The sequence below is a fragment of the Dromiciops gliroides genome, chromosome 5 (assembly GCF_019393635.1).
Source record: "Dromiciops gliroides isolate mDroGli1 chromosome 5, mDroGli1.pri, whole genome shotgun sequence".
Classification (NCBI taxonomy): Eukaryota; Metazoa; Chordata; class Mammalia; order Microbiotheria; family Microbiotheriidae; genus Dromiciops; species Dromiciops gliroides.
In genome coordinates, this window is record NC_057865.1 from 93,547,202 (window position 1) to 93,619,290 (window position 72,089).

At 38.8% G+C, this 72,089-nt stretch overlaps 2 protein-coding genes and 1 long non-coding RNA gene across 3 annotated transcripts in view; 2 read left to right on the plus strand and 1 right to left on the minus strand.

Annotated features, from left to right (window-relative positions):
• Positions 1-5,752: 5,752 nt before the first annotated feature.
• LOC122728046 (GTPase IMAP family member 4-like) lies at positions 5,753-23,185 on the minus strand. Its single transcript, XM_043966121.1, has 3 exons — positions 23,044-23,185; positions 18,980-19,095; positions 5,753-6,821 (listed from the first exon to the last, which is right to left on the minus strand). Exons 2-3 carry the CDS (start codon positions 19,044-19,046, stop codon positions 5,890-5,892), a joined length of 999 nt encoding a protein of 332 aa, XP_043822056.1. The 5' UTR covers positions 19,047-19,095; positions 23,044-23,185; the 3' UTR covers positions 5,753-5,889.
• Positions 23,186-34,771: 11,586 nt separating this feature from the next.
• LOC122728054 lies at positions 34,772-59,609 on the plus strand. The gene is made up of 3 exons (XR_006353227.1): positions 34,772-34,894; positions 46,718-46,790; positions 58,632-59,609. It is a non-coding gene; the product is annotated as an uncharacterized LOC122728054 (long non-coding RNA).
• An 11,537-nt stretch (positions 59,610-71,146) lies between these two features.
• Positions 71,147-72,089, plus strand: part of LOC122728047 (GTPase IMAP family member 7-like) — a 7,579-nt gene continuing 6,636 nt past the window's right edge. Inside the window, exon 1 of the mRNA XM_043966123.1 lies at positions 71,147-71,296. The gene's annotated coding sequence lies outside the window, so the exon portion shown is untranslated. The remainder of the gene's footprint in view (positions 71,297-72,089) is intronic.

Consider the following 72,089-nt stretch of genomic DNA (forward strand, 5'->3'; position numbering starts at 1 on the left):
AAGTGAAATCCTACATGAAAGTAACAGGAAAAGGCTTATGGAGTGGGGGAAGAGATGGGAGAGGAGCAGGGCAGTAAATGAATTTTACACTCATCAGAAAAGGCTCAAAGACCTTAAACTCATCAGAACTGCCTCAAGGAGGGACTAACAAACATACCCAACTAGATGGAGTAATCTATTTAATCTGGGTAGTAAATGAGCCTAACACTCATCAAAATTGGCTCAAAGACCTCAATCTCATTAGAATTGGCTCAAGGAGGGAATAATGTACACACTCAATTGGGTGGAGTAATCTCTCTAACCCTGCAGGAAAATAGGAAGGGAAGGGGATAAAGAGAGAGGGGCAAAAGAAGGAAGGGCAGAGTGGGGGAGGGGACAGACAGAAGCAAATCCCTTTTGAAGAGTGATAGGATGAAAGAAGATGGATAATAGAATAAATATCATGGGGAAGGGAATAGGATGGAAGGGAAACAGTTAACAATAGTAATCATGAAAAAGACAAAAGGGGGGAAAATTGTACAAAAAATATTTATAGTAATTTTTGGTGGAGGCTAAGAATTGAGAATCAAGGGAATGTCCATCAACTGAGGAATGATCAGAAAAGTTGTGTTATATGATTGTAGTGGAATGGTCTTGTGCTACAAGAAATAACAAACAGGATGATCCCAAAAAAACCTGGAAAGATGTATAGTGAAGTGAGCAGAGCTGAGAGGACATTGTGCATAGTGACAGCAGTATTGTTCAATGAGCAATTGTGAATGACTTAACTACTCTCAGCAGTGCAATAATCCAAGACAATCCCAAGGAACTAAGGAGGAAGCTTACTATGCACCCCTATAGAAAGAACTGATAAAAAGAACACTTGTGGATTGAAGATATATAACCTGATTGTACTCTTGTGGAGGGGAGAGGAAAGGGAAGGAGGGAGGGAGAAAAATTTGGAACTCTAAATCTTATGAAAATGAATGTTGAAAACTACCCTTACATGTAAATGGAAAATAAAATAAATGTTTGTTGCAAAAGAAAAAAAAATTTTTTTTTAATTTAAAAGATCATGTTGGGGTGGCTAGGTGGCAGAGTGGATAGAGCACTGGCCCTGGAGTCAGGAGTACCTGAGTTCAAATCTGGCCTCAGACACTTAACTCTTACTAGCTGTGTGACCCTGGGCAAGTCACTTAACCCCAATTGCCTCACTAAAAAAAAAAAAAAAAGATCATATTATAATAATGAAGGTTTTGGTCTGAGGTATTTTTAGGAACCATAATATCAGATCCCTAAATTTTGATATCAAGTAAAAGTTGGGAGAGTGACCTTGGGAGGAAAAAGAAAGCTTGAAGGCCCATCAAGGATCCAAGGAAACTTTCTCCAGGATGTTGTTCTAAATTAAGAGGTACTTTCATGCAACTATGAGCATGGGACTTCAGGACAACATGCTATCGCAGACAACCAGAGCTCTGATGGAAGGCAAGGATCCAACAAGCTGGGCTTAAAATAATAAATATATTTTGTAAAAAAAAAAAATCAGCCTCCTGAAATTGGAGAGAAGAGCCCTTGGTAATAGGTGTGGTCAGCAGAGAATGGGTTCAAGAAAGGTTCACAGGCACCGGCCATATAGAACTGCATAGCAATGGTCATTACCATAGGGAATAAATGAGCTTTTGCCCACAAGACAACCTAAATGTCATCTGGAAGAGATCTTCTTACATTTGTCTAGAGAATATGGCAGTGTTCTTTCCCCCAATTTCTCCCCATGCCAACACCACAGAGAAATAACTCCTGGAAAAATGAGAAATGTGAACTTCTATGAACATAATGCATATAATCTAGTAGAATGAGAATAAATACATTGAACCATAGTGTTCCACCTTTTGCATCGATGTCTTTCTTTTACTTTCCCTGGTCATTATGATTTGGTCACTCAATTTATCCCATCATTATATACTGAATATGATCTCTGTTAGGTAGATTAATTCTGAGACATTTAGCCAAGAGTAATTTAGCAGTAAATATTACACTATAATAGAAAAAGTACTGGACTTGGAGTGAGGAGAGATGCAGATTTGATACTACCCTGTACATTTACTAAGTATACGACCATGAATAAATCATTTAGTCTCCATGAGCCTCAGTTTGCTCATCTGTAAAATGGGTGTGACACCTGCAGTAATCTCACAAAATTTCTGGAAAGAAAGGCTTTGTAAATTTTTAAAAGCTATATAAATGAGGCATCATTGTCATTGGCATCATGATCATCATGATCATCCTTAGTATCATTAACAATGAATAAGAGAATTCTGAAACCTTCAGTAAAAGAATAATGAGATGGCTTATCTCATTATAAAGTAGGCACTCTCTGGGAAACACCATTCTAAAGCTAACTGGATCCAAATATACTCGTATACGATTTGCTCTTCTCAACCCTAAAATATCACTTGGTAAATATTAGGACATAGGTAATATGAAAAAGTTCTTTATGTCATTAGTAATTAAAGGGTGAATAAGGTCCAGTATCCAGTTGGTACATGGTTTTATTTTATTTTAAAAAATTATTTTTTCAATGGGTGAAAATCCACCTTGTCTCCTTCCCACCTCTCTTTTCATTTATCTCCACTAGGGAAAAATAACTATTACAAACAGATAGTCAAGCAAAACACATATGCACATTGGACAATTTTAAAAAAATGAATGAAACATGTTTAAACCTATACTCTGGATTCACCACCTCTGTAATTACATATGCAGCATATTTCATCATGTGTCTTTTGGAATAGTGATAGTCCATTGTGTTGATTGGAGTTCCTAAATCTCTCAAATATTTTTTTAATAGTCTTGTGTGGTAAAAATTATTGGAGTTTAGCTGACTCATTTGGGAGGGGCCACACCTGGCCCACCCTGAAGTTACATATGCTACTGAGGTCAGAAGGAGAAACCTCTCCATAGGCAGTTTTTGAAGGACTTCCCCTTTTGGGGGAGGAAGATTGAACACTACCTGAGGGAAGGCTGAGTTGCTGCAAGAAACTAGCAGATGTCCCAGGTGTGGTGAGTGGACACAAAAGCCCTGTATTCCTTTGAATTAGGTTAATTGGAAATGAGCTGGGGATTGTATAGACTTAGGCTAGAGTTTGGAGAATTTATCTGTATTTCTTTTCCCCTATTTCCTTATCTTTAATTTTTATTAATTTCACCTTTGTTGTTTAATTAATTCCCAAGTAATAAAATCTGATCCTTTTGTGGAAAAGAAGCCATAAGGGGGCGGCTAGATAGCACAGTGGATAAAGCACCGGCCCTAGATTCAGGAGTACCTGAGTTCAAATCTGGCCTCGGACACTTGACACTTACTAGCTGTGTGACCCTGGGCAAGTTGCTTAACCCCCATTGCCCTCCCCCCCAAAAAAGAAGCCATAAGGCTCCTTTCTTATTGGCCTGGGAGAAATATCTAAAAGGGCACTTTGGAGGGGAGGGAGCTTTGAAACTAGAGATCCCTCATTTCTGGGACCCCAATATTTTGGTGAGTCACCCAATTAATTCTCCATGTATTAAATTTGGGCCCTACAGTTGTCATTGTATAAATCGTTCTCCTGGTACTGATAACTTCACTTTGAATCAGTTTCTACAAGTCTTCCCAGTTTTTTAATGAAATCATCCCCTTCATAATTTCTTATGGTACAATATACTGAAGTTTTGCATCATGTTCATATGCAACAATTTCCTCAGCCATTCCCCAAATGAAGGGCACTCCCTCACTTTCCAATTCTTTGACACCACAAAAGGATCTGCTATAAAGTTTTGTACATCTGAGTCTCTCTCTCTCTTTTTTTTAATCTCTTTCAGTGTATAGACCTAGCAGTGGTATTGCTGAATCAAGGAGAACAAACAACTTAATATCTTTGGGGGCATAGTTCCAATTTGCCTTCTAAAATTACTGCACCAGTTCTTAGTTTCTCCAAAAGTGCATCAATGTACTTGTTTCCCTACAGACTTCTAGCATTTATCATCTTCTTTTTTGGGGGGGTATCAACTTTGAAATCTGATAGGGGTGAGATGGAACCTGAGTTGTTTTAATTTGCATTTCTAAAATTATTAGCAATTTAGGATGTTTTTATATGGTTATTGGTAGCTTGGATTTTTTTTCCACCTGGAAATTGCTTGTTTCCTTTGAACACATCAGCTTGAGAATGGTTCTTTTTCTATATATTGGAATCAGTTCACTACATATCTTAAAATGAGACTTCTAATAGAGAAATTTACTATCAAGATTTTTTTCCCATTTACCTGTTTCTTTTTAAATTTCAGCTAAACTGCTTTTGTTTGTGCAAAAACATTTAATTTTATATAAGTGAAAGTGTCCATTTTCGTATATTGCTTTAATGAGAAGTAATGGGGTGGGGGAGGTGAAGCTGAATTCCTACTACAAGCTTTGCTCTGTATTCCTTCCTTTCTACTGGATCTTGATAGGAGAATTCCAAAGCAGTAACAGAACTTAAAAAAAAAAAACCCTCATAACTTTATTTGTTTTGGTAATAAACATTTTTATTCAAAGTTTAGAGTTCTGTGATGAATAAAACTATAGGTGGTCGCCTTATTTCTGTCCCAAGTTTGGGGAAAATTAGCTGGGGTTTCTAATATATTTGTTACAAATTAGAAGCTTTAGCACCAGTTTTGGGCATTAAGCATTTATTAAAATATATGAAGTATTAGTTCAAAGAGAACGCCTGGCTCAGAAAGTTAAGAAGCCTATCTAACCTGGAGCTTCAGCTTGGCCTGCTTCTTCCTCCAAGTCCTCCACCACAAGCCTGTCAGAGAGTGAGACTGAGAGTGGAAGCTTTCTCTGCATCAGGAGGAGAGGTGGTCCTTACATACTGCTTCAAGCTAATTGGCTAGTATCACCAAAATCCATTGGCTTACTGGACTTGAGGGTGGTATTGTGTTGAGGTCAGAGTTCACACCTTCTGAGAACACATCCTCTTGAGGGCCAGGCAGATGTAGTTTTAATTGAATTAACTTTAAGTAAGTTAATAAGCAAAGTCAGTCAATCCAATCAATCTTATTCCAATCAATCCCCTTGAGCCAGGGTCTTTGGGTGTTCTAAATCTTATTATTTTCTCACAGTTCCAAATTCTATCCTTCCTTCCCTCCATCTTTTCCCTCCCTGAGGTGTTCTACATGCCTTATAGATATAGGCTATACATGGACAATTATGTAAAATATTATTACAGAAGTCATTTTGTATAAGAAAACTTGAATAAAAGAAAAAATGAAAGTGAAAATAGCATGCTTCCTTCTGCATTCAATAAATATCAGTTCTTTCTTTGGAGGTGGATGGTATGCTTCATCATTAGTCCTTTCAGATTGTTTTGGATCATTGTATTGCTGAGAATAGCTATGTCATTCACAGTTCTGCATCAAGCAATATTGCTCTCATTTTGCACAACATTCTCCTGGTCCTGCTCACTTCACTATACATCACTTCATATAAGTCTTTCCAGGCCTTTCTGAAATCATCATGCTCGCCATTTCGTATAGAAAAACAGTATTCCATCAGAATTATGTACCACAGTTTGTTTAGCCATTCCCCAATTGATGGGCATTCCTTTGATTTCCAATTCTTAGTCACCACAAAAAGATCTGCTATAAATATTTTTGTATAAATAGGTCTTTTTCTCTTTCAGGGGGATGTCTAGTAACAGAACTTCTTTCTCTGGATTTTCACAGAAAGAGGCCCTATCCCTTTATTTTTTTATCAATTTAGACATTTTTCATGATAAATGATTGACAATTATCTTTATTCTTGAAGACCTGAGTTGTACAACTGATTCAGGAGAGCTGAGTATTCATTGAGGATCAATAGAAGCTAGAGCAGAAAGTATAGGATGTTTTTCACTAATTTCCTTAAACTTCAAATATGTTTTGAATGGTAGATAATGCTGATTTCAAAAAGCTCTTGATTATTTCAATGTATTTATTTTGGCTTAAAACCTCATTTCTGGCATTTCTTTGCTTGTTTTCATAGAAAGCTTCTTCTTCTGCAAGATGCCTAAATGTATTTTCTTTTATTTTCTTTTTCTCCAGTTCATCTTGTAAGTCTCTGATTTTCTCTTCATATTCCTGTATTGTTTTCTGTCTCAGTCTTTCTAGTTCTTGCTTGCAGGCTCTTTGATGTGCTTCAGTTTCTTCCTGAATTATCTTTTCAGTCAGTTGATACATCTTGTTTGTGTAGCAAAAGCCTCCATTCTTCTGTACTACTTGCTCAACCAAGCTCAGGAGCTCTGTTACCTGGGCCTCCTGTTCACTTCCAGTTGCCCGGTTGTTGAATGCACAGTATCTTCCATCAAACTGACCTATCAGATCTTTCAAACCTTTATCTGTAGTTTCACATAAGTAGTGATTCAAATCAATACCTTCCAAATCATCCTTCCGTGTGAATAAAAGGACCAGATATTCCTTGGCTTTGGAACCAAAAATTCCCAGGATCTTCTTTACTGCATCTTGTTCCTCCTTGGTGTAACGACTAAGTGGGACCACCAGGATGATGGCATGAGGCCCAGGGGAAGACATAATGAGGCAGCGCATAATCTCCCTGGAAGTGTCCATGTCAGACACATCAGTGTCAAAAATCCCAGGAGTATCCACAACTACAATTTCTTTCTCATTCCACAATCTGCTTCTTTTCATACAGTTCTTGGTCACTGACTTTGGTGCTAGTCTTGAGTCAAATACTCTTTCCCCAAGGATGCTGTTTCCTGTTGCACTTTTCCCAGCTCCTGTTTTACCCACCAGGACAAGTCTCAGCTGATTTTTGTTGGGCTCTTGGTTTCCATCACCTGAGATATGGATAATGAGAGTGACAGGGTTAAGCTCTACATTCAACTGCTATCCTTTCAGTCCCCTTTCCAGCCCAATCTAGCCATTTTTTCTGCTCTTGGCTGCTGCCTTACAGTCACATGCACTTTGTGATTTGGTCCTTCTCAAATAAGAAGCTTGCTAAAACTGTGACTCAAAAATAGATTCACCTTACAGTTTTCTGGTGACGCATAATATTGAATTGTTTGTTGAGCTATTCATCTTGCATACTTCAAATGTTTCCCTTTAATTACTTAACTCACATGGTTATTATGAGGAACAAATGAGGTAATATATATAAATCATGCTACTAGACATAGTCTACAAATTTTAGCTGGGAAAAAGAAAGGGAGAGGTGGAATGGGATAAATTATTATAACAGAAGCAAGAAAAAGCTTATACAGTGGGGGGGGGGAGCTAGGTAGCACAGTGGACAAAGAACTGGGCCTGGATTCAGGAGGACCTGAGTTCAAATCCAGCCTCAGATACTTGACACTTACTAGCTGTGTGACCTTGGACAAGTCACTTACCCCTCATTGCCCTGCAAAAAACAAAAAAATAAATCTATCTTACCCAGCAGGAAACTAGGATGGGAAGGGAATAAGAGGAAGGGGGTGAAGGTGGTAGAAGTCAGGGCAGATTTTGGGAGGGGGAAGTCAGAAGCAAAACACTTCCTTTTTCAAAGCTACCAAGTATATCAATTTATTCAGCAATGCCTTCCAGTTTCTTTACAAATCAGTACCAGGCCTTCCACAGCTTTGGCATGGGACTCTGGATATAGGTGAAGACAGACTTTTGTGAATGAAAACCAATTATCAAATCAGACCAGTTAATTAAGAGAAATCAATTAGCAGGATACAAAATTAAGTAATCTGATTTTTTTTTTTTAGTGAGGCAATTGGGGTTAAGTAACTTGCCCAGGGTCACACAGCTAGTAAGTGTTAAGTGTCTGAGGCCAGATTTGAACTCAGGTACTCCTGACTCCAGGGCCGGTGCTCTATCCACTGCACCACCTAGCTGCCCCAGTAATCTGATTTTTAAAAAATAAAAGTATTTTATTATTTTCCAGTTCATGTTAGAATAGTTTTCAGGATTTTTAGTTCCAAATTTTTCTCCCACCCTCCCTTTCCTCCCTCCTCCCCAAGAAGGAAAACAATCTGATATAGGTTATATATGGACAATCACATTAAACATATTTCTGCATTGGTCATATTGTGAAAGAAGAATCAGAGCATAAGGGAAAAACCTCAAAACAGAAGGAAAAAAACAATGGCCACAAAGCAGAAATAGTATGGTTCAATCTGCATTCATAATGCACAATTCTTTTTTCTGATGTGGAGAACATTTTCTATCATGAGTTCTTTGAAATTGTTTTGGTTCATTGTACTGCTGAGAAGAGCCAAGTCTATCAGTTGTTCATCACACAGTGTTGCTGTTGCTGTGTACCATGTTCTCCTGGTTCTGCTCCTCTCAGTCAGCATCAGTTCATATAAGTACTTCCAGGTTTCTCTGAACTCCTCCTGTTCATCATTTCTTATAGCACAATAGTATTCCATTCCATTCATATACCACAATTTGTTTAGCCATTCCCCAATTGATAGGCATTCCTTCAATTTCCAATTCTTTGCCACTGCAATGAGAGCTGCTATAAATATTTTTGTACATGTGGGCCCTTTTCCCCCTTCTATGATTTCTTTGGGATACAGACCTAGCAGTGGTAGTACTGGGTAAAAGGGTATGAACAGTCCCATAGCCCTTTGGGCATAATTCCAAATTGCTCTCCAGAATGGCTGGATCAGTTCACAGCTCCACCAATAATGCATAAGTGTTCATATTTTTCCACAGCTTCTCCAACATTTATTATTTTCTTTTTTTGTCACATTAGCCAATCTGATAGGTGTGAGGTGGTACCGCAGAATTGTTTTAATTTGTATTTCTCTAATCAATAGTGATTTAGAGCATTTTTTCATATGGTGTTAGATAGCTTTCATTTCTTCATCAGAAAACTGCCAGTTCATATTCTTTGACCATTTTTCAATTGGAGAATAGAAGCACAACACTTTTGAGGAGGGACAAGGTGAAAGGAGAGGATAGAAAGATCAGGGGTGGGGTGGGGGAAGGAATAGGATGGAGGGAAATATAATTAGCAATAGTAACTATGAAACAAATTAAGCAAGTTTCTCTGATAAAGGGCTCCTCAAATATATGGGGAACTGAGTCCAATTTACAAATATAAGAGCCATTCCCCAAATGATAAATGATCAAAATACATGAACAGTTTTCAGATGAAGTAATCAAAGCTACATATAGCCATATTTTTAAAACGCTCTAACTCACTATTAGTAGGAGAGATTCAAAGCAAAACAATTCTGGGATACTGCCTCATACCTCTAAGATTGGCTAATAGGATAGATAGAAGAGGAAAATGACAAATATTGGAGGGGATAAGGAGAAAATGAGACATTAACTCACTGTTGGTGGAGTTGTAAACTGATTCAAATATACTGTAGAATAATTTGGAAATATGTCCAAAGGGCTATAAGACGATGTATACTCTTTGACCTAGCAATGCCACTACTAGGTTTGCATCAAAAAAAGAGATTAAAAAAAAACAAAAAGGAAAAGGATCTATAGGTACAAAATATTTGTAGCAGCTCTTTTCTAGTGGTAAAGAATTGGAAATTTAGGGGGTTCCCCTCAATTGGAGAATGACTTAACAAATTTTGGCATGTTATTATGATGGAATACTATTGTGGTATAAGAAATGATGAGCAGGCTGCTCTGAGAAAAACCTGGAAAGGCTTTCATGAGTTGATGCAAAATGAAATGTACTGTGTAACAGCAATTTGGTAAGATGATTAGCTGTGAATTACAGCTATTCTCAGCAATGTTCAAGAGAACTCTGAAGGACTTATGATGAAACATGTTATCCATGCTGTGGTAAAAAAAATTAGACTCTCCATAGGCAGCTTTTGAAGGACCTCCCCTTTTGGGGAAGGAAAGATTGAATTCTCCCTGAAGGGAGGTGGAGGGTAGGCTGCTTCCAAAATTCTAGGCATCTTCCGGGACTGTTTTTTTTTTTGGTGCTTGGCCCTTGTGGTGGTGGTGCATGGTTAGTGTTCTGGAGCTGCGAGCAACAGTAAACTTTCAGGTTGGTGAGCTAATTATGGAAAACCCTAAATTCCTTTGAACTAGCTTAATTGGAAACCGTCTGAGGATCACATAAGTTAGTTTAGAGTTAAGAGCATTTTTTTGTATTTTTATTTTCCTATTTCCTTATCTTTGATTTTTTTTATTAGTTTCACTTTTGTTGTTTAATTAATTCCCAAGTAATAAAATCTAATCCTTTTGTGAACTAAAGCTTAGAGGCTCCTTTCTTATTGGCCTGGGAGAAATATCTAAAAAGGGCAGTTCAGAGGGGAGGGTGAACCTAAAAGGTCCCTCATATTTCTGGGACCCCAATATTAAGGGGAGTCACCCAAATAATGCTCCACACATCAAATTTTGGCCCTCATAATCCCAAGAAAAAGAATTGATACTGTCTGACTACAGATTGAAGCACCTTTTTTAAACTTTGATTTCTTTGTCTGAAAACTGCCTATTCATATCCTTTGACCATTTATCAATTGGAGAATGAGTTATTTTTGATAAATTTGATTCAGTTTTCTATATATTTGAGAAATGAAGCCTTTATCAGAGATAACTTGTTGCAAATCATTTTTCCCAGTTTTCTGCTTTCCATATAATTTTGGTTGCATTAGGTTTTGTTTGTGCAAAAGCTTTTTAATTTTATATTATCAAAATTATCTATTTTATATTTTGTATCACTCTCTATATCTTCTTTGGTCCTAAATTCTTCCCCATCCAAAAATCTGATAGACAAACTATTCTATGTTCCCTTAATTTGCTTATGGTAACACCCTGTATGCATAAGTTGTGTACCCATTTTGACCTTATTTTAGTATACAGTGTGAGATCTTGGTCTACACCTAGTTTCTACCATACTGTTTTCCAGTTTTCCCAGCAGTTTTTGTCAAATAATGAGTTTTTGTTCCAAAACCTTGTATCTTTGGGTTTATCATATACTGGATTACTATAGTTATTTACTATAGTGCAATTTGTACATATTCTATTTCACTGATCCACCACTCTATTTCTTAGCCTGTACCAGATTGGTTTGATAATTACCATTTTATAATGCAGTTTGATATCTGGTACAGCTAGACCACCTTTTTTTTTTTTGTGAGGCAATTGGGGTTAAGTGACTTGCCCAGGGTCACACAGCTAGTAATTGTTAAGTGTCTGAGGCCAGATTTGAACTCAGGTCCTCCTGAATCCAGGGCCAGTGCTCTATCCACTGTGCCACCTAGCTGCCCCTGTGTTCTTTGATTTTTAAGATTTCCAATTTGGTGTTTAGTTGGAGATTTTTAATTTGTTCATTTTCTAGTTTTTTAGTGGCATGCCCATTTCACTGTTTCATCTATTTTACTGATGTAAGCAATTAGAGATATAAATTTCCCCCTATACCATAAATTTTGATATGTTGTTTCATTGTGGTTATTTTTGTTAATTAAATCATCGATTGCTTCCATGATTTATTCTTTGAACCACTTTTTTTTTTAGGATTTGATAATTTAATTTCCAAATAATTTTAAGTTCTCTTTCCATTGGCCATTTTTGAATGTACCTTTTATTGCATTATAGTCTGAAAAGTATGAGTTTACTATTTCTGCTTTTCTAAATTTGATTGTGAAGTTTTTTGTTTGTTTTGGTTTGTTTTGTTTTTGTGGGACAATGGGGATTAAGTGACTTGCCCAGGGTCACACAGCTAGTAAGTGTCAAGTGTCTGAGGCCAGACTTGAACTCAGGTTCTTCTGAATCCAGGCCCAGTGCTCTATCCACTGTGCCACCTAGCTGCCCCCCAGTTGTGAAGTTTTTATGTCTGAATACATGGTCAGTTTTTGTGTAGGTGCCATGTATTGCTGAGGAAAAATATATATTGCTTTCTATTCCCATTCAATTTTATACAGAGATCTATCATATTCAACTTTTCCAGAATTTTATTCACTTCCTTAACTTCTTTCTTTTTATTTTGTTGTTTGATTTATCCAGTTTTGTGAGGGGAAGGTTAAAGTCCTCCACTAGTATTGTTTTATTATTTCTTTCTTCCTGTCACTCATTCAACTTTTCCTTCAAAAATTTAGATTCTGTACCATTTGGTACCTTTCAGCAAGGTATAGTTTCTTTCTCTGTCTCTTCTAATTATATCTATTTTTGCTTTAGCTTTGTCTGAAATCATGATTACCAACCCTACTTTCTTTGCTTCATCTGAAGCATGATATATTCTCTTCCAACTCCTTACATGTATCCTGTGTATATCTCTCTGCTTCAAATGTGTTTCTTTTAAACAACATATTGTAGGATTTGGGTTTTTAATCCACTTCCATTTAATGGGTGAGTTCATCTCATTCACATTTATAATTATGATAACTAAGCATGTATTTCCCCCATGCTATTTTTTACTTGTTTATTCCCCTCCTTGCCCTCTAACCTTTACCTCCTCAAAAGTATTTTGCTTCTGATCACCACCTTCACCAGTATGCCCTCCCTTTTATCAGTATCCCTTCCTCCTTATAAATTAGATAGATTTCTATATCCAGCTGAGTGTGTGTGTTATTCCCTCTGAGCCAATTTCAATGAGAGTAAAGTTTAAGCTTTGCTTTGGATTCTTTCAATTTCTATTTTGCTTTCTGGTTCTAATACAGGATGAACCAAAAGTGATAAGGGTCTTTCAACATTGAATATTATTATAATATAATAATAATTCTTATAATATAATAATAATTATTATACTATTATAATTATTGTAATATTATTATTTGGTTTTAATTTACAATACCATATGTCATAAGCAGTATATATAAGGAGTGAATTTATATTATATGTGAAAAAAGAAGTCTTATCAATGGCAAAAATAAAGAAAAAATAATTTTCAAAAAGTTGTCAAAACATCATGACTTTTGGGGACACCCTATACATCAGGGCAGTTTTATTTGATAATTTATTGAAAGATATTGTTCAAGCACTTTTCTTTTATCATGGCTTTCAGATAGTCCAATAATAATTCCCCCCTCCCCCCCACCCCCCACAGGGCAGTGAGGGTTAATTGACTTGCCCAGGGTTACACAATTAGTAAGTGTCAATTGTCTGAGGCCAGATTTGAACTCAGGTCCTGCTAAATCCGGGGTTGGTACTTTATCCACTGCACCACCTAGCTGCCCCCGAATAATTCTTTTATTATCTCTCCTCCATCTATTTTCTAGATTAATTGTTTTTCTAATGAGAAATGCCAAATATTCTTTTATATATTTTTTACTTTTTAAAAATTTTGTTTTATCATATCTTGATGTCTCACAGTCATTAATTTCTACTTCATAAATTCTAATTTTTAAGGAATTATTTTTTTCAATGCGCTTTTGTACTTCCTTTTCCATTTGACTACTTCTGTTTTTCAGGGAGTTATTTTCCTTGGTAAATTTTTGTCTATCTTATCCCATGCTGTTGACTATTTTCATGATTCTATTGCATTATTTTCACTTCTTTTCCCAATTTTTCTTCTACTTTCCTAATTTTTTTTCTAAAATCTTTTTTAAACTCTTCCAAGAATTTTTTTGGGCCTGAGGCCAAATGACATTTTTCTTTGAAGCTCTGCTGTAACCCCCCTGCTGTGAGGCTGACTGCTGCTGCTATTGATGCTGTTTTTTCTCTTGGCGCTCATTCCCTTTATACCCCAGTAAGCTAGACCTTTCCTACTGGACTGGTGAGCTACTTCCCTGCTCTTGGAATAATTCTGAGGCAGTTTTCTAGTTGTTTGGAGGGGAAATTTGGTAGGGCCTCAAAGCATTCCTTCCTCACTCTGCTATCTTGGCACCGGAACTCAAATTATTTTTTAAAATATTGTCTTTGCCTACACATGAGCAATCAACATTTCTCCAATTGTTTAGATCTGTCTTATTTGTGTGAAAAGTGTTTTATAATTGTGTTCATATAGTTCCTGGGATTGTCTTGGCAGGTTCTCCAGTATGTCATATTGTCTGTAGTTATATTGTTGATAATATATAGAAATGCTGATGATTTATGTGAGTTTATTTTATATCCTGCAACTTTGATGAAGTTGTTATTTCATATAATTTGTAGTTGATTTCTCTAGGATTCTCTAAGTATACCGTTATGTCATATGCAAAGAGTGATAGTTTTGATTCTGCATTGCCTATTCTAATTCCTTTAATTTCTTTTCCTTCTCTTATTGCTACAGCTAACATTTCTAGTACACTATTGAATAATTGTAATGATAATGATCATTCTCATTTAACCCCTGATTTTATTAGGAAGGTTTCTAGCTTATCCCCACAAAAGATGATGCTTGCTAATGGTTTTAGGTAGATACTATTTATCATTTATTCTCATGCTTTCCAGGGTTTTTAATAGGAATGAATGTTGTATTCTGTTAAAACTCTTTTTGCATCTATTAAGAGAATCATAAGATTTCTATTGGTTTTGCTATTCATATGGTCATTTATGCTGATAGTTTTCCTAATACTGAACCAGACTTGTATTCCTCATATAAATCCCTACTGCTCATTGTATATTAAATTTATTATCTATTTCTATAATCTCCTTGCTACCATAATTCTTGGTTTCTTGTCATTTGCTTTGACAAAATTATATTCCATGGCCCTTTATTGAATATAATTTTATTGCATTATAATCTGAAAATGATGTAATTAATATTTCTCTTTTTCTGCATTTGGTTGTGAGATTTTTATGACCTAATACATTGTCAATTTTTGCATAGGTTTCATGTACTGCTGAAAAAATAATATTCTTTTCTATTCCAATTCAATTTTTTCCACAAGTCTATCAAATCTAACTGTTCTAAAATTATATTCATCTCCTTAACATCTTTCTTGTTTATTTTTTTGGTTAGATTTATTTAGTTCAGGAAGGGAAAAGTTGAGTTCCCCTACAAATATAGTTTGTTGGGTTTTTGTTTTGTTTTGTTTTGTCTCGTTTTGTTTTGGTGAGGCAATTAGGGTTAAGTGACTTGTCCAGGGTCATACAGCTAGTACATGTTAAGTGTCTGAGGTCGGATTTGAATTCAGGTCCTCCTGAATCCAGGGCCAGTGCTCTATCCACTGCGCCACCTAGCTGCCCCTACAAATATAGTTTTACCGTCACTTTCCTCCTCCAACTCATTAATTTTTTCCTTTAAGAATTTGGATGCTATATAATTTGGTGCATATTGTTTTATGTTGATATTACTTTATTGTTTATGTTAACTTTTAGCAAAATGTAATTTCCTGAAATAGCTTTTAATTATACCTACTTTGGCTTTTGCTTTGTCTGAGATCATGATTGCTATCTTGTCAACGACCTATTGTCAGATTCTGGTTTTTAATCCGCTCTGCTATTCACTTGTGTTTCATGGGTAACTTCATCCTATTCACATATATAATTATGATTACTAACTGCATTTCCTTCCATCCTATTTTCCATCTGTTTACCTGTTTCTCTCTCTTATTTTACCCTGTCCCTCCTCAAAAGTCTGTTTTACTTCTCCCAATTCACTGTCCCTTTTATCACCTTCTCCATTCTTTTCCCTCATCCTTTCTAGTTTTCTCTAGGGCAACATAGATTCCTATGCCCAACTAAGTGCATGCTCTTCCCTCTTTGAGCCAATTCTGATCAGATTTGAGGTTTAGCCATTACCCCTCCCCTGCCATCATCTTTACCTCCATTGTAAAGGCTATCACTTCATTTTAAGCCTCTTTTATGTGAAGGAATTTACCCCTAAGAAAAAATCCCCAGGGCCAGATAGATTCACAAGTGAATTTTATGAAACATTGAAAGAATAATTAATCCAAAATACTATATAAATTATTTGGGGAAAATGGATGAAGAAAGAGTCCTACCAAAATCCTTTTATGACACAAATATGGTGCTGATACCTAAACCAGGAGAGCAAAAATAGAAAAAAACAACTATGGAGCAATTTCCCTAATGAATATTGATGCAAAAATTCTAAATAAAATACTAGCAAGGAGCTTACAGAAATAGATTACAAATATCATACATAATGAGCAGCTGGGATTTATACAAGAAATACAAGGCTGGTTCAATATTAGGAAAACTATTAGCATAATTGACTATATCAATAACAAAATGAACATAAATCATATGATTATCTCAATCAATGTAGAAAAAAGCCTTTGACAAAATACAACACTCATTCCTATTAAAAACAATAGAGAGCATAGGAATACATTGAGATTATATTAAAATAAGTAACATTTATCTCAAAAGTTCAGCAAGCATTATTTTTAATGGATAAGCCAAAGGCCTTCCCAATAAGATCAGGGGTGAATCAAGGATGCCCATTATCAATACTGTTACTCAATATTACTCTAGAAATGGCAATAAGAGAATAAAAAAAATTGAAGGAGTTAGAAGAGGCAATATGGAAATAAAATTGTCATTCTTTGCAGATGATAAGATGGCATACTTAGAGAATCTTAGAGAATCATCTAAAAACTCATAGAAATAATTAACAACTTAAGCAAAATTCCAGGATACAAAATAAATTCACAAAAATCATTAATATTTCTACATATTACCAACAATTCCATTTAAAATAACTTTAGACAATATAAAATACTTGGGAGTCTACCTGCTAAGACAAACCCAGGAACTATATCAACACAATTACAAAACACTTTTCACACAAATAAAGTCAGATCTGAATAATTGGAAAAGTATCAATTGCTCAGGGGTAGGCTGATCAATATAATAAAAATGACTAATCTACTTGCTAATCAAACTAACAAAAATACTTTACAGAGCTAAAAAAAATAGCAAAATCATCTGAAAGAACAAAAGCTCAAGGAAATCAATGAAAAAAATGTGAAGGAAGATGACCTAAATACGGAAATGGAGGGTGTCATTCAAAGCAGTTTCTGTCTCATACCAGATCTCAAACTGTATTATAAAGCAGTAATTAAAAAACAAAAATTGTTACTGGCTAAGAAATACACTGCTAGACCAGTAGAATAGATTAGGTGCACAATACATTGTAGTAAATCACCATAGTACTCTAGTGTTTGATAAACCCAAAGATCCAAGCTTTTGAGAGAAAAACTCATTGACAAAAACTGCTGCGAAAATTAGAAAACTATATAGCAGAAACCTGGTATAGAACAACATCTCACACTGCATATCAAGATAAGGTCAAAATAGGTACATGAATTATACTTAAAGGGTAATACCATAAGCACATTTAGGAGACAATGGTATAGTTTACCTGTCAGATCTATGGATAGGGGAAAATTTTAAGATCAAATAAAACATAGAAGGCATTATAAAATATAAAATAGATAATTTTGATTACTTAAATTTTAAAAGTTTTTGTAAAAACAAGTCTAATGGAACAAAAATTAGAAGGAAAGCAGAAAACTGGAAGAAAAAAATTTATAACAAAGGTCTCTGATATAGGTCTTATATCTCAAATACATAGAGAATTGATTTAACTTTATAATACAAGTCATTCCCCAATTGATAAATGGTCAAAGATTATGAACAGGCAGTTTTCAGACAAAAATCAAAGCTATCTATAGTTAAATGAAAAAATTGCTCTCAATCACTATAGATTAGAGAAATGTGCATTAAAACAACTCTGAGGTACCACCACACACATGTCAGATTGGCTAATATTATGAAAAAGAAAAATGAAAAAATGTTGGAGGGGCTGTGGGAAAACTGGGACACTAATGCATTGTTGGTAGAGTTGTGAACTGATCCCTTCTGGAGAGCAATTTGGAACTATGCCCAATGGCCTATAAAACCATGCATAGCCTTTGATCCAGCAATACCACTGCTAGGTCTGTATCCCAAAGACATTTTAAAAGCGGGGCGGGGGGGGGGAGAACCTATATATACAAAAATATTTATAACAGCTCTTTTTTGCAGTGGCAAAATATTGGAAATTGAAGGGATGCCCATCAATTGGGGAAAGGCTAAACAAATTTTGGTATATAATTATAATGGAATATTATTGTCCTATAAGAAATCACAAGGAGGATAATTTCAGGAAAAAGTGGAAAGAATTACATGAACTAATATAAAATGAAATTAATAGAACCAAAACATTGTACACAGTAACAACAATATTGTATGATGAAGAACTGTGAATGACAGCTATTCTCAGCAATAAAATTATAACTTGGGGCAGCCAGGTGGTACAGTGAAGAGGGTACCAGCCCTAGATTCAGGAGGACCTGAGTTCAAATCTGGCCTCAGACACTTAACACTTACTAGTTGTGTGACCCTGGGCAAGTCACTTAACACTCGTTGCCCCACACCCCCCAAAAAAACTAACATGAAAATTTTTTACAGGATTGCACATGTATAACCTCTAACAGATTGCTTACTGTCTCAAGGAAAGAGGCATAGAACTTGTAACCAAAAATTTAAAAACCACACCAATGAATGATAAAAATTGTTTTTACATGTAATTGGGGAAAATGTAAAATATTATTTAAAAAATTATAGTGAGGAATGAAGAGTTGTCTGAAGTTAAGAAGGGGTCCAAGAGTTTGCACATAGTATTTTGTTATTAGAATTTGAAATTCTCTTTTCTACATTTTTTTACCCTTGGGTACAGATACAAGTCCTTTTTTTTCCTTCTAGTGCAAAAACAGTTCATGTTGTGACAGCACAGAGAGCAATCAGATTCAGTGGACAGGACTGCTGATTCCTTTTCTTTCCTCCTCCAACCTCTACTGCCCCATAGCCTAACATTTTATATATCTCCCAAAGTCCTTATTTTCTCATAAGGGTGGTGGAGAAATTTGAGATTTGAGGCATGGACATAGGTATATTCAGACCACTGCAGGAAAGAAGTGTACTCCTTGATGCCAGCATCTAGGGGAAAGACCTGCCTGCCCCAGAGAAAGGAGGAAAGATGCCAAGCTAAGAAAAGGCAAGAGAAACAGAGGATGCCATTCAGAGCAGCTTTTGTCTCATTAGGAAGGGATCAAACTTTCAGTTCACAAAAGAAAATAGGAACCCTTTCCCCTTCAATCACCTTCCATTCCAATGCTGTCCTGAGAAGTCCTGGGCTGCTGCTCACCATTACTTGTCCCGTGCATCATCTTGTCAAGAATCCCTCCAAAATATCCTGCTTTCTTTTTTGTGCAATTTCTGTAGATAAAGAATGACAATGGAAGTCATTGCTAATTGTGGGGAAATGAAACTCTTACCCAGAGTCCCAGTCTTGCCTTTATAAAGTTGCTATCTATACAGAGGCTAAAATTCTAGCTAGACTGTCTAAAAATCTAATGAGTGGTTGCCATAAATTATAAGCTTTAGCAAGAGTTTAGACTTTTAAGTATTTGTTAAGAAGCATAAGAATTTGGTGAGGAGAAAGAGGCCACGATTCCTTCATCTATCTATCTCAGGGAGCCAGCATCTCAGCTCCACTCAGAACGAGGTTCCAGGCAAAAGAGAGCCTGTTCACCCCTTCCTCCTCCCAGAAGCCTTCTCTCCAACAGGAAACAGGGCTGTCCACACACACACAGCTCCAAGCTAATTGGCTGGTAGCTCTGATTGACAAGTCCCTCAGGGGGTTCTAAAGATGTAACTTCCAGATGCTAACGTCACATGGTCTCTAAATCACATGCTTTCTCCTCATGGCAGAGCTTCCCTACAGTATCTCTCCAGTAGGGGTGCCATTTCAATTCTCACACCTTCAATTGGCTTTATGACCCTGGCCAAACCATTTCCCTTTCCTTGGCCTATTTCCCCATCCATAAAATGGGAAGTTTAGATTAGATGAAGTATAGAGTTCCTTTTGGCCACTATTATGTTATCTGGTTCTAAGATTCCATAAATAACCAGAAGGAGAACTCTTTCTCTAGGGATGTAGTTATAGGCATCTTTGGATGATTTGTGGGAACAGGCAGGGGAAAGGGGAGATAGAACCAGAGAATTCTCAAATCACTGAAGCTCAAAGGTAGCCTTCAAACTTTATTGGAATCAGTAGTTTTCTTTTTCATAGCAAGGTACTTCAGTGTTTAGAATGTAGGGCTAATGAAGCCAAAGTCAGGGGTTCATTCTCGGGGGAGGGGAGTAGAAGGAAAGGAGGAAATAGTTATTTTTGTACCTGTCTGTGGTCACACCTTGAACCACCCTATTGCTATCAAACTCAGATATTATTAGTTGAGTGAGAGCATGGATGTTTCATTGCAAACCCATGCCCACTACTAAAGTCACAACTCATACTGTCTTAGTCTCTAAAAGGCAGTATAAGTTTAAGTGTGTTTTAAACAGGATTCATGACTTTCACTAGGGGGTAGGGAACATTGGGAAAAGAGTCAAACATGTTGGACTAAACCTAATTTCTGCCAGACTGCTTTCCAGTTTTCTCTTGACTTTTAAAAATCAAATAGATTAGCCAAGGGAGATTCAGAATAAATGGAACTCAATATTCCAGTGTTGGATAAATCAGAAAATTTAAATTACATAGGAAAGAATCCTCTAGGGGGCAGCTAAGTGGTGCAGTGGATAAAGCACCAGCCCTGGATTCAGGAGGACCTGAGTTCAAATCCAGCCTCAGACACATGACACTAGCTGTATGATTCTGGGAAAGTCACTTAACCTTCATTGCCCTGCCAAAAAAAAAAAGAATCCTCTATTTGACAAAAACTACAACACAATCTAAATGCATATTTTACTTTCATATTAAAAATAACATAGTAAAAACTCTCTCTACTAATGCAGGTCAACACCAACTCTCCAACTTATAGCCTTAGAAAGTTGCCAGTAGGGGCAGCTAGGTGGCGCAGTGGATAGAGCACCGGCCCTGGAGTCAGGAATACCTGAGTTCAAATCCAGCCTCAGACACTTAACACTTACTAGCTGTGTGACCCTGGGCAAGTCACTTAACCCCAATTGCCTCACTTAAAAAAAAAAAAAAAGAAAGTTGCCAGTAGCATTTGGAGGTTAAGTGACTTATCCAGGTTCACACAGCCAGTATATGTCAGAGATAGGTCTTAAAATCTTCACCCAGGACTCTATCTCTGAGGCCAGCCCTCTATCCACTATTCCACATTGTCTCTCATTTCCTTCTTGGGGTTTACATGCATATATACACAGAAACACACACATGTATAATAGACAATATACACACATGTTTATACACACACAGAGACACACTAGGTTGCCTAATTTATCCTGTCTGGCTCTTTATGACACCATTTGAGTGTTTTGGGGTTTTTTGGCAAAGACACTACAGTCCTTTGCCATTTCCTTCTCCAGCTCATTTTCCAGATGAGGAAATGAGGTTGAGTGAAGTAAGTGACTTGCCTAATGACACACAGCTAGTAAGTCTCTGAGGCCTGATTTGAACTCATAAATATGAGGCTTCCTCACTCAAGGTCTGGTGCTCTACCTACTGTAACACCTAGCTTGCCACATATACACACATATACATATTCATATAAGAATAAATACACATACACATGGATATACACACATAGACAATCTAGTTTTGCATAGATAGTACAAACTTGTAAGATAGGTAAGCCTGATCATAGGATCATAATTCGAGAATTGGAAGGGTACTTGATATCATCTAGCTCTATATCTCCCTTTTATAGGTGAGGAAACTGAGGCCCAGAGAAGTTGTCATTTTCCTGAGCTTATAGAGAATAGCTATATTAGACTTTTTTTTTTTTTTTTGGTGAGGCAATTGGGGTTAAGTGCCTTGCCCAGGGTCACACAGCTAGTAAGTGTTAAGTCTCTGAGGCCGGATTTGAACTCAGGTCCTCCTGACTCCAGGGCCGGTGCTCTATCCACTGCACCACCTAGCTGTCCCTAGACATTTTTTTTAAAATGCTCTTTATTGATATCTCTTATAATTATATCATGATCATATTAAAACTTCAGGAATTTTAGAGTAGGCTTACAATGCCCATATTTTACCACTGGGGTTTTGAAGGCTAAAGTTTTGTCAGTACAGAAATAAATACTAAAAATATTCTTAGAAGCACAAATATCACTTTTCTAATTTATATTTGAGTAACTCAAGGCTGTTAATGTTAGTGTTAATGGGCAAAGGGGTATATCTACTAATAGTTCAGTGGGGGTTAGGGGAGGGGAAGGACCTATTCCTGATGTATTTGGAATCCAAAAGAAGTACCTAACTCTGCTATTTTCATTTTTCCAAATGAGTCAAACAGGGATAATATGATAAAGTGAATAAGTAAGGGGAGTGTTCACTCTGAATAGACACTGTTTGCCCATAATGTGGGCATTTCTCCATTTCTCCATTACTGTACCTAAATAGTAGTTTCTGCCATATGATGGTGCCAGCATTTGTCTTCAGGTCTCTGGATAAAGTCTTGGGGGTGGGGGAGATGGTAAGCATTCTGCTCTGTTTCAATGTGGTTTAAAATCACCTTCTCATTCTCTGAACTGTAACACTTTCAAAAATCATTTTGAAGAACTCTTTGGCTAGAGGCAACAAGGCTGGTTCCAGCTTCTCTCACCCACTTCCCATCAAGGATAGGCCTCACTCACAAATTTGGCAAAGTGTGAAAGGTCAGTCATTCACCTGAGAAGGGACTGTCCTCTAGGAGCAAATTCTGGGGTTCTTGGAGGAAGTGAGGAGTCACCCATCACACATGTACTTCACCCTGAGGGCTGCTAGTTGGTGTAGTGGATAGAGCACTGTCACTGAAGCTGGGAGCACCTGAGTTCAAATCTCACCTCACACACTTACTAGCTGTATGACCCTGGGAATGTCACTTATCCCCAGTTGCCCTAAAACATTTGGGACCATCTCCAGTCATCCTGATGTATATCTTGTCATTGGACCCAGATGGCTCTGGAGAAGAGAGTGAGGCTGGTGACTTTGCACAGTCCTTTCTCACTTAAATCCAATTCAGGGCAAGTCATGACATCACCCAATTGTCACAGTCCTCTTCAAGAAAGAAGGATAAACAACAACAACAACAACAACAAATTCACCCTGATTCAGCAGGAGCCAAAGCTAGGCAAGCAGAGAAACAAAGCAGACTGAGATTGGCAGGTCTGCCCCTTGGACAGAACAAGGAGCCCACCCTCCCACAGATGCCACCAACCCCTCACCTGGCCAATCTGGGCACTGTGGCTTTCTCAAAATGAACACCCTTCTCCTCCTCACAGAGCTGAACTTTAGGGTCAGTGTTGGTGTGCGGTGTACTGGAGCCTGGATATGTGTGAGCAGCAGAAAGCAGATGGAAAATGAAAGTTGTCTGACAAAAGGACCGCCCATTTCTGGGAATTGGGGCAATTAAGAGAAAGAGATCTCTAAGGTCACCTGACTGGATGGGCTCCTCCCTGCTGAACCCTTTTGAGCCAAGAGGATTCCTGAGCCAAAGAACCAGAAGAGATTTTCAGTGGGCACAAGACACTCCTCTGAAGTAACATACAGCCAACTCTTAATTATTAGATCTGTGGATTAACTAGACCTTGGCTTAATCTGTGTGTGTGTGTGTGTGTGTGTGTGTGTGTGTGTGTGTGTGTGTGTGTGTGTGTGTGTGTGTGTCTTATTACCAGCCTCCCTTTGGGCCATTTTCCTGCTTGCTCCCCTGGCCATTATTTTCAAGGTCCTCTTTTCTCTCCCACTGAACACTTTCTAAGTTAGTTTTCCCCTTTCTCTTGCCCTGTAAGACACACTGTCCCTTTAAGGCTCCTTTCACATGGAGTTTTGTGATGAAAAGGAGAGAAAAGGAATTTTTGTGTAAAATTCTAGAAGCAGAAGGTAACTGTTAAGGGAATTAACTGTTAAGGGACTTAAGATAATGCCACCATTAACAGATGATCATTTTGATACCCAAAAGAAATAGGAAAAGAACTTTGTTTTAATTTTTAAAAATTGAAGAATATATATCTAAAGAAAGAACTTTCATATAAGATTTGAATAGTTTCAGATAAAAAATATACTGGGGAATAAATATAAAATACTCAAAATTCTCACTTGAATCCTATCATCCCAACTTGCTATCCTTTACTTGGTGGCTGAAATTCTTAAAAACATTGTTTCTAGGGGCAGCTAGGTGGCACAGTGGATAAAGCACCAGCCCTGGATTCAGGAAGACCTGAATTTAAATCAAGCCTCAGACACTTGACACTTACTAGCTGTGTGACCCTGGGCAAGTCACTTAACCTTCATTGCCCTGCCGGCACCCAAAAATAGTTGGTTCTAATTAGTGACTCCACTTCCTCTCTTCCCACTCCATTCTTTTTTGTTGTTGTTGTTGAGTATTTTATTATTTTCCAGTTATAGATAAGGATAGTCTTCAACATTTGTTTTCATAGGAATTTCAATTCCAAATTTTTCTCCCACCCTTGTTCCCTCCCTCCTACCCAAGACAGAAAGCAATCTAATATAGGTTATATATGTGCAATAACATTAAACATATTTCTGCATTAGTCATATTGTGACAGAAGAGTCAACTCAAGAGAAAAACCTCAAAAAAGAAGAAAAAAAAACAGCTCCAAAGTAAAAACGTATGGTTCAATTTGCATTCATAAACCACAGTTCTTTTTTCTGGATGTTGAGAACATTTTCTGTTATGAAGTTCTTTAAAATTGTTTTGGACCATTGCATTGCTAAAAAGAGCCAAGTCTATCACCATTGTTCATCACACAATATTGCTGTTGCTGTATACAATGTTCTCCTGGTTCTGCTCCTCTCAGTCAGCATCAGTTCATGTAAGTCCTTCCAGGTTTCTCTGAACTCCTCCTGATCATTACTTTTCACGTTGATTTTTTTTTTTTTGGTGTTTGTTTTGGGTTTTTTAGTGAGGCAATTGGGGTTAAGTGACTTGCCCAGGGTCACACAGATAGTAAGGGTCAAGTGTCTGAGGCCAGATTTTAACTCAGGTCCTCTTGAATCCAGGGCTGGTGCTCTATCCACTGTGTCACCTAGCTACCCCCTCACATTGATTTTTTTTTTTAGCAACAAACATTTATTTTATTTTTTCCAGTTACATGTAAGGGTAGTTTTCAACATTCATTTTTATAAGATTTAGCATTCCAAAATTTTCTCCCTCCCTCCCTCCCTTTCCTCCCCCCTCCATAAGATCACAACCAGGCTATGTATGTACAATCCACAAGTGTTCTTCTTATCAGTTCTTTCTATGGGGGTGCATAGTAAGATTCCTCATTAGATCCTTGGGATTGTCTTGGATCATTGCATTGCTGAGAGTAATAAAGTCATTCATAATTACTCATTGAATAATACTGCTGTTACTATGCACAGTGTCCTCTCAGATCTGCTCACTTCACTATACATCGAGGTTCATTAGTCTTTCCAGGTTTTTGGGGGATCATCCTGTTTGTCATTTCCTGTAGCACAAGACCATTCCACTACAATCATATACCACAGCTTCTTCCATCATTCCTCAATTTATGGACATTCCCTTGATTCTCAATTCTTAGCCTCCACCAAGAGTTGCTATAAATATTTTTTGTACAATTTTTCTGCCTTTTCTCTTTTTCATGATTACTATTGTTAACTGTTTCCCTTCCATCCTATTCCATTCCCCATGATATTTATTCTATTATACATCTTGTTTCATTCTATCACTCTTCAAAAGAGATTTGCTTCTGTCTGTCCCCTCCCCCACTATGCCCTTCCTTCTTTTGCCCCACTCTCTTTATCCCCATCTCCATCTATTTTCCTGCAGGGTTAGAGAGATTACTCTTCCCAATTGAGTGTGTACATTATTCCCTCCTTGAGCCAATTCTAATGAGATCGAGGTCTTTGTGCCAGTTCTGATAAGTGTTAGGCTCATTTACTGCCCAAATTAAATAGATAACTCCACCTAGTTGGGTATGTCTGTTAGTCCCTCCTTGAGGCAGCTCTGATGAGTTTAAGGTCTTTGAGCCTTTTCTGATGAGTGTAAAATTCATTTACTGCCCTGCTCCTCTCCCATTTCTTCCCCCACTCCATAAGCCTTTTCCTGTTTCTTTCATGTAGGATTTTACCTCTGCCCTTTCCTCTCTCCAAGTGCATTCCCTTCACCCCTCAATTTAACACTAAAGATGGCATCACCTAGATAGGTGACACAGTGGACAAAGCATCACCCCTGGACCCAGAGGGATCCCAGCCAAAACCCGGCCTCAGACACAAGACAGTCGCCCACTGTATGACTCCAGGTATGTCCCCCAGCTCCAATTTTTTATGGTTCTCTAGGGTCTTGTATTTGAAAGTCAAATTTGCCATTCAGTTCAGGTCTTTTCATCACAAATAACTGAAAGTCTCCTTTTTCATTAAAGTCCCATTTTTTCCACTGAAAGATTATGCTAAGTTTTGCTGGGTAGGTGATTTTTGGTTGTAATCCCATTTCCTTTACCCTCTGGAATATCATATTCCATGCTCTCCAGTCCTTTAATGTAGAAGCTGCTAGATCCTGTGCTATCCTGACTAGGTCTTCTTCTATGGTGAGGCGTTCCTGGGACTGGACTTGAATTCTTTCTTTTTGGCAGCTTGCAATATTGTCTCCTTGACCTGAGAGCGCTGGAATTTGGCTATGATATTCCTAGGAGTTTTCCTTTTGGGATCTCTTTCTGGAGGTGATCTGTGGATTCTTTCAATTTCTATTTTAGCTTCTTCTAGAATTTCAGGGCAATTTTCTCTGAGAATATCTTGGAAGATGGTGTCTAAGCTCTTTCCTTGATCATGGTTTTCAGATAGACCAATAATTTTCCAATTATCTCTCCTGGACCTATTTTCCAGGTTAGCAGTTTTTCCCAGAAGATATATCACATTGCCCTCTATTTTTTTAATTTATTTGGATTTGCTTTATTGTGTCTTGGTTTCTCATAAAGTCACTGGCTTCCATTTGTTCAATCTTCATTCTTGGGCAATTATTTTCATCAGAGAGCTTTTGTACCTCCTTTTCCATTTGGCCAATTTGACTTTTCAAGCTGTTGACTTTTTTCTCATGTCTTTCCTGCATCACCCTCATTTCTCTTCCCATTTTTTCCTGTACCTCTCTAACTTTATCTTCAAAGTCCTTTTTGAGCACCTCTATGGCCTGAGACCAATTTGTATTTTTCTTGGAAGCTTTAGACATAGGGGCCCTGATGTTGACATTTTCCTCTGAGTCCCTTGGTCTTCCTTGTTACTGAAGAAACTTTCTATGGTCCTCACCTTTCTCTGTCTGCTCATCTTGCCTTTCTTTTGTTAGACTTTTAGGTCCTTAAAATGGGGCACTGTTTCCAGGCTGCAGCGTGAGATTTAAACTTGGATATAAGAGCATTAAACTCCTCTTTAACCTTTCCCTTATATATCTCCCAGACCAGTAAGAGAAAGAAACCTCTGAGCTTTAATTAGAGATAGATTACTTAGCTTTTCTTGTTTGGGAATTAATTAGCCAACAAACAGGTGATACTGATTAGAGAAATAGGAAAGTAGAAATATAAATAAATAGTCTTAGATCTAAGCTTAGTCTATATTCTTTTATAAAACTCACCGAATCCCAAAGCTACCTCTCAGGCTGAGAACAGCGTCAAGCACATGCTGGCACCGAGGACCAGGGCCGATCACCAACACGCTGTCAAACCTGAGCCAGTGTGTGTGTCGAGAGCGAGAGAGACCACTTCTGTTCTCTCCTCATTTTTAAGCTCACACCCCGGAAATGGAGTGCTTGGTCACGCTCTCCTGAGCATCAGCAGGCGCACAGCTGTTCGCCACGGTCTCCTCCCTGAAAGGGCGGTCCTTCAAAAACTGGCAGTCCTTCAGTAATGTGCATTCAACTCTTAAATTTTAGTTAAAAAACTTTCATTTTTTTACCACAGCAGTATCCCAAGCTTAAGAAGTCACAGGTGGTATGATTTAAGGAAAATCAGGTTCTTCCCTCGCCCGGCCTGTTTCCTGGTCCTAGATAACCCCAGACCAACTTGTTAATCAACCAGTTTTGTGTGTTGTGGTTGTTAGCTCCAATAAACCTGTGCCCCTCCCCTACCTGGGCCACTGCTACTCAAGCCTACCTCCTGGTTCTCAGATGGGGTGAAAAATCCAAGTTCTGCCTCAGCACCAGCATAGACCTCTGTAGTCTCCCCCCTGTCCAGGGCTCAGCCCATGCACCAGACTGTGAGCTTAGTTCCAGAGGACATTGGCACTGCAGCTGATTCAGAGGCTCTGGGGGTCTTCTTCTATGGTGAGGCGTTCCTGGGACTGGATCTGTGTCAAGGTGACTATGGGGTTGGGCTCAAATCTTCTATCAGCACATCAGCTCCCTCCTTCTGACCTTCCAAGCCATTCTTGGTTAGAAGGTGATTTCAACATATTCTTCTGTGAGTTTTGCTGCTCTGGGCATTTTCCTATGGTGTTATTTGGATGTTTTTTGGAGTGATCGTGTCATGAGTTCAAGAGCTCACTGCCTTTCCTCTGCCATCTTGGCTCTACCCCAGAAGTCTCCACAGCTAGTAATTCCTCACATTGATTTTTTAAAGCTTTATGTTCTAAATTTTCTTCTTCCCTCCCTCCTTATCCCTCCCTATAAAATCCAGCAATTCAATATAATTCATACATGTGCAGTTATGCAAAACATTTTCTCATTTGGTTGTAAAAGAAAATAGACAAAATACCTTTAGAAAGAGGAGCTAACAAATAAAATTATACTTCTATCTGTATTCAGATACCATCAGTTCTATCTCTGTTGATGGTTTGCATTTTTCATACATCCTTCTGCTAGCATCCTGCTCATCATTTCTTTCACAGTCACTATTGTTAACTGTATTTTCTTCCATCTTAATCCCTCCCCCTTGATATTTACTCTATTATCTATCTTCCTTCACCCTATCCCTCCTCAAAAGTGTTTTTCTTTTTACTGCCCCTTCCGCCAATCTGCTCTTCCTTTCATTGCCTCTCCCCGCCTTATCCCCTTCCCCTTCCACTTTCCCATAGGGCAAGATATATTACTATCCCCTCTTGAGTTTGCATGTTATTCCCTCTTTGAGCCAATTCTGATAAGAGTTAAGATCACTTACTCCCCAGCTCCTTCCCCATCTTTCCCTCTACTCCATAAGCTTTTTATTATGTTTTTTATGTGAACTACTTTCCCCCAATCTTCCTTCCCCTTTCCCTTTCTTCCAGTGCCTTCCTCTTACCCCTTATCTTTATTTTAAAGATGTCATCATGGGTCAACTAGGTGACACAGTGGACAAAGCACCATCCCTGAGCCCACATCTGGCCCCAGACATAAACCACCCCAACCTGCCTGCTCCACAAAAAAACAAGGATAAACAAAAAATAGAGGCTTTACAGATATCATCCCTTCCTATTCAATTCACACTTGTGCCCTCTAAGTATATTCCTTTCAGCTGCCCTAATACTGAGAAAGATCTTATGAGTTAGGAGTATTATCTTCCCATGTAGGAATGTAAACAGTTTAATCTTTTAATATTCCTCATTATTTCTTTTTCCTGTTTCCTTTTTTATGCTTCTCTAGGCTCTTATATTTGAAAGTCAAATTTTCTATTCAGTTCAGGTCTTTTCATCACAAATATCTCTTTTTCATTGAGGTCCCATTTTTCCCCCTGAAAGATTATACTCAGTTTTGCTGGATAGGTGATTCTTGGTTGTAATCACAATTCCTTTGCCCTCTGGAATATTATATTCCATGCCCTCCGGTCCTTTAATGTAGAAGCTGCTACATCTTGTGCTATCCTGACTGGGGCTCCACAGTACTTGAATTGTTTCTTTCTGGCTACTTGTAATATTTTCTCCTTTACCTGGGAGCTCTGGAATTTGGCTATAATATTCTTCTGAGTTTTCCTTTGGGGATTTCTTTCAGGAGGTGATCTGTAGATTCTTTCAAATTCTATTTTAGCTTCTGCTTGTAGAATTTCAGGGCAATTTTCCCTGAGGATATCTTGGAAGATGGTGTCTAAGCTCTTTCCTTGATCATGGTTTTCAGGTATTCCAATAATTTTCAAATTATCTCTCCTAGATCTGTTTTCCAGGTCAGCTGTTTTTCCAGGGAGATATTTCACATTGCCCTCCATTTTTTTATTCATTTGGATTTGTTTTATTGTGTCTTGATTTCTCATAAAGTCATTAGCTTCTATTTGCTAAATCCTAATTTTTGAGCAATGATTCTCTTCAGAGAGCTTTTGTGCCTCTCTTTCCTTTTGGCTAATTTGTCTTTTCAAGCTGTTGACTGGTTTTTTGTTTTGTTTTGTTTTGTTTTCCATGATCTTCCTGCATCACTCTCGTTTCTCTTTCCATTTTTTCCTCTACCTCTCTTACTTTATTTTCAAAGTCCTTTTGGAGTGCTTCTATGGCCTGAGACCAATTCATATCTTTCTTGGAAGTTTTGGATATAGGAACCCTGATGTTGCTATTGTCTTCTGAGGGTGCATCTCAATCTTCCTTGTCATTAAAGAAACTTTCTATGGTTTGCATCTTTCCCTGTCTGCTCATCTTGCCTATCTTTTACATGACTTTTAACTCCTTCTTAAAGTGGTGTACTCCTTCCAGGATGTACTGTCCCAAGCTTCAGGGGGTCTAAGGTGGTACGATTTAAGGAGGGGCAGGTTCTTCACTTGCCTAGCCTCTTCTCTGGTCTGTAGATAATTCCAGGCCAATTTGCTAATTAATCAGGCAGCAAAACTTTGTGTGCTGTGGTTGTTAGCTCCAATGAGACTGCACCCCTCCCCCACCAGCACTCAAGCCTAATTCCAGCAGGGGTGAAACATCCAGATTCTTCCTCAGCATCAGCAGAGATCCCTGTAATCTCCCCCCCTCCACCACCCCTCACCCTCCCCCCACCACCCCCGCCCCCCCCCGCCCCCCCCCCAGCCAATCCCTCAGCCCTCTCATCAGACTGTGAACTTTGTTCCAGATGATACTGGTGCTACAGCTGATTGTCTTTTTCTCTGGTGAGGCCTGCCTGTGATTGGATCTGTGTCAGCATGACTATGGGATTGGGCTCCACTCCCTCCCCAGCATAGTGGTCCCCTCCTTTTGACCTTCTAAGCCATCTTTGGCTGGAAAATTATTTCAGCCATTCTTTTGTGGGTTCTGCTACTCCAGGAATTGTCCTATGGTATATTTGGAGGGTTATTTTGAGCAATCGTGTCTTGAGTTCCCAGAGCTTACTGCCTTTCTTCTGCCATGTTCAATCCATCCCAGAAATCCCCCCATCCCTTTTTAAACTACCTTATAGGGTAAAATAGATTTTTATATCCAACTGAGTGTGTTTGCTATTCTGTCTTTGAGCCAACTTTGATAAGAGTAAGGTTTAATATTTGCCCATCCCTCCTGTCTTCCCCTTTATTATGATAGTTTTTTCATGCTTCTTTTTCTGTGTGTATGGGACAATTCACCCATTAAATTTCCTCCCTCCTTCTTTCATGCAATTTCTTTCTTACCCCTTTCTTTTTTTTGAGGGGTGTCATCCCACCAATGTCACCTTATAAACACACCCTCTGCCTACATATACTCCTTTTTATTATCCTTATAATAAAATTGTTAAGATTTACAAATATTATTGGGGGCAGCTAGGTGGCAGGGGGCAGCTAGGTGGCACAGTGGTTAAAGCACTGGCCCTGGATTCAGGAGTTCCTGAGTTCAAATTCGGCCTCAGACACTTGACACGTACCAGCTGTGTGACCCTGGGCAAGTCACTTAACCCTCATTGCCTCACCAAAAACAAACAAAACAAAACAAAAAAACACATAAAACAAATATTATTGTCCTTTCAATATCACTTTGTGACCACACCCTCTCTCCTTTATATACATACACACACACATTTCTTGAAAGATACTGTCTAGGCTGTTTTTTGTCATGGCTTTCAGGTAGTCCAAAAATTCTTATATTATCTCTCCTGTATCTATTTTCTAAGTCATTTGTTTTCCCAATGAGAAATTTCACATTTTCTTTTCTTTTTTTACTCTTTTGATTTTGTTTTAGTGTATCTTAATGTTTCATAGAAACTTTAGTTTCCATTTGTTCAATTCTAATTTTTAAAGAATTATTTTCTTTAATGACCTTTTGTACTTCCTTTTCCATTTGGCTAAAACTGTTTTTTAGGGAGTTATTTTCCTCAGTAAATTTTTAAATTTCGTTTTCATGGTTCTCTTGCATTACTTTTATTTCTTTTCCCATTTTTTCTTCTACTTCTCTAATTTACTTTTTAAAGTCATTTTTAAGCTCTTCCAGGAATTATTTTCTGGCCTGAGACCAATTTACATTTTTCTTTGAAGCTTTAACTGTAGCCATTGTGTTACTATTGTCCTCCTCTCTGTTTTATGCCTTGATTTTCCCTATGACCATAGTAACTATCACTAGTCAAGCTTTTTTTTTTGGGGGGGGGGGGGTTTGGGGGGTGTTGGTTTTTGGGTTTTGCTCATTTTTGTGCCTTGATCTTTTTATGAGAGAATTGGGCTCTATTTCTGCACTGTCCCAAGTTTTTGTGCTAAGACTCTGGGCCTTACTGGTGGTTTTCACTGGGCTTCAGGGCTTAGCTGCTTGCTTTCTTTGTAGAGTAAGCTTCTCTTCTGATTGGTATTGGGGGGTGGGGGGGTTAGTTTTGCCTTTCGGTCTCCCCTTGATATGGGCTGGGCTTCTCCATGGGTCCTGCTGCTGGTTTGCAAATGTTAACAAAGTCTCTCTGGTGGCTTGCCCTGGAGAAACTACCTTATTTCTGTTCTGCCCCAGAGGTGTTGCCCTGCTGCTGGGTTGTTCTTTCAGCAGGGCCTGGAGGAGTAATTTTGTTTCCAATCTGCCCAAGTGTAGGAGTTCTGCTGCTGGGTTGCTATGGTAACCAAGTCCCTCTGCTAGCAGGCCTTGGAAGGGTAACTTTGTTGTGATCTGCTGAGGGTTGGAGTCCCCTGCTGCTTGTTTGTCCCAGAAAAAGTCTTTCTGCTGGGAGGTGGCAGAGGTGGGAACTTGCAGTTGACCAGTGAGAACTACAAAATTTACTGAGAACTGATTCCCCAGGCAGTCCCCTCTTTCCCAGACAAATGAATTGCCTGGGGCTGACTGTCTTTGTCATTTCCAGACTCTTGATGGACTTATGGCCCTTCCCCCAAGCAACTTATCCCCTCCCAGTGTTCCCCACCTTACTCCTTGGACTTTATGTTATTATGTAAAAAGGGTCCACCTACATTAAGTAGTTTCTATTCAGTCAGTAAGGCCCATACTTAATTTAGGAGCAGTTCTATTATTTCTTTTGTCAAAGGTTCATTTACATTAATTAGCTATATGTCCCTCTGGAGCAATCTTTTGGTTCCCTTTTTGTTCTGTTACCCCATTAAAAACCCTGTCCTCTGTTCCCATCTTTGGGTATTCCTAGCTTCTGAGCTTTGTGATACCATGAGCTATAGTTCCTCTGCCCTGATTAAAGACCTTATTTCTCCTATATTAATTGTTTCCTTAATTTACAGGTTAACACCAGTCTTGGGTGGGGCTTCACTACTGGTCAGCAGTGGGGTTAAAGCCTCCCTGGTGGTCTGTGCCAGCTGTGGGGCACCTGGTGAGGGTCCCTACTGTGCTTCCCAGACTGCTTACATTCCTAGGGAGCTGCCGGTTTATAGGTGGTTGGAGCCTCACTGGTGATTTAACCTAGGCTCAGAACCTTACTTCGGGCCCCCTGCTGTGAGCCCAGAAACTGGTACTATTGCTTCTGCTCCTGCTCCTGCTCCTGGACCTCACTTCCCTCCCACTCAGGTAAGACAGACCTTTTCTGCTGGGCTGGTAAACTGCTTCCCTGCTCCTGGAACAATTCAGAGGTAGTTTTATGTTAGTTTGTAGGGGAAATTTGGCAGAGCTCCAGAGGGTTGCTTCCTTACCCTGACATATTGGCACCAAAATTCAAATTATCAAATTGATTGGTATTTCCTACATTCTTCTTATAACTGAAATTGTTAAACTGATTTGTGTTATGTCCATTGTCCATTCTTGTTACAGTATTTGCCTTTAGGTTGATTTGTATCATGCTAATGAAACTGATAAAACCCTGTAACCAGTGAGCAAAGAAACCTTATATACCCTCAGAAAGAGGGAGTCTTTGAGCTCCTTCTTTGGAAGGGGTCTCCACATGATTCATGATGCCTGCTTGTTCTTGGGACAAATAAACTGGTACTGTTTTGCTTTTCTTATCTGTCTCTGATCTGGTTTTTCCTGTAGGAGATATTACAAAAATATTTTCTCTGATCTGTTTTTTTCTATAGGAGACAAGCATAAAAACAAAATTTGACAGCTCAGATACCAGATCTGCTACTTCCCACCTGTGTGACCTTGGGCTAGTCACATGTCCTCTAGGTAACTCTGAGAGCACCATGACCACCTAGTGGAAGAAGTATTTGGGGTTTAGGTAGTCCTTGAAGAGGTTAACTAGGTGGCCTAGTGGATAGAGCACTGGCCCTGAACTTAGTAAGACCCAACTACATTTACTAGCTGTGGGACCCTGAGCAAGCCACCTAACTCTGTTTCCTCATCTTTAAAATCTATTTTTAAGAAAAGATACTGGGGGCAGCTAAGTGGTATAGTGGATAAAGCACCATCCCTAGATTCAGGAGGACCTGAGTTCAAATCCGACCTCAAACACTTGACACTTACTTGCTGTGTGACCCTGGGCAAGTCACTTAATCTTCATTGCCCCATGCAAAACAAACAAAAAAAAAAGAAGAGAAAAGAAAAGATACTCCAACATTTCTGCCAAGAAAACCCCAAATCACAAAGTCAGACACAACTGAACAACAACAAAAAGGCCTTGAAGAGCTCACCAGATCATCCAGAGGCACTGCTGATCTTTTCATCACAAATTAGAAGGCTTTATTATAGCATAACACCCTGTGAGAGTTCCTTTGTTAGGGCCACTCTCTTACTTTTCTGAAGGGAAGGCAACGTTTGGTTTTAGAAACAAAAGCGAAAGCAACACCTCAGATTACATTACCAGGTCTGTGGAGAAGACAGTTTCTAACTCTCCAGCAAAAGGTGAGCCTTTTTTAGGGGCTGGGAAATATCAAGGGACTTGGGAAGAGATATGATGGATTAGAGAAGGCAGGGGAAGGAACACCAGAAAAAAAGGAGTACGGATTTCTGGGCTTGGGATTGTAAAAGGAAGGATGGGTCAGTTTGATGCATGTTTGGTTAATTCGTCAGTATACTCTTCCTATTTAATAGCTTTCTTTCACTGAACTTTAATGAAGGAAACGATCCTTGTTCCAATGCTTTTTAGAAAAACTATTCTCCTCCATGATTACCCCTCGATGAGATTGTCTATGACTGCACACTGGTGCCCTGCACAGATGATAAATATGGATAGAATTTTGGACTAGGAAGATGTAGATTCAAATCCTATCCCTGGCATTTGCAGGCTGTGTGCCCTTAAGTCACTTAGTCCCCCTGGACCTCAATTTCCTCATCTGTAAAATAAGGAGTGTGGATTTGATAGTCTCTCAGGTCCCTTCTAGCACTCGATCTATAGTAGTAGGGGATGAGGCTGCCTGCTCAAGCATAGTCCCAGGATTTAAATGGCAGCTTTACTCTGCACACAGAGGAGCCATGGAGCCAGACCGAGGAGGCCAGGAGAGCAGGACTGCCTTCTGCTCTGTGGAGCAACTTTGCCCCAACCACTCTTAGTGCTTCAGGGACTAGACAGTATTAAAGGGAGAGAGGCTGGCTGGGTGCCTGGCTGCTCAGACAGCCTCCTAAGGGCTCTGCATCTCAGTGAGGTCATCAGTGATCTAGGGCCTGGGGGGAACTTCAGCTTTCAAGGTTAAAAACCTGAATTTGATCAGTTTTAAGTGAGGAGTAATTGAGTCTTGGAGGGGACTGATTCATACCAACTAAACTGACAAGAAACTGACTACTAAATTAGAATGACAATTCCAAATACAGGATTTAAAATAGGATAAGAAGTACCCATCCTTAGGGCTGACAACTCCAGTGAGCACTTTCATTCAGAAGAGCAAATTACAAATCAGAAAGTGTTTGATTAGTATGGAATTAAATCAAAGGCAGTAAAAGGTTTTTTTCATAAAGATTTCTATGTTTTCATCATAGAGATTTCCTCAGCCCCAAATCCTCTTTCCCCTCTTCCTTTACCAGTTAGTAAACTCTTAAAACCAAATATTTAAAAAAGAAAAAGAAAGAAAAAGAGAAAGAAATTCATCAGAATCAATTGAGAGGTTGGAATAAAAATCTGACATTATATCTCTTATGTGACACTTGTGAATCTGGACCTCCGTTGCCTCCTTTTCAGGACCAAACTTGTTAATCATTATTTCTTAGCATTCAGTTTTGATTGCTTTGTGGTGGTTGTTATTCCCATTTATTCTGATGTAGTTGTTATATAAATTGTTTTCCTGTTGTTGCTCATTTCCTCTTTGCTTCAGCTTATATATTTTCATGCTTCTCTGGATTCCATTTGATCTTTGTTTCTTTTAGCACAGTAATATTCCCTTATGTTCACATACCACATTTTAAAAAAACTATTTCCTAATTAATGGGAATCTCATTTATTTCTAGTTCTTTGCTACTGTAAAAAGTAGCAGGATGTTCATTAGGGAAATTTCCCTCTGTAGTTGCTGGAGAAATTGCACTTTTTTTCTGTATGGCTATTTCTCCTCTCTATCACCGTGGTCCCTGAGAAGAGTGGGAGACCACAAAGTATTTGTCCCACCAAATTCACTTCTAAATGGAACATAGATAATAGGCCAAATTGCATCCTTCCTTTCTCAATATCACTCAGGACTTTGATTCAGTCTGGGTTTTGGTCCCTTGGGTCACTCCTCAGGGCCTTGGCCAGCTTCAGCCTCATGACTCCAATTTCTGGATCTCTGGTGTTCTTCCAACCTTTCAAAGCTCACAGTGTCATAGTCCATTCTTTTCTCTCTCCAGTATCCTTCCCCTCTCAGCAGGGCCTTGTACCTGAAGGCTTCACTTTGATGACCACTAGACCGAGTCCAGACTCAGTTTGTTTCTTTCCTTTCTCCATTTTGATTGTCTACATTTCTCAGAGAGATGGAGGTTACCTTTTGGAGCCCTTGAAACCATTGGAACAGTTTCAATTTCTGGGTCACCCCACGTCATGACAAGTGCATATTTTCCATGAAAGTAACCTATTCACTCCTACTTTACTGGATAGAAAATGTTCCCAAACACCACATTTAATGTCCCAATAATAAGTTTCTGGGACACCTTAGTATTATTATTGTTTTTGTGTGTGTGTGTGTGTTGTGTGTGTGTGAGGCAATTGGGGTTTAAGTGACTTGCCCAGGGTCACACAGCTAGTAAGTGTTTAAGTGTCTGAGGCTGGATTGAACTCAGGGGTCCTCCTGACTCCAGGGCCAGTGATCTTTCCACTGTGCCAACCTAGCTGCCCCACACCTTACCTTAGTATTATTATGCTAAGTAAAGCACAAAGATGAAGTAAGACACAGGGTTGCTAGTGACTCTCCAGTTCCCACTTTGTACCTTTCTCTCTTAAGTGCCTCCTTTTGAGCTTTGTGATTCTCCCTGGAGGAGATAAGACCTTCCAATAAGGAGCCCCCCAAAAGGCAGCTCTTCCCCCTGGGCCTTGCCTTCCTCTCTTTCTCTGTTTATTCACTTCCCCGTCATCTGTACTACAGTCTAAGACAGCAGATGATCTCATCAGTTTATCAAACCTAAGGCATAAATGGCTGATAATGATTTAATGAGATTCTCCTTTTCAAAAAACCATCCTTTGCATTTTAACTATTTTTTTAGTGCTTTAAGCTAGAGAAATGAATGCAGTGGGAGATATCTTGGGCCTTATGAACTCCTTTCCTCCTCCCTTCAAAAAAGGAAATTGTACCCCTAAGGCAACTCCTAAATCTATAAATCTCCTAGTCTGTGATAGGATAAAGGGACAAGGAAACTCAAAAAAGGACATGTGTTAAAAGGATAATGCTGGATGGCAGTACATTTAAGTCACTATTTGTAAACTGTTAAAACTGGAAGGGACATTAGGAATAATTTTGTCCACCCCTTCAGTAAAGAGATGAGGAATCTGAGACTCAGGGAGCAGAAGCATGTGCACAAATGACTGAGGTATGAGGTTGTATATCACAACTTCCAGATGAGTGGTACAAAGTGCCATGCATTGACCTTGCCATCACCCTCCAATGTTTCCATGTCTAAGATGAATTCCATGAACTCTAAGATTTTCTTATCTCATAACAATTTAGCTGTCCTTCCATCTCACCCTCTGCTTCACAACTCCAAACCCTGTGTTCTTTCTCTTCACTGGAGCACACCAACCCCCATACCCTTCAGTTCTCTCCCAGGCCATCACCTCTGCACTGGCTGCACTCTCCTCCCTTCCCCATCCAGAGCCTTTGGGTGAACCAGTTCAATTTCACACTGTCTTCTCTCTTTGAGGTCCCTTGTCCCCTTATCCTATCATCCACCTTGCCCTACTAAGCCTCAGCCATATATTACTCCCACCATCTGCTGCCTTTGCTTCTAATCTTATGGTGCTGAAAGAAGTTGGAGAAAACCAAAACCATGATGCTGGGCCCTTTGACATTTTATAATATCTATTTCAACTGAGACCCTCGCTACAAGACAATCCTTCCATACCCCCTTAAGAATTCACTATCCACTTCCTATAGTATTTTTCCAAAATTTTCATCTTTCCTTAATTCTCCCCAGGATTCTTCTCCATAAACCTTCATCTCCCTCTAAACAGGCTATCCCTCAAGGCCTCTCTTCTCTCTTTTATACTATTAACTTCCATGGATTCAGTTATCATGTTTTTGCTGATGATTCCTAGACCTACTTATCCTGCTCTAACCTCTTTCTCTGATCTCCAGTCTCACATCTCCATCTTCCTGTTGGACCATCTGGATGTGCATCTTGTAGACATTATAAATCTACTATGTCCAAAATGGAACTCATTCTTTGCCCTCAAGCTTTCCTCTCTTCCTAATTTTCCTGTTACTGTACAGATTATAGTCACCTTTCCTCTCACCCAGACTTGCACACTAGTGTCATCCTTGACTCCTTACTCTTTCTCAGTGCCCGCCATCAATCTCTTGCCAAGTCCCAGTTATTCCGACTTGTTATAACATCCTTTGTATCTTTGCTCCCTTCTCTCCTCTGCCACTGCCATCACCCTAATGCAAGCCCTCATCACCTCACCCGGGACTATTGAAATAGCTTCTTGTGAATCTCCTGTCTCATGTTTTCTCCGCCTCCATTCCATCCTCTATTCAGATGCCAAATTAATCTTTTGAAGTGTAGGTCTGACCTTGTCATCTGCCCCATCCGATAAAATCCAATGGCTCTCTATCACCTCCAGGATCAAATATGCAATATGCTGTTTATTGTTCAAAGCCCTTTATAACCTGGTCCTTTCCACCTTTCCAGACATATTCTGTCTTTCCTCCACATATTCTGTGATGCAGTAACCCTGATGTCCTTTCTGTTCCTCCCACACTGCCACCATCTCCAGATGCCAGGCATTTTCACTGCCTGGTCCGCATGTGTACATCTTTTTTCCATCCTCATATCCGTCTTCTGCCCTCTCCTGGCCTCTTTCAAGTTGCAGCAAAATCCAACATTTTTATAAGGAGCCTTTTCCAATCCACTATAATCTTAGTTCTTTCCCTTAGGTGATAATCTCCAATTTATGCTGTCTATAGCTTGGCTATGAATAGGTGTTGTTTTAAATTTTTTTATTTAATGTTTACTTTATAGAATAAAATATATATAACAATATAATATCACAGTACAATAAAAAGATTGCACATGAAACTACAAATCAATTACATATAACTTGCTATTCCTATAAAATATATGATAATCATGTAAATTCCTTTTATTCTTTTTTCCCTTTTTTTCTTCCTCTCCCCTATCATAGAGATGACAATCATTAGACACAAATGTGTGTGTGTGTGTGTGTGTGTGTGTGTGTGTAAAATCATTTTACACATACTTTTATTTATCAGTTCTTTCTCTGGATGAAGACAGCATCTTCCTTCATATTGGGCATTTATAATATTCAGAATGACATTCCCTCAAAGTCATTCTTAAAACAATATTGTTGTTACTGTATGCAGTGTTCTCTTCCTTATTTCAATGCAAGTCTATACATTCTTTTTCGAAGATCTTCGAGTTCATCATTTCTTACAGGACAACAGTATTACATTATAATCATCTATCCACAACTTGTTCAGCCATTCCCCCATTGATGGGCATGCCAAGCAGTTACATTCACACATAATATGGGGGCTTTAGGAACTTAACTTAGGTAATGGAAACCAGCTGACAGAGAAATATCCTCTGCTGTGCCCATTTCTCTACTCTCAGTTTCCATCCTCCAGGCTTTATGAATGTTTTCTTCCTCACTCCTGATTGACAACTTCTTTAGTGGGGGAGTGGTCCACACTAGTAAAATTCTCTTTCTTCTGGTTCCTCAGTCAGGGACTCAGCAGGCAGGAGCACACCCAGTCAGGAGACCTTAGAGGTCACTTTCTCTTCATTGCCCAAATTCCAGGAAATGGGCGGGTCCTTAGTTCAGACAACTTTCCTTTTCCAACCTCTCTCTTCTTTCTCAGTCTACCTTCTGCTGCTCATCCATAGCCAGGTTCCAGGTGCCACCTCACACCAAACCACTGACCCAAAGCTCAGCTCTGTGAGGGGAAGGAGAAGGTGTTCATTCTGGTAAAGCCACAGTGCCCGGAATGGACCAGGTGAGGGTTTGGCAGCGCCTCTTCCAGAGGGTAGACTCCTGCTCTGGCCAGGGTCAGACCTGCCCCTCTCAATCTGCTTTGTTTCTCTGAATGCTTAAATCCTTAGCTTTGGTTCCCCTAAATCAGTGTGAAATTATGGCTGAGTCCCCACTGCCTCAAGAGCCCCAGGGTTGGCTCCTAAAGGACAGTCCCTTCTCAGGTGAATGACTGACCTTTCACACTTTGCCAAGTTTGTGAGTGGGGCCTCACCTTGTGGAGTAGTGGGTTAGAGAAGAGGAAACCTGCACATGATCAGTAGATCTGAAGGAAGAAACAAATCAATCTCCTGCCTATAGAGTCATGTCAGGGTCATTACTGAGTTAAGGTTCGGGTCCTTTGTAAAGGAACAGGGACCCACAGACAAAGTCATGACCCCAAAATTGGAAGCCAACCTCGCCCTTAATCAGAGAAGGTGGTGTCCTGAGTATTTTAGTTGAAAGGCAAGCCTCAGTTTCCCTAAAATGCCCCCTTGCCTTTTCCTGCCCAAATTATCTGTTCTAAATATCTAGCTCACCATTATACATTAATTTATTTGGAGTAAACATTGCTCTCTCCAAGTATCCTTGGGCTACATTCTCTTCCTGTAGGAAGATTGAATTAGCTTTCCCCAAAGAATGAGAAGAAAGCCAGCCCAGGCTCTCTTTTCTTCTTCTGACCTTCCCGGTAGGTGCCCTGGCCATTTCTCTCCATCTTCCCCTCCCCCCCATGCTTAACAAACATTGGATTGTACTTTTTAAAGTCTCTTCAAGTGAAAAACTTTCTCCAAAGGAAGACTAAGTAAATCCTCTAGTAGGATGAGAATTATCTTCAAGTAAATTTTTCCCTGTTATTCACACTTCAGTATAAATAGTTTATCAGACAATGAGTTAGATAGATAAAACGTTCATAAAAAGTTTACTTTTGGGGCAATTAGGTGGCACAGTGGATAGAGCACCAGCCCTGGAGTCAAGAGGATCTGAGTTCAAATGCAGCCTCAGACGCTTAACAATTACTAGCTGTGTGACCCTGGGCAAGTCACTTAACCCCAATTGCCTCGCCAAAACAAAAACAAACAAACAAAATAAAAGTTTACTTTTGGGGCAGCTAGGTGGCGCAGTAGATAGAGCACTGGCCCTGGATTCAGGAGGACCTGAGTTCAAATCCATCTCAGACACTGACACTTACTGGCTGCGTGACCCTGGGCAAGTCACTTAACCCCAATTGTCTCACCAAAAAAAAAAAGTTTACTTTTTTGGGCAAACTAGGTGCTGCCGTGGTATAAAGCACTGGTCCGGATTCAGGTGGACCTGAGTTCAAATCTGGCCTCAGACACTTGACACTTACTAGCTGTGTGGACCCTGGGCAAGTCACTTAAGCCTAATTGCCCCACAAAAAGTTTTACTTTTAATAATGTAAAAATAAACTTAAAAGTGTATCAAAGTAGATTCCCCCTGGAAAGTTGGTTGTTAAACATTTGCCAACACAACCCCTGATGGCAAGGAACTGAAAGTAGGGCCTGAGGAAATGGTAGTTTTTCTGGAGTAACAAGGAAGGAGAATTCTGAAGTCTGGACAAACTGGGATAGATTTACATCATGGAAAGTTCTCTGCAACCAGGGAGAACATTAGGGCACTGGCTGTTCCCAATAGTGCCCTGGGGAAAAAAAAGATGGAGTAAAAGGTGGCAATGGGGCAGCAAAGGCGAGACCTTCGCAGTGAGCCAGCTAATAGTAACCAACCCATGGCTACTGTAAAAACTCAGAAAGAAGACCTCTCTTCTCCTTCCACCAAATGTTTAGGTCTGCTCTCTGGAATTCTGTGACTACACAGTGTCACCCTCTGCAGCAGGGTTACTGTCCTCAGTAAAACTGACACTGAACAATTTCTATTTGGTGCCCCCAACCTTCCCTTTCTGTACTTTTCTCAATGAGCATTAGTGGAGAAAGCATCTCAGGGTGGCAATGGGGCCCATTTCTCCTTTCAGAGAGTAAAGTCCTCTGTAAAGCTCTCAGGTAACTCCTACAAAAGTATTAGTATTGCGGTGTTTATCATCCTGCCCATCCACCATTTGTCCTCTAAAAGAGGATCTCAGGGAGGAGGCAGTGTTTAACTGAAAAGAAACAACAAGGAGAGAATTTCAGGAAGAGTAGGGAGACATTTTAGGAGAAGAGTTTTGCTTGTGGTCCTTTAGACCCCAAGATGTAACATAGCTGACTATGTGCTGTGTTTATGAATAAGGACTCCTTAGATAGACCCTAGAAAGTTGTGATGGTATTCAGGAGATAGATTCAATCACCTGTCCCTACCTTTCCCCCAGATACTAGTGGGAGCCCTGGGATTAGGTCTAAGCCTGTTCTGCCCAAGGGAAAGGAAAAAGCTGAGAGCACCTTCTTTGATTCCCAGTGTCAGATTCAAAACAAGTCAATTCCTTTAATCCCTGGTTTACTCTTCTACCATTTTGGCACATTATGAGTTAAACTGAGCAGCAGCAAACAAAATGAGGGCTCCAACTGTTTCCACTTGAGTTGTTTTCATTTCTGTTTTGGAGAAGTCACTGCAATTCCTATTTAGTCCTTTCCTTGGGCTCCCAAACTAGGCTATGCAGGGAGTGGCAGCCTAGAGGCTTCTAGAGGGTGAACCTATTGTCTTTTTCAAATCTCTCTTTTTGCATGGATCCTCACATTTGTGAAATGAACATTCTTGTGGTCACACCTTGCTCTTTCTAACTTTAGGACAAAAGCAAAAAGATCAAGAAAGCCATATGTTTTCCCTTTGTTCTGATTCTTCTCTCACAATGTGACTAATGTGGAAATATGTTTAACGTGATTGTACTGTATAACCTATATCAGATTGGTTGCTGGCTTTGGGAGGGGAGGTGGGAAGGGAGGGTGAGAGAAAAAATTTGGACCTCAGAATCTTAAAAAAATGAATGTTGAGGGGCATCTAGGTGGTGCAGTGGATAGAGTCAGGAGGACCTGAGTTCAAATCTGGCCTCAGACACATAACACTTACTAGCTGTGTGACCCTGGGCAAGTCACTTAACCCCAATTGTCTCACCAAAAGAAAAAAAATGTGAAAATTATCTTTACATGTAATTGGAAAAAATACTATTTAAAAAAAAGCCACATGAATATAATCCATTTAGCAACCATGGGACCAGACTCAGATGTCTCTTAAGGCTGCCTTCAGCCCAATGAGTACTGGTGCTGCTCTTAGTATAAAGAAATATTGTTTTCGTTGTTTGTTCGTCCTTCATTCTCCAAGAGGACCATGACATCAGGTTGACACCATGACTTGCAGTGAATTGGATTTAAGTGAGGGAGGGCTCTGCAAGGTCACTAGCCTTCCTTGGTTACATATGGCCTCTAGTCAAAGAATTATATATTTAAATGCAGTAATGGCAACATATAGTAATGCCCAGATTGTGGGCAGACATCTGTTTAAAATCTAAAGATCTCTTTATTTACTTTCTAACATGCTCGTATATGAAACTATTTGGAGAACTGAAGGCAGCAAGAAGTTACCTTTCTTAGATCATACAGCTCATGCGTGAGGAGGCTGGGAATGGAAGCCAGACTTTCTGATTCAAACTCACAGTTGTTTTTCCCTAAGATGAACTAGTTGGTAGATGTACTCCCATAGCCAGTAGCACTATGCAAGAATATCAAGTAACTCAAACTAAATAGAAACTGATCTTTGTACATGCAGGTAAGCTTTTAGTACAATGTCTTTGTGTTATTAAAAATGTTTAATCCAGTCATCAGAGGGGCTACCTGTCCTCTGACCTAATGGTTAGAACATGGCCCCAAAACTATCTGGTTTTGTGGAAACTCCCCATTGCTGCACACAACGCCACCTGTTCTGACCAGATATCACCACCCCACAGCACTCTCTATGACCTTCAATTATTAGGCAAAAGTACGTATCTATGCCTTCCATGAGACTCCCTCCCTGTTGGAATGTATTTAAACCCTGCCACATCTGTCCCTCTTATGAATTCCATTACTTTGGTCCTGCAATGGTGCCCAGAAATGAATTCTTTTGCCTCAATTACAGACCCCAGTTTTTGCTACTCTGGTAGTCCTTTTTATTTCAGGTTGAGAAGAGGAATCTTGGTTTGGCCTTTTCCTGGTTAGTAAGGCAAATTCAGGAAAGAAGGCAAAAGTCATTTATTAGCACACAGTACAGCAAGCAGCACTGACTACAAAATGCCATAGCTTTTATAGACAAGAGTAAGCAACATCCATATACTGATCCTGTTCCAAAAATAGTGGGGAGGGAAGGTGGGAAGTACCAGGACAAATTAAAACCAGATCTCTTTCCTCTGACAGAGATTTCAACAGAGTCAAAGCACTGAGGGCTTTTCAAATCTCAGTTAAGCCCTCCTAGATTGGGGGCAGGGGGCACCAGAGGCAGGGCACTCAGGCAGCCCAGAGGCTCAGCAGCAGCTCTTGGTAGGCAACCCTGAACCTTGGGCAGGTGCAGATGAGAGAATGGAAGGAGACCAGGACATGGTCTGGAGGACGTGGCTTGAATGTCAGGCTGCTGTGCATAAGGGAAGAAACCAGATGGGTCATGGCCTGGTGAAGCACTTGTGGTCATTTTTAGAAGTGGCTGCCCTTGGTTGGTGTCATCACAACAGGGGTGGGGAAAGGCAAGGCGCAAGTGACTCCCCTGGGAAATATTTGGAGAGAGGACTGTAAGTGACCAGGCTGAGAGAACCATAACCCCAAACAGTGCATCTACTCTCTGCTACTTAATCTCCCTCCTTGTAGTCTCTCCCATCTCTAATCCATTCTCCATCCTGTTGTCAAATTGATTTCCCTTGTGATGTTTAAAATCTAAATTGTGGTCGCCTTAAATTAGAAGCTTCAGCACCAGTCTTTGGGCATTAAACATTTATTAAAGCATACAGGTATGCACAAGGAATTCAGAAAGTTGAGAAAAAGCCTATCTAGCCTAGAGTTCCATCCTGGTTGGGTTCTTCCTCAAGTCCTCCTCCATGAGCCTGATTTAATCAGGAACTCTCCAGCAAACTGATTATGGAAACTTTTTATAGATCTGGAACAGAGGCGGTCCTTACACACTGCTTCAAGCTGATGGGTTGGCGTCATCCAAATCCAGTGGTTTTGAAGGTGTTCTCAAGTTGAGTTCACAGTCTATCTTCTGAGAGCAATACCTTCTTAAGGGATAGCCAGGTGTTAAGGGCTAAAATTCTAGCTAAACTGTCTAAACTATTTAATGAGTGGTCGCCAATAAATTATAAGCTTTAGCAAGAGTTAGACTTTTAAGCATTTATTAAGGAGAATAAGAATTTGGTAAAGAGAGAGAAAGGCCTACATTATCTATTAAAGGGAGAGCACATTTCTAGCCCCGCTCTCCACCAGCGTCCTCAGGAAAGAGAGCGAGAGTGAGCACCAGTCTCTTCCTTCCTCCTCCCACTAGTCCGCGTCACTTCCTGACGCCAAAGAAAAGACTCCTGGTCTTGCCCTCAAAGACCTTCGTTTCATGGGCGGAACTCTTCTACAGTAAGTCTCCAGCAGGTGGCGTCATTCCAATCGTTACACAGGTGTGATTACAATCCAATTAATTTGAAGTAAGCTAATCAGCAGTCAATCACTCTCACTTGACTCAATCAGTCTAGATTAATCTCCAGGTGGGTCTTTGAGTATCTGCTAAATCCCATTATTTCATCACACCCTAAAACGCAGGTCTGACCAGGTCACTCCCTCACTCAGTAATCTCTGTTGGTTCCCTGCTGCCTCTCCAATCCAATATGAAACTCTCTGTTTAGTATATAAAACCCTTTGCAACCTGGACCTAACCTACCTCTTCTATGATATATGGAGTATGCCCCTTCATGAATTTTCCAGGCCAGTCAGACATCTGTTTGCTGTTCATCACCCATGCCCCTCTATCTCTAGTACAGGACCCAGGGAAGACAAGTGATTTGGCCAAGTTCATGAAGCCAGTTAAAGGCAGCGATGTGGACCAGAGCCAACATCCCCTGACCCTGGGTTAGAGTCTCTTTTCAACTCAGCAAACTGAAAATGACTTCAGTTATCATTTTTTTTCTACAGAAGTTGTGTCCTCCAGTGGCAGAAGCCTGTGGTGGAAAGGTTCCTGATAACATGAGTGAGAAGAGGAACCATGGTGAGCAGGCACCCAGGACCCCCTGGAGAGGGTTGGAGTGGGAGGTGACTGAGATCAGACGAGGTTCTCATTTTATTTTATTTTTTGGCTACAGGGGTTTTGTCCCTTTTCGAAGTAGGCAAAAGCTGTATTGAGCAGCCTTCTTCCTTTTCCTGGCCTTCTCTCAGTTTCTCTTCTTTCTTGCTTTTCCTCTATATTCCCTCCTGTCTTTAATTCATTCTTTTTTCCCTTCTCTGTAATGTTTACTCTGTTTCCTACATATCACAATAACTAACAGGAAAGGAAGGGTAAGGGTCTCTTTACTTCCTCCACCCTATAATGAGCTCTGTTGAACAATATTGGCCATAGCTAAGATATCTGGGTTTGCCACTCTGTGTCTAACCTATCCATTCATTCTGACAGGATGCTGAGCTTGTCTAGTGTAAAGTGGGGGCGGGGGAAGAAATGAGAAGGTGGCTGATACTATAACCAATACATTCTTTGTGGGAAAATGTTCCCTGGTTGTTTGAGGGCAGGGCTATAACTAGGCTGGGTCAGCTGCTGACATTCAGGGGGCACCCTTCCCTCTTATACATAATCCCATGTCTCAGTCCTCTACTAGTGTCCCTGAGGAGAAAGAAAAGCAGAGGAAATGCCAACAATGTTAGGTTGAGGGTCAACATAGGAGAGGAGAGCAATGGGATCAGCCACCCCCTAGATACAATTAGATTAACCAATATGCTACTACTCTTCAACTTCCATCTCTCACCCTCTTTTTGACAAGGAAAAAAACCTCTTCATTTTATCTATTCTGAGGGCTTAGCAATTAAATTTCCAGAACATTAAGAGGTCTACCAACCGAGGCTACTACTCTCCACAAACCCTTAGGCCCTCTGCTAACTGTAGACAGCTATTCATTCCTTAGAGCATTTTCTGTTCACCATCCCTAACCCTCTCTTCTCTCTTTAATTTACTTTTTCTCTTGGCTTTTGCCAGCCAATCAAAGCACTCCTTAATACCTGGTCATTGAACCAATGTTGGGTGTAATGTTCCAGTATTTCACTTTTTTAGGCATTTGTTATGGTTACTCAGGTCTGCTTAGATATGGCTTCTACCTTATGAAAGTCTTTATTTTTATTCATGCATGAATTATTCATACATATAGACAAAGTATATACATAGTAGTTAACATTTTCTATTAAGGCTTTAGGGTTTGCAAAGCACGTTTCACAGGTTTTCTCAATTGGTCTTTCTAATGCTCCTGTAATATTATTCCCATTTGACTGAGAAAAATGAGGCATAATAAGAATAAGACGAGGGGCAGCTAGGTGGTGCAGTGGATAAAGCATCGGCCTTGGATTCAGGAGTACCTGAGTTCAAATCCAGCCTCAAGACACTTGACACTTACTAGCTGTGTGACCCTGGGCAAGTCACTTAACCCCCATTGCCCCGGAAAAAAAAAAAAAAGATAGACGATTTGTCTAGGACCAGATAGCTAGGAATGTCTAAGAAAACATCAACTTCAGGTCTAACTTAACTCCAGGTCCAGAATTCTATCTATCATGTCACCTAGCTGCCTCTCCAAACAAACTAACTTCTGCTATAGCTCTGTTCCAATTAACAAAGGATTCATGGTATGTATAAAACTATAACCCTAGGTACAAGACAAAGAGCACTCTATAAGTTCTGAGAACAAAAAGTTCACCATGGGCTGAGATCATTCAGGAAGACTTTATAAGGAAAGGCTAAACCCTGAAAGAGGCCTAGGTTGTAAAGAAGTAAAGATAATATGACATTCCTTTTGGGGATATGGAGAGAAACAAAGGCTCAGCAGGACAGTGAGTCTTAGAAACAGTTAAGAGACCCACCATGAGTGGCATAGAGAGGATGATTTTATGAAGGACTGAGTTTAAGATTAGAAAAGTAGACTGGAGCTGGATTGTGGAGAGCCTAGAACGTCAGGTTAAAGTATGAAGCTTTTATCGCATATGATGAAGTGCCATGTGAAGCCACTCAAAGTTGTACAAGATGGAGGTGACATAATGAATATGATGTTTTAGGAAGATGAATCTGACTTTAGTGAGTGGAAACATAGATTAGAGGTGCAAGGGCCCTGAGTCATCTAATCCAAACTCCTCATTTTATGTGAGGAAACCAATGCTCACATAGGTGAGGTGACTTCTTCAAGATCTTACAGGTAATAAGAAGCAAGCCAGCATTAGAACCCAAGTCCTCTGATTCTCAATCCAGGACTTTTTCCACAGGACCACCCTACCTCTGTAGATCGAGAGAGATTAGACCCCATTTATAAGAATACTGTGGTAATCCATGTCTGAAGTAGGGTATTAGGAATGTGAATAAAAAATTAAGGACAGAAGAGTTGAAAATACAGTCTATGTATTATTTACCTATATAACGCTCCAGACCTTTCCCATAACAGTCACTCAATAAAGGTTTTGTTAAACTGAATTAAAGACAAAGAAGGTTTTGAAGACAAATAAGGTTGTTTCTAGAAGTATTTGAATGATACTGGATGGACAGACCAACAAAGGACTCAATACTAAGTGCTAGCCATCGTAAGATGAACTTTTTAGTGAAGCAGAGTTATAGTTTCTTGCTTAAGAAGGACCAAATAAAAAAGTGCAGGTGACTGTGAATCTGCAGCCAAGAGCAGAGACATGGCTAGACTGGGCTGGAAGGGAGACTGAAAGGATAACAGATGCAGGTAGAGCTTAACTCTGTCACTCTCATTACCCACATCTCAGGTTATAGAAACCAAGACCCCAGCAAAACACCCAAAACAAAACAAAACAAAAAACTGAAACTCATCCTGATGAATAAAACAGGTGCTAGAAAAAGTGCAAGAGGGAACAACATCCTTGGAAAATGTATATTTGAGTCAAGACTAGTAGCAAAGTTAGTGAGAACAAGAGATTATGGAATTGTGGATATTCCTGGGATTTTTGACACTGTGTCAGATTTGTTCACTTCAAAGGAGATCAGATGCTGCCCTTATATATCCTCCCTTGGGCCTCCAACTATCATCCTGGTGGTTCTACTCATTCATTACTCCAAGAAGGAGCAAGATTCAGTAAAGGAATTTTTGGTCCTGAACCCAAGAAACACATGATATTTTTGTGGAAAGAAGAATGATTGTCTGATTTTTTCATAAAACCAATTCCTACTTTTATTTATTAATTCAGTGTGGTTCACTCAATTGTATATATCTAATCTTTAATTTTTAGGATTTCCAATTTGGTATTTAATTGGGGATTTTTAGTTTTTTCTTTTTCTAGTTTTTTTTTTAAATTGCATACCCAATTCCTTAGTCTGTACTTTCTCTATTTTATTGATGTAAGAATTTAGAGACATAAATTTTCTTCTGATGATTACTTTTGCTGTATCCCATAACTTTTGATATATCTCCTCATTGTCATTCTCTTTAATGAAATTATTGATTCTTTCTATGATTTGTTCTTTAACTCACTCATTCTTTAAGATAAGGTTGTGTGGTAAAAATTATTTGTGGTAAAGATTAATATAGAAAGTTTTAGCTGAATCATTTGGGAGGGGCCACACCTGGCCCACCCTGAGATTACTTATGCTACTTAGAAGGACCTCCCCTTTTGGGGAAGGAAAAAACAGAATACAACTGGAAGGGAGGGAACTTCCAGGAGGCGGGCGTGTTCAAAGAGTTCACGTTCTTTCGGCCTGGCAATCAGTCTGGTGGCGCTCAGCATGGCAGTGGCATGTTAGCAGTCTGGGTCTCAGCATGGTGCTGGAAAACTGCATACTGACCCTGGGGTCGGTGAGTCACTTATGGAAAAACCCTAGATTCCTTTGAACTAGCTTAATTGGGAACTGTCTGGTAGTGAATAGGTTAAGTTTAGAATATTTCTCTGTATTTCTATTTTCCTATTTCCTTATCTTTGATTTTTATTAGTTTCCTTTTGTTGTTTAATTAATTCCCAAGCAATAAAACCTGATCCTTTATGAACTAAAGCTCAGAAACTCCTTTTCTTATTAGCCTGGGAGGAATATATAAAAAGGAAAGTTCAAAGGGGAGATTAAACCTAAAAGAGTCCTGCATATTTCTGGGACCCCAATATTAAGGCGAGTCACCCTAATAATGCTCCGTATATCAAATTTTGGTCCTCACAGTTGTTTAATCTCTGACTAGTTTTTAATCTATGTTTCCATGGTCCTTTATTAAATGTAATTTTATTACATTGTGATCTAAAAAGGATACTTTAAATAGTTTTATTTTTCTGCTTTTAAATCTAAGTGTTCAATCCCTTTTTAGGAGCCTTACAGTTCTTTGAGGGATTTTGCAAGCATGTTTTCTTTAAGATAGCCTGCTTTCTAGTGAGGCATGAATTAGAAATTCCATTTGGATTGTGCAATGGTAGGAATACATTGAGGGAAAATTTGGTATATGGACTGAGAGAAATTTAGATTGGATTTACAAGAGGATTACCTATACTACAGTGTTATGAGTTGGGAATTGAAGAGATGAGAGTTAGCACCCCAAGTCCCACAATATGAGCTAGTACTCTTGCAAGTAAAAAAGTTGTGGTGCAGACCTGGGGCAGTTGGAGTTAACATTCTCCCTATGGGCATTGATCTGGGACCTAGTTATGGGCCCTGTGGACAAAAAATAAAAACATTTTTTGAGACTAGTAGGGAGCTCCTGAGACCCACCCCCATGGAATACCCTTGCTGAATGATTTTTTAACCTAACCACAAGTTTTTCACTTGTTTTCATCCTATGAACTACATTATTTTTAAAGTACTTTTTTTTCTTTTTTGTAGGGCAATGAGGGTTAAATGACTTGCCCAGGGTTACACAGCTTGTAAGTGTCAAGTAGCTGAGGTTGGATTTGAACTCAGGTCCTCCTGAATCCAGGACCAGTACTTTATCCACTGAACCACCTAGATGCCCATTTAAAAATTATCTTGTCAATTATTTCTACCTGAAGGTATTGGAAAGATTTTAGTTAAAAGACTTTTTTAAACCCTTGGCTCTGACTGGTTTATTTTACCAGATGTAGGATAGCAACCCCCAGCATGTAGGAAATTTTGTTATGCCTATTGAGAAAATTTGTTGTGCTAGATGTAAAAATGGGACACCTAAGAATTTTGTCCAGACCCCAGTTATAAGGTCTTATGTATTAAAGGAATCATACAATTATTTTTGATCAGAAGTGTTTTTGGCTTCTTACCCGGAGAGGGTGACCTCAATTGTTCTAGTCTGTTGAAATCAGTCTATATCCAAATGCTGTTGCTTCCTGTGGTAATTATTCTTCCCAACTTTGCATCACTGAAAAATTTTATAAACATGAGAGAGAGAGAGAGAGAGAGAGAGAGAGAGAGAGAGAGAGAGAGAGAGAGAGAGATGGATAGATAGATAGATAGTTTCATCAAAGTGATTGATATCAGTACAAAACAATACGAGCCCAATGATAGATTCCCAAAGACACAGCAACCTCTAAGTTGAAATTGATCCATTAATGACTACTCTTTGGTTCCTGTTATATAACCACTTCTAAAACAATCTACTTTATTATCATATAACTCACATATCTCCATCTTTTCTACTTCTCCTAGATAAATGATTTTGTCAGAATCTTTGGTGAAGTTCAGTCATGCTGGGCTTAGGGCATTAATCTGATATTTCACTCAAAAGAGAGTTATGATTAGTCTGGCATGATCTATTCTTAATAATTCCCTGCTGATTCTCCTTTTTCAGATAACATGAAAATCAGTCCCTCAATTCCCTCAAAATTGTTACCACCCACATAGGCACCTTCTCTCTCTATAGTTGGTCTAGTCCAGCTACTCTTCTCATCATCATTCTTTCTGGTGCCATTTCTATTTTCTTAACAGGCACTGCAATGTCAGAATTCACATGTAATGGCTTTACTATAATTAATGGTAAAAGATTTTATTATAAAGCATTTTTATAGATATTTTCCATTTTTTGTCAGTTTATTGTCTTCTTTCCAGTTATATCCCTAAATGCCATTGGGATGAAAATCTATTATGTATAACTTGCTATTTCATTTACATATAATATATATGTATATGTGTGTGTGTGTAATTTATACACATGGTTTTTTTCTTTTTTTCCTTCTCTCCCCTCCCCCAAGAGTTGGTTACCATAAGCCATAAATAGGTATGCACATATGTATATGTATGTATTATGTATGTGTTTATGTGTGGGTATGTATGTATAGATAATTATTCTAAACATACTTCTATTTATCAGTTCTTTCTCTAGAGGCAGTGTCTTTCTTCATATGTTCTTTGTAGGACATATGTCAAATTGACTTATTTGCTCAGTCATTCTTAAAATAATATTAATATCACTGTATATAATGTTCTCTTGGTTCTTTACATTTCACTCTGTTATTTCATGCAAGTCTCTCCATGTTTTTCTAAGATCATTGAGCTCATCATTTTTTAATCATAAAAGTATTTTTTTAATTTTCCAGTTACATGTAAAGATAGTTTTCAATATTTTTATAAGATTTTAAGTTCCAAATTTTTCGCCCTCCCTCCCTTTCTTCCCTTCCCCCCTCCCCAAGACAGAAAGCAATCTGATATACATTATATATGTACAATCACTTTAAACATATTCATTACTCATGTGGTGAAAACAGAATCAGAACAAAAGAGAAAAACCTCAAAAAAGGGGAAAAAAACAAGCAAAAGTAAAAACAGTATGGTTAAATCTGCATTCAGATTTCACAATTCTTTTTTCTGGATATGGAGAGCATTTTTCATCATTAGTCCTTTGGAATTGTCTTGGATTGTTGTATTGCTGAGAAGAGCTAAGTCTGTCACAGGTGATCATCTGTCACAGATGATCATCACACGATGTTGCTGTTACTATGTACAATGTTCTCCTGATTCTGCTCACTTCACTCAGCATCAGTCCACTTAAGTCTTTTCAGGTTTTTCTGAAATCTCCCTGCTCATCATTTCTTATAGCACAATAGTTTTCCATTGCATTCATATACTACAACTTGTTCAGCCATTCCCCAGTTGATGGGCATGCCTTCAATTTCCAATTCCTTGCCATCACAAAAAGAGCAGCTATAAATATTTTTGTACATGTGGGTCCTTTCCCCTTTTTTATAATCTCTTTGGAATACAGAACTAGTAGTAGTATTACTGGGTCAAAGGGTATGCACAGCCCCATAGCCCCTTGGCAATAGTTCCAAATTGCTCTCCAGAATGGTTGGATTAATTCACAACTCCACCAATAATGCATTAGTGTTTATATTTTTCCACAGCTTCTCCAACATTTATTATTTTCCTTTTTTTTGTCATATTAGCCAATCTGATAGGTGTGAGGTGGTACTTCAGAGTTGTTTTAATTGACATTTCTCTAATCAATAATGATTTAGAGCATTTTTTCATATGGCAATAAATAGCTTTGATTTCTTCATCTGAAAATTGCCTGTTCATATCCTTTGACCACTTATCAATTGGGGAATGACTTGCATTCTTGTAAATTTTATTTAGTTCCAGATATATTTAGAAACAAAGCCTTTATCAGAAACACCGGCTATAAAATTGTTTCACAGCTTTCTATTTCCCTTCTAATTTTGACTGCATTGCTTCTGTTTGAAATCTTTCTAATTTAATGTAATCAATATCATTCTTTTTGCATTTCATAATATTTTCTCTCTTGTTTGGTCATAAATTCTTCTCCTCTCCATAGATTTGAGAGGTAAACTATTCCTTCCTCTCCTAATTTACCTATGGTATCTATCACCCATTATGTCTAAATCACGTACCCCTTTTGACCTTATTTTAGTATAAGGTGTAAGATGTTGGTCTATGCTTAGTTTCTGCCATACTATCTTCCAGTTTTCTCAGCATTTTTTGTCAAATGGTGAGTTCTTGTCTCAGAAGCTGGAATCTTTGGGTTTATCAGACAGTAGATTATTATATTCATTACTACTCTGTCTCCTGTGCCTAATGTATTCCATTAATTCACCACTTTATTTCTTAGCCAGAACCGAATAGTTTTGATGACTGCCACTTTATACTATAGCTTCAAATTTGGTATAGCTAGCCCACCTTCCTGTGTATTTTTTCATTAGTTCCTTTGATATTCTTGACCTTTTGTTCTTCCAGATGAATTTTGTTACTATTTTTCTAGCTCTATAAAATAAATTTTAGGTAGTCTGATTGGTATGGCACTGAATAAATAAATTAATTTAGGTAGAATTCTTATTTTTATTATATTAGCAGTTGATATTTTTCCAATTATTTAGCTCTGATTTTATGTGTGTGAAAAGTGTTTTGTAATTGTGTTCATAGAGTTCCTGGTTTTGTCTTGGCAGGTAGACTCCCAAATATTTTATTTGTCTACAGTTACTTTAAATGGAATTTATCTTTCTATCTCTTATTACTGAGTTTTGTTGGTCATATATAGAAATGCTGATAATTTATGTGGAATTATTTTACATCCTGCAACTTTGCTAAGGTGGTTAATTGTTTCAAGTAGTTTTTAGTTGATTCTCTAGGATTCTCTAAGTATACTATCATATCATCTGTAAAGAGTGAGTTTTGTTTCTTCCTTGCCTATTCTAATTCCTTTAATTCCTTTTTTTCTCTTATTGCTAGAGCTAATATTTATAGTACAATATTAAATAATAGAGGTGATAATGGATATCCCTGTTTCACCACTGATCTTATTGGGAATGCCTCTAACTCATCCTCATTACATATAATGTTTGCAGATGGCTTTGAGTTGACACCACTTATTTTAAGGGAAGCTCCATTCATTCTCTAGTGTTTTTAATAGGAATGAGTGCTGTATTTTGTCAAAAGCTTTCTCTGCATGTATTGAGATAATCATATGATTTTGGTTAGTTTTGTTATTGATGTGGTCAATTATGTTGATAATTTTCCTAATGTTGAACCAGCCCGGCATTCCTGGTATAAATCCCACCTGGTCATAGTGTATTATCCTGGTGATAAAGTGCTGTAATATCCTTGCTAATGTTTTATTTAAAATGTTTGCATCGATATTCATTAGGGAAATTGATCTATAATTTTCTTTCTCTGTTTTGACTCTGCCTGGTTTAGGTATCAACACCATATTTGAATCCTAAAAGTAACTTGGTAGAACTCCTTCTTCACCTATTTTTCCAAATAACTTATATAGCATTGGAATCAACTGTTTTTTAAATGTTTAGTAGAATTCATTTGTAAATCCATTTGGCCCTGGAAATTTTTTCTTAGGGAATTCATTGATGGTTTGTTCAATTTCTTTTTCTAAAATGGAGCTATTCATATCTTTCATTTCCTCTTTTGTTAATCTGGGCAATTTATATTTTTGTAAATATTCATACATTTCATTTAGATTGCCAAATTTATTGGCATAGAGTTGGGCAAAATAGCACCTAATTATTGCTTTAATTTCCACTTTATTGGTGGTGAATTCACCCCTTCATTTTTGATACTGGTAATTTGGTTTTCTTCTTTCTTTTTTTAAAATCAATTTAGCCAAATGTTTATCTATTTTATTGATTTTTTTCATAAAACCAGCTCTTAGTTTTATTTATTAATGCTATAGTTTTCTTACTTTCAATTTTATTCTCTCTCTTTCATTTTCAGAATTTCTAATTTGGTATTTAGCTGGGGATTTTTAATTTGTTCTTTTTCTAGCTTTTTTAGTTGCATATCCAATTCATTGATCTCCTCTTTATTTCATTCATGTAAGCATTTAGAGATATAAAATTTCCCCTAAGAACTGCTATGGCTTCATCCCATAAATTTTGGTATGTTGTTTCATTGTTGTCATGTTCTTAGATGAAGTTATTATTTCTATGATTTGTTGTTTGACCCATTCATTCTTCAGGATGATATTATTTAGTTTCCAATTAATTTTCAGTCTATTTTACCATGGCTCTTTATTACATGTAATTTTTATTGAATCATGATCTATAAAAGTTGCATTTACTATTTCTGCCTTTCTACATTTGACTGTAAGGTTTTTGTGCCCTAATACAAGGTCAGTTTTTGTGTAGGTGGCATATACTGCTGAGTAAAATGAATATTCCTTTCTATCCCCATTCAATTTTCTCCAGAGGTCTATCATATCTAACTTTTCATAATCTAACTATTCATATCTTTTATTTCCTCTTCTGTTAATCTGGGCAACTTATATTTTTGTAAATATTTATAAATTTCATTTAGATTGTCAAATTTATTGGCATAGAGTTGGGCAAAAGAACACTTAATTATTGCTTTAATTTCCACTTGATTGGTGGTAAATTCACCCCTTTCATTTTTGATACTGGTAATTTGGTTTTCTTCTTTCTTTTTTAAAATCAATTTAGCTAAAAGTTTATCTATTTTATTGATTTTTTTCATAAAACCAGCTCTTAGTTTTATTTATTAATTCTATAGTTTTCTTACTTTCAATTTTATTCTCTAGTTTTTATTCTCTAGTTTTCTTTCTTTCTTTTCTAAAATTATTTTCACCTCTTTAACTTCTTTCTTTTTGAGCTCATCATTTCTTATAGCACAGTCGTTTTCCATCACAATCATATACCACAACTTATTCAGCCATTCCCCAATATTTTTCTTTCCTTTTAAAGTCTTCATGATTCATCCTCCATGATTAGGACTTGTTTTGACAAGGTTAATCTCTCCCACAATCTCCCCTCCCTCTTATTCTTTTACCTCTCTTCTTTTCTCTCCTTTCCTTTCCATTTTCTGATTTAGTGAAATGTATTTCTGTACTTTATGTATATGTGTGTACATTCTTCCCTCTTCTGACCAATTCAGATGAAAATTAATTTCAAGTGTCACCCACACTACCCACTCTTTCCTTTTTCTATACAAAAATTATACAAAGGCTTCTGTTTATGTACCCTAATTATGTGAGATAATTTCCCTCCCTCTACTCCAATGTATTCCTTCTCCCCTCCCTTTCTTTAATCTTTTTTTTTTTTTTTTAGTGAGGCAATTGGGGTTAAGTGACTTGCCCAGGGTCACACAGCTAGTAAGTTTTAAGTGTCTGTCTGAGGCCAGATTTGAACTCAGGTACTCCTGACTCCAGGGCCGGTGCTCTATCCACTGCACCACCTAGCTGCCCCTCTTTAATCTTTTAAGATCATCATATAACAAAACCAGTCCCATCTGGGTAGTACCAATAGTTTCCAACTCCTTTTAGTTATGAACTCTCTTTAGTAATACCCTCAGATCTACCCCTTAGGGGGATAGATTTCTATAACTTGTGCAGGCATAACAAATGGCCTGAAGGTGCCTCAAGGAAATGTCCTTATCAGAATTAATTCCAGCTCTTCCTCCTTGCTCATTTCTTGCCTCTCACGAGATTTCTGATCTCCCCCTCATTTTAGATGAGGGTAAAGTTGAAGGAGACTGACCTTTCAGACACAGTCACTGCCCCCAGGGGCTCAAATAGATATTAAATAATTTGTCCACCAGGAAACACCAGTTTCTAATGTCCTAATATATAAATAATTATTATAAATGATCCTCTAACACGTGACCCTTCACTGTTTTCTTTCACACCCAAACCCATCTCATTCTCAACAAGTCTGCTCTGTTTGAAAGTCCCTCTCTGGAGCTATTTAAAACCATTAAACCAGTTTGGCTTGCCAGGATGACTTCCCCTGAGTCTTGAGCAATAGAATAAGAAGAAGGGTAGAAATGAAAGACATCCTGTTGAGATTTTACACTAATGTAGGAGGTGGCCAAATCATAGAAAGAACTATATATTATTATATAGAATGTTATTCTAAGTTATACTTTCAGAGCAATATTATTAGTCAATAATGCCTCATTGTGATTTTTTTAAAATTTCTCCAACAGATTGTCTGAATATTATTCTTGTGGGGAAAAGTGGAGCTGGGAAGAGTGCAACAGGAAACAGTATCCTTGAGAAAAATGTGTTTTCTTCCAAACTGTCACCAAAACCTGTAACTGAGGTAGTACAGGAATGTAGCCGGACATGGGAAAGAGGGACACTGGTCATCGTGGATACTCCTCACATCTCAAGGGACCCAGACTTGATAAAGAAGTGGGAAGAGGAGCTTTGCATTCTAATTATGGTGATTCAATTGGGCCGGTACACAGAAGAGGACAGGAAAGTCTTCAGAGATGTGAAAAGGGTCTTTAATAAGCCCCATAAGAAAATGATTCTCCTATTTACAAGGAAAGAAGATTTAGGGGGTGGGAGTCTGAGTGATTATGTGGAGAATTCAGACAATAAGCATCTTAAGAAGCTCATTAAAAAACATAAGATTCCATACTGTGCTTTCAATAACAAAACTGCTGAAGAGAAAGAGAAGCAAAGTCAATTGGATGACTTGATGAAAAAAATTACGAATCTCAAATGTGTTAGGTCTCACAAAATACAGTGAGATCAGTCATTTCTACCTTCTGCATCCCCCTTTCATTCCTCTTTCACTCCTATCCCTGCTCCAAGTTCTTTGTTGCCAGCCCCCTGACAACCCAGGGCTCCTGCCTATGGCCCCTCTCCAGGGAAGGGAGCCTTTGTGTGTCTCAGAGAGTTCTTGATGACACCAAGAACATCAAGACCTATAGTGCAGAGTTATGTGTCCCCCTGGCACATGGTTTCCCCTATTTCTGTGCCTCCTTGATAGGTTTCTCTAAATTTGTTCTCAGTCTCCTCTACGGATATTGCATGGATTAGTGCAAGGACATGACTCAGATTCATGTATAGACTGTTAAGGGCTAAAATTCTAGCTAAACTGTCTAAAATATCTAATGAGTGGTCGCCAATAAATTATAAGCTTTAGCAAGAGTTAGACTTTTAAGCATTTATTAAGGAGAATAAGAATTTGGTAAAGAGAGAGAAAGGCCTAGATTCCTATCTATTAAAGGGAGAGCACATTTCTAGCTCCGCTCTCCACCAGAGTCCTCAGGAAAGAGCCCCAGAGTCAGCGCCAGTCTCTTCCTTCCTCCTCCCACTAGTCCGCGTCACTTCCTCCCGCCAAAGAAAAGACTCCTGGTCTTGCCCTCAAAGACCTTCGCTTCATGGGCAGAACTCTTCTACAGTAAGTATCCAGCAGGTGGCATCATTCCAATCGTTACAAGACTCAGATGTTCTGATTATCCCTGCTTATGCCTTTGATTAACTGATGTTTGATTATTCCTTTTTCTTACATCTCCTGCATAACTGTTGTGATTATTCCTAGTTCTGCCTTATTTTATAGTAAATATTTATGTGTGCAAGAGTTCATGGTGCCATGTTTACTGGTTTCATGTAAATGGAATGAATGAAAGAACAAATGAGCAAAGGAATGAATGAAGGAAACAAGTATTTATAAAGCAGTTACTATGTGCCAGGCACTCACAAGCAAAAAGAAAATAATCCCTCCCCCTCATGGAGATTATAGTCTAATGCAGGAAGAGAACCTCCCAATGGCACCAGAAAAGGTGGGAGGAAAAAGTACTCTGCTCACCAGGAATAAGTCTGAGAGGGGAAAGAAGGCTGGCCAGGGTCCTGACCAGAAAATGGAGGCTCCAGAAGGAACTCACCAATGGGACAAGGGGACAGAGATATTTTAAGGTGAGAAGACTACAATGGTGTTTGGATGTTCATGGTAAGGAAGCCCCAGACATCAAGGGGAATTCCAGAACAAGATGGCATATTTTGGAAATCTGAGAGTTTCCAAAGTTGGAAGCATTGAAAGCCAGCTTGGAGCCATCCACAAAATGCAGACTCTAGGAGGAATACACCAAAATCATTGATAACTTTGGCGACAGCAGTTTCAATTGAATTATAAGATTAGAAGCCAGATTGTAGAGTTAAGAAAAGAATTAGAGATAAGTAAGCAGAAGCACCAACATAGAAAACTTTCTCAGGGACTTTAGACAGAAAAGGGAGGACAGATACCAGACAACAGCTAGTAGGGATAGATGGAATCAAGTGAGGAATTTTTTGAGGATGGGGAAGACATCAGAATCTTGTAGGGAGTAGGGAAGCAGCCAGTAGACAGGGAGAAACTGAAGATTAGTGAGAGAGTAGAGAAGATAGAGGAGGATCTGTTGGGTAAGACAGGATGGAATGGGATCACTTGAACATGTAGAGGGGTTTGCCTTGGCAAGAAGAAGGGTTATCTCTTCACATGAAATAGGGATGAAGGAATAGAAGAAGGTATCTGAGTGATATGGGATAAGGAGTAGAGGGCACTCTCAGTTAATGGTCTCATTTTTTCAGTGAAATATGAAGCAAGGTTCTCAGGTGAGAGTGTAGGAAGAAGGAGCTATAGTAGGTTTGGAAAAGCTTCTGTGGTGAGTGGGCTAGTGAGTCAAATAGAGATATAAAAAGATTGTCTCACTTCCATGAAGGCCCAGTTGAGATTATGTAAGATGAATTTGTAGGCGATTCAGCACAGTTTTGTGACCATCTCCACCTTCATTCAGTTGCATGTGAGTAGGAGTGAAGGGAGTACATCATTCCCCAACTGATAAATGGCCGAAGGATAGGAACAGGCAGTTCTTCAAGAAATCAAAGCTATCTATAATCATATGAAAATATGCTCTAAATCACTATTGATCAGAAAAATTAAAATTAAAACAACTGAGATACCACTTCACAACTATCAGAGTGGCAAATATAACATAAAAGGAAAATGTTGGATGTTGGAGGGGATGTGGGAAAGCTGGGATGCGAATCCACTGTTGATGGAGTTATAAAAAGATCCAACCATTCTGGAGAGCAATTTGGAATTATACCCAAAGGACTATAAAACTGCATAGCCTTTGATCCAGCAATACTACTGCTAGGTTTATATCCCAAAGACATCTCAAAAAAGAAAAAAAAAAATACCTATTTGTACAAAAATATTTCTAGCAGCTCTTTTTGTGGGGGCTAAGAATTGGAAATCAAAGGAATGCCTATTAATTGGGGAATGGCTAAACAAAGTGTGGTACATGATTGTAATGTAATATTATTGTGCTATAAGAAAAGATAAGCAGGATGATTTCAGAAAGTCCTTGAAAGACTTTTATATGAAATGATGTATAGGGAAATGAATACAATCAGGAGAATGTTTTGCACAGTGATAGCAATATTGTTTGATGAAGAATTGTGATTGACTTAACTAATCTCACCAATACAATGATCTAAGACAATTTCAAAGGGTTAATGATGAAATATCCTATCCACTTCCAAAGAAAGAACTAATATTGATTAAACACAGACTGAAACATGCTATTTTTCACTTTATTTCTTTGATTTTTAATTTTTTAATTTGTTTTCTTATACAAAATGACTAATATGGCAATGTTTTACATAATTGCACATGTGTAACCTATATCTGATTGTTTACTGATGTGGTAAAAAATGGAAGTTTTAGCTTAATCATTTGAGAGTTGAGTGTATGCTACTGAAGCAGCTTTTGAAGGACTGCCCTTTTGGGGAGGAGACTTCGACGAACAGTGTGCCTGCTGCTGCCGGGAGAGCTGGCCAAGCGAGGGTGGAATGGAAGTCGGCTCTCTCTCACTTGGGCTTCTCAGTTTATCCGTGGCAGCGCACTGGTCTGGTGGTCGGCTCTGGTTCTCGGCCTGGCAGGCAGTTTGGGGATTTCAGTGAGTTTTATAATGGAATATAGACTAAGCTTAGATCTAAGATTATTTCATTTGTATTTCTACTTTCCTATTTCCCTAATCGGATGACCTTTGTGTTGTCTAATTAATTCCCAAACAATAAAAACTAATCCCTCACTGATTTAAAGCTCAGAGGCTTCTTTTTCTTAGTGGTCTGGGAGATATATAAGGGAAAAGTTAAAGGGGGAATTTAATGCTCTTATATCCAATTTTAAATCTCACACTGATTTGGTGGGGAGGAGAGTAAGGAGGGATAGAATTTGGAACTCAAAACTTTAAATAAAAGCATTATTTTAAAAAATGAAAAGAGTGAAGGGAGCAGATTAGAGGAGTAATCCAAGGTTGAAACTTAGTAAAGACCTTCAATTGAGAATAGGAAAAGGGGACTCAAGAAAAAAGGACAGTGTAGAATGGAACTGGTTTACTAAGGGGTAAAGATGGGTAAGGGAAGAGGTTGTAGCCAGTGCAGGGGAAACAGCATGGGAAAGAACTGATGAATGGATGAATTGGAGGTCCCAGTGATGATAAACAACAGTGTTTGGGGTCGTGAGGCAGAATGAGAGGTTGAATGACAACAGATTGGGATCAAAAGAGGGCATTTCAGTTCATAAACATGTAAGTGGTGCATTTGCAGGGGATGGAAAGATAAGGGGATGATGTGTGGGGCTGAGTTGGAGTAGTAGAGTAGGTCATAAGAAAGGAGCAAATTGAAGAACTGGGAATATCAGTTTGTATGCTGAAATCCTCTAGTATGACAGTAAAAAGACTATTATGGGTAAGAAGACTGGAAAACAGTCACCAAATTCATTGAAAAAGAAAGGAGAGTGTCCTAGAAATGGTAGACAATAGCCACCAGAATCTTGATTCTGTGATAAATATGAATTGAATGAAGTTTAGAATAAGAAAGGTTAGAGTCATGGTGGTAGAGAGAGAACCTATAGGTGGCAAGGGTTAGCATTTGAATTCCCTGATTACTATCTTAGTCTGTGTGAGAAACAGGTACAGACCACCTCAAAATAAGCTCATTCAGAGGCAGCTTTGGTATAACAAAAAGCCTTTATTGCATTCTTATGAGAATGGGCACTCACAGAAAGAAAACAGTTAGTGAGTGCAAATGATGAAAGGAAGCACCTTGTATTTATCCTACACCCTGCCACAATCAGTCCCTTCCCTGAGCCATCATAGGTTGCTCAGTACAGGTTCACAATCTTCCCATAAGAGTTCTAGCTAAATCTTCTTTGATAGGTTCCCCCTTCCAAACACATACATCTTCATGTGACACATGATTGAAAATGGGGAGGAGATTTTAAATGGGGGAGGAGAAATTAATATAAGTAAGTCTATTAAGCAAGCACAGTAGAGACTAGAGTTAACTTTTTACTTATTTTCTCTGGGACGCCAGTGAAAGCCAGCTCAAACTGGTTTTTATCTTTAGCCCTGAAAAACTTACTTTTCTCTTCTTTGGTTTGATGTAATTCACTAGATAATATTGTCTGCTGTTCTCTATATGGTCATGCTTCCCTTGAGAAGATCTCCTCATATATCAAATTATTCTGAGAAGATTCCACTATGTATCAAACCATCACCATTTCTCACATCTGGAGTTATGAGTGAAAGTGCATCAGGAGATGGATATTGTGGCCAGGGAAACTGGCCACCCTGGAAATGAGGGAGCCAGATCCCATGAAAGCAAGATGGAAGGGGCATGAAAGGAAAAGATTGAAGATGAAATCTAAAATTTTTAATGTATAGAGCAGGCATGCAAGGGTCCACAGAGGAGGGATTAAGTAGCTTTAGAGTGTGATGTGGAGAAGGAAGGATTGAGGGAGATGGGAATAAGAAAGATAGATCAATAGAGGAGAGAGAATAGGGTTTGAACAATAGCAGCCAGACATGCAGAATCATTGGGATGAGAAGGGAATTACAGAGTTGGAGTAGGCCTGAGGAATGAGTTCAGGTAGGTTATCATTTACCATAGGGATTCAGCCTCAGGGTATGATTCCAGGGCCTCAGGCAGCTATGGGTAGCTGGAAAGAGGTGAGGTGAGGAAGGAGGTGGTGCAGAGGGAGCAAAGTAAGTGCTGTGGAGTTTGTAAGAGGTCGCAGACCGTGGAGTGGGATGAATGTCTCCTCAGAGAGGCCGCCTTCTCTCCCACTGAAGTGATTTGGTTCTTTACCCATCAAAGAGCTGTCTCCTCTACCTGGCTACCTGTGGTGATAACTACAGGAAGACATATCCATCTCAGTGGAGAAAGGATTAAAATATCAATAAAAGGGATGATGTCTCTTTGTTTTAGCCCTTGGTATTTGGGGAGTGGTACAAGAGGGAATAGGAAGGAAACTTGGGTACTCGACAATTCCAGAATGTTAACTCTGAATGTATTTTAAGATAGCTTTTCCTCATTCAAAATTCCTATAAATGTTACCTAACATTATGTAGAAGGTAGAGAGTCATGTTAGATGGCATGAGGTCCTGTCTCTCTGTCTCTGTCTCTCTCTCTGTGTCTCTCTCTCTCAACTTGGATATGATTTAGTGATTTACTGAATAAAAGTTCCTGCCAAATTTGAGCTAAAATTACTGAATTCATCATCAGTGTTAATATTTTTCAACAGATGGCACAGCTTATATTCAAGCAGTTCAAGGCTGCTGTACGTAAGAGGAATAGGTTTGGTTCTATTTGGCCCCAGAGTGAAGATCTAGAAGCAGCTGCAACAAGACAAAACTGAGACTTGATAGCCCTAACAGTGAGAGCTTTCCCGAAGCGGAAGGCACTTCCTCAAGAGGTGAGGGCTTCATCTCCTTGGAGCTCTCTCAGCTGAGGAAGGAGGATCACTTGCCAAGCGTTGTTAGACGGAGGATTCCCCTCAGTCATCAGGTGGATCAATTGGCCCCACAGGTCCCCAGCAGCTCTCACATTCTGTGACTCCGAATCTGTGATATTGTCTGACAAATGACAGAATCCTAGGACAAGAGCAAAAAAAAATCCCAAAGTGGTTTAAAAGAGCAAGAAAATTTATAAAATAAGAAAGGAGGCAGAAATTTAGGAGGCCAAAGTAGAACTTTGAAAGCTGAACTCAAAACTTTTTTTTAAAAAATCAACCCAGTAGGTAAAAAGCAATGCCTGACAGAGAATTTCTCCAAAGGATACACCTTCCTATTACATAAATAAAATGTGTGGCCTGAATTTCAAAACAGGAAGTCCTGCAATTAAACAACTTTAAAATTTTCCTTGCTACTTTTCTTCAAATGTTGCAATTCCCTGTTTCTCTGTCTTTGGGGCTTTAAGGGCCTATAACCCTGCCATTGAATCCCATTCTCTTTCTTGGGGGTGTGCTCCCGAGGATCCCCTAAGATTCAAGGAAGAAACAAAAGGCCCTCTCCTCCCCCCCGCCCAAACCTGAGAAGGCTTCCAGCCAGATCCAGTGCTGGAAGCTGACACCACAAGCAATGATTAGCCTTGGAATTCCACACTGAGTCCAGAATAGAACTTGTATGAGAGAAGAAGCAAGTGTTCAGTTCCTGGTCACAAATGATCTGGTCAGCTGGTCACAATGGTGCCCAAAGGAGATACCAGGTGGAGGGCTTTCTTAGTGATCCTTTAGATTCCTACGTACCTACCTACTACCATACTCCATACCCCAAGTTCTCCCAAAAGGGCCTGAATAAACCCTCAGAGAAGTTTGTTTAAATACTTGCAGCTGTACAGGGTCCTCCCCTTTCTTATTCTCAGACACAAACATTTGGCATACATGTGTGCATGTGTGCAGGTTCACATGCATACACATACACAGACACAAACACATATACACATATACACAACCTCCTTTCAAAACTATGTACCTAACCCGTAGCCTTCCACAGAATCCACGACCTGCTCTCAAGGAAGTCTCAGGATAGCTATTCATACTTCAGTGCTAAACCAAGACCCAACTTCTTTCTTTGGGAAAGACTTTATTTCAAGCTTCTGTCAAATGAAAGGCTGGGACCCATTTGGGGGATCCTAGGTATCCCATACTTTCATAGGGAGAGATATTTGATCCTTCTGAGAGTCCCTGGCAAGATAGGCAGCCATCTCCCCAATCTGCATATGACTGCCCTGATCTTGAGTTATTTCTGAAAGAATTGTCACTTTCAAATCCATTCATATTTCAAACACACATGTGCACTTGCACATATAGACAGACAATAGTTCAGTGGAGTCCATTTGGCTCTGGACACTCCCAGGTTCTCCATTTTCAATCTGATCCCACCCTGCTTCTCCTTACTCCCCTGGGAAGGCCAGATGCCCTCTACTTACTGCCAGGCACTCAGTTTCCTTTCATATAATCTATCAAAAGGAAGAGGCTCGGGCAGCTAGGTGGCGCAGTAGAAAGAGCACCGGCCCTGGATTCAGGAGTACCTGAGTTCAAATCCAACCTCAGATAATTGACACTGACTGGCTGTGTGACCCTGGGCAAGTCACTTAACCCCAATTGCCTCACCAAAAAAAAAAAAAAAAAAAGGATAGAGGCTCTTAGTGAGAGGGGAGTAGAAGAAAGGTTCAGCTGTTCTCTGCCTGCCTCTCTCCTGGATCAGCAACTTTTCCCCCTTCTCTCATGGACTGCTACTTAATACTCTGTTTAAAAGAAATCATGTGATTGAGGAGAAAACGAAAGCTACTCTGTGCCAAGAGTGATGTGAGTGTGAGGAAGGAGCCAGGACCTTCTTGTAAACAGAGAACATAGGCACATACAAACTCCCTCCTTCTGTTTATTTCTCTGTTGCCTGGCAGTGGGGGGATGAAGGGAGTGAGGGAGGAGTATTCTCATTCTAGCTGCAGGGAAGAAAAATCAAGGAGAGACTAGTGACAGAGGTTGGTGTTAAAGAGAAAAGAAACCGTCCTAGACTCTAAAGGTACAAAGTAAAAGTGGGTGTGGACTAGTAGAAATGAGAGAATTGGTGGGGGGGCAGTATGGAGGGGAGAGCAATAGCTCCCACCATTAGATTCTGAATTGCCCCAGGTAATTATGAATAGAAGACTAGCCAATTCCAGACTATTAACACTCAGACCCCACTCCCAAGTTTTAGAGAATGATATACTGCAAAAAATTACAAGACTGTGGAGTCCCGAATTCTAATCCTGACTTTGTCAATAATTTTTAGCAAGTCATTTAACCTCATTGGATATGTTTCCTGATATATAAATTCAGGGATAATTAGAGATATTGCTAATGATTATGACATACAAAACAAGTAACATGAATGGGACCAAGGCAAGCAGCAAGAAAGGCGCATTCTCAAATTAACTTTATAATCCATGGAATGAAAATAATATAAGTAATAAAGACAAATTGTTGAACAGGAAGGAAATTAGTTGCTATGAGGATTCTGTGCTACAGAAGGAACTCAGGTTAAATTTTTTTGTTCTTTCCAAATGTCCTAGGGCACTCTACCCTAGTTACCAATCTGAAGACAATGTTTCCTGCTCTATCTATCATAGGGATAAGAGGATTAAAAGCCAAAAGTTGGAGCATCTAGGTGGTGGTGGTGCAGTGGATAGAGCATTGGCCCTGGATTCAGGAGTACCTGAGTTCAAATCCAACCTCAGATAATTGACACTGACTGGCTGTGTGACCCTGGGCAAGTCACTTAACCCCAATTGCCTCACCAAAAAAAAAAAAAAAGTATATAATCAAAGCCAAAAGTCACCATAGAGAAATTTAGCCCAACACTCTCAATTTACTTAAGGCTTAAGTGCAAATAGTAAACTGGAGAACAAAGATTCAAACCCAGGTCTTTTAAATCCAAATCTATTATTCTTTCCCTGATACTATGCTAACTATTATTATAATCAGAAGAAATAATAGGGAAGTCCACACTATACAAAGTTTATGAGTATAACAGTGATTGTCTCCTCACATGAAATTCTGGAGTTGTCCCAAGCAATTTTGACCAGAAGACTTCCTCTTACTGCCTGAAGGCTATAAGTAGCCTTCCTCCATAGTTCTCTAGTACCTTTAAAGGAGTATCTAGCCTTTCTCTGACCAGAAGAGCGGGTTGGTTTTCAAACATGCTGAGGAACTAGAGATCTAATTGCCACCATTTGCTAGATTATGGAGAAAGCAAGGGAGTTTCAGAAAACATTTACTTCTGTTTCACTGACTTCACTAAAGTCTTTGTGTAGATCACAACAAAACATATCAAGTCCTCAAAGAGATGTGAATATTAGATCATCTTGTTTCCTAAGGAACCTGTATGCAGATAAAGAAGCAATAGTTAGGGGCAGCTAGGTGGCGCAGTGGATGAAGCACCGGCCCTGGATTCAGGAGGACCTGAGTTCAAATGCGGCCTCAGACACTTGACACTTACTAGCGGTGTGACCTCGGGCAAGTCATTTAACCCCCATAGCCCCCCCAAAAAAAAAAAAAAAGACAAAGAAAAAGAAAAAAGATGCAATAGTTAGAGCTGAACATGGAACAATTGATTGGTTTAAGATTGGAATAGGAGTAAAACAAGGCTATATGTTGTCATCTCATTTATTTAACTTATATGCAGAGTATCTTATGCAAAATGTCAGGCTGGACAAATCAAAAGCCAAAATTAAGGCTGCCAGGAGAAATATTAACAATCTCATATATGCAGACAAAACCACTCTAAAGCAGAAAGTGAAAAATTAAGAAGCCTCTTGATGAGGAAGAAAGAAGATAGTATAAAAGCTATCTCGAAGCTTAACATTAAAAAAGCAAACCAATAACACCACAAGATCTTAGCAACTGGTCCCATCATTTCCTGGAAAATAGAGGGAGAAGAAATGGAAATGACATAAGGATGGATATAATTGATTGAATTGGTAGTGAGGTGTCCCAAAGAATTACAAGACTCAGTGACTTAGTTTCCCCAATTTTACTACAGGACTGTGAGGGCACAGGGAGAATCACCTAAAGGAGATAGATATCTTGAATACGGAAAGGAAAAATGGTTATATTTATATTTATATTTATTTATTTTTTTTTTTGGTGAGGCAATTGTGGTTAAGTGACTTGCCCAGGCTCACAGGGCTAGTAATTGTTAAGTGTCTGAGGCCGAATTTGAACTCAGGTCCTCCTGAATCCAGGGCCGGTGCTCTATCCACTGCGCCACCTAGCTGCTCCCGGTTATATTTATAGTGAGAAAAGTAGGTTATTTCCTCATTATCTTAATCTCCTCCTTAGGGAGGTTCACATCCTATTTTGGACTTCCTGGGGTCCTAAGACATCCTCCAAGGTGGGTACCATTCTCACTAGTGGTGTGTTTTGGGGGTTTAAATGTCATAAGGTGAACTTAAGGGTACATTTGGTCTTTTCTGCACATGTTCATAAAGACATGCTTAAACTTGTCAGAGCCAGAGGGTCTCTGTGTTTATGATATCTCTTTACTTAAGATCTGGTTTCTAGGTGTCCTGTCATCTAGGAATATTAATGGCTATTAATGGTTAATCATCCCTGGTGTGAGAATTGGAATAACACCTCCTGCTGGAAGGGACATTGTGAGCTCTGGCTTGAAAAGAAACCATGTGACTTTAGCATCCAGAAGTGACCTTCTCTGGGGTTTTGAAGGTCAGTCTGGGGTCAGGAAGTGATGTCTGCCATCCGTGGGACCTGTCAATCAAAGTTACCACCCAATTAGCCTGGAGCTGTGTGTGTGGATGGCCCTGCTTCTGGTTTGACATGTTGCAGTGAAGCGGGGGCCTTTGGGTTCCGGACTTGAGCTTGGCGAGAGCACAGATTCTGGCTCTCTTAGATAGCTAGGGTGAAGGTTTTTTACCTCTCATTTGCTCTTCACTAACTTCTAATGTACTTTAATAAATACTTAAAAGGCTAAACTCTTGCTAAACCTTTTTAGGGTTAACAGAGAAACTAAGGTTTGAGATCATATCAACAGTACTGTAACCAGTGTAAGGTCTAAAATTCTAGCTGTGATGTCTAAAATCTAATGAGTGGTCACCTTAAATTAGAAGCTTTAGCAAGAGTTTAGCCTTTTAAGTATTTATTAAAGTACATTTGTTTTCTTTACTCTATATCAGTTGAAATATCTTCCCAAGTTTCTCTAAGTTGCTCACATTCATCATTTCTAAGGGTGTAATAATATTTCATTCCACTAATAGACACAATTTGTCCATTCCCCAATTGATGGACACTTATCTTCCTTCCAACTCTTTCCTATTACAAAGACTCATTATGAGTATTTTTGTGCAGATGAGATCTTTGGCTTTGATTTTTACATTCTTAGAGCGATATGTCTGGTAATGCTATTACTGAGGCAAATCGATGATTTGGTGATGTTTTCAGTATAATTTCAATTTAAATTGTGTATAATTTTAGTATACATTTAGTATAAATTAGTATAAACTATAAATTTCTATAAATTTAGTATAATTTTAGCACAATTTCAAATTGTTTTTGAGAATGATTAAACCAATTTACAGTTGGTTTACATTATTATGCCTGTCTTCCCACCTCTCCCCCATATTTACCATTTTCATCTTTTGTCATATTTTTCAATTTAATAAGTATGAGATATAATCTCATATTGATTATAATTTGTTTAAACTCCTGCTAGCCTCAGTCACTATCACTTAGCTGGAAAGCTATCCTGGTTCAGAGCAACTGAATTGCAGGCTACACTTTGATCTGGGATTCCTGTCCTGGTTATTTCACAGAGGCTGGAATTGAAACCCTATTCCACCCCAAGTCTCAGCTACTATTTGCTTCTGAGCTTGTTCCTTGCTCAGCACACAGCTCAGAGGCCACAACCACACCTCATCCTGGAAAGGCTCTCCTAGACAAAGTTCCCATTCCCATTTTTACCTAGATCTGTGACCTAGCAGTATGTAATGAATGATCAAGCTGCCAATTGCCACCTGCTCCTGTATCCTGAACAAGGTAAGGCCCTTCCACCTAGGATCTGGGATCTCTCCTTGTCCCTGTGCTACAATGCTATATCTGGCCATTCCTGGGTAGACCCTGTCCACAGCTCTTTCGCTTTTTCCATACCAACTTGGGCTGAAGAAAAATGACTCAGTGTGACTTTTTTCCTCAGATTTCTCAATGAGGACTCTATCTAGTGAATTGTCTACATATGCATGGTAAAGTTAGATTTATTTTTGATACTCTACTATCCTGACTTTGCCAAAACATTCCTTCAATTAATTTTTAATTCTATTTCTGTGGCCATTAATTAAATATAATTTTACTCATTGTTGTGAGTTAAGTATTTGATTCTTTTACTATTCTTTATTTGTTTGTGTTACATGGTTAATTTTTAAACTATATATGTATATATACCATGTTGTACTATGGGATATGTACACTTTTACTTCCATTGAGTAATGGAATGGATATATATGGCCAGATGATTATCACATCCCGTTTTTCAAGAATTCTACTCAGTATCTTAACTTTTTTTTTCTGTTTTGTTCGATTTTCTAGGTATAACAGAGGTATATGTTAATCCTCAATTAGTGTAGTCTTACTATTCATTTATTTTTGTCACTCATTTAGTTCTCCCTATAAGTTTTTAGATGCATAAAATAAATTTTTATATCATTAATTCTTTGTTATATCTTTCAGCATAATTATACCTTTCAGCATAATTTTCCTATTTATCTCTCTTAATTTCATCTATTTTAACTTGTCTTCTCTGAGATCCTGATCACTATCCTTTATTTATTTCTTT

What these genes read in the sequence shown, in the direction of transcription:
- LOC122728046 (XM_043966121.1), bottom strand. Translation starts at nt 19,046, where the DNA reads ATGATGCACGGGACAAGTAATGGTGAGCAGCAGCCCAGGACTTCTCAG. An exon ending in GGACAGCATTGGAATGGAAG is followed by an intron (nt 6,822 to 18,979) that starts GTGATTGAAGGG and finishes TCCATATCTCAG; the next exon opens with GTGATGGAAACCAAGAGCCC.